Here is a 69,818-nt window from a genome sequence, read left to right on the forward strand (position 1 = left end):
GAGCAGAGGAAGCCCAAGAAAGACCTTCAGGACCTAGGCGACACCCAGGGCCCAGAGGAAGCACAGCTCTTGGGGGCTGAGGGAGGGGAGGCTGCAACCCCTTCGGCCTCCTCCCGCCCAGTCTCTTCGTGCTCTGCTGAGGAGGCCTTGACCCAGGAAGCTCTGAATAAAATGGTGGCTAACATGGTGAAGTTCCTGCTCTGCAAGTATCGAGCCAAGGAGCCAACCACCGATGCCGAATTGATGAATACGGTCCTCGGGGATAACCAGAAGTACTACCCAGTGGTCTTCCGCCAAGCGGTTGAGTGCGTTCTGCTGGTCTTTGGTGTAGATGTGAGGCAGGTAGACACTGCACCCATCTACATCATGGTTCCCTCCCTGGGCCTCACCTATGATACGATACAGGGAAGTGGGCAGGGGCTGCCCAAGGCCGGCCTCCTGGTGGTGGTCCTCAGCCTGATCCTCCAGAATAGGGATCGCAGCCCTGAGGAGGAGATCTGGCGAGCACTCAGCAAGATGGGGGTGTGTGTTTTGAGGGAGCACCCCATCTTTGGGGAGCCCAGGGAGCTGCTGACCCAAGTGTGGGTGCGCGAGGGGTACCTGGAGTACCGGCAGGTGCCTGACAGCGACCCTGCTCGCTTCGAGTTCCTATGGGGTCCCCGGGCCTTCGCGGAGACCAGCAAGGAGAAATTCACGGAGTATCTGCTCAGGGTCAACCGAAGGGCTTTTAGGTCCTTCCCACTCCCTTCTGCAGAGGCTGTGAGGGAGGAGGAAGAGGGGTCCTGAGCCAGAGCAGCAGCCAGGCTGATCCTTCCCTCTGTAATTGAAAAGGGAGTGGTCAGCCTTCTCAGGAGTGATGGCCTGGGCCACTTGGGGAACCCCGTGTGCAGCATTTTTAGGTTCCTGTTCTCTGCGATGACATGGAGACTGATCTCTGTTTTCCTTAGGAATTTTTCAAATGTGCCTTTCAGCATAAGGCTTAATAAACTTCAGTATCCAACTTTGTGAATGACATTGATCACACATGTATTTGTACTTACCCAATTTAAGGACAAGAGTTTTGCTAGTTTTTAAAAGTCTGGGAACTCTCCAATTTTATTTTGTGACCCTGAACATGGTAACATGAAATATGACTTATAACTATTTTGGAAATATGAACTTACCTAGCAGTAATGTACTTGGTGAAAGAATTAGAAAATAAAATGTGATTATAGCAAAATCTTGCTTCTCATACTTTTTGTCTGTCATTTTATACAGCTCAGCTATCTCAGTTTATTTGGGTTTTCCCAGGTTATTATTTAATAAAGTAGGAGAAAACTAATCCAACTAAATAAGCCCCTGCTCCTGGCTCATTTATTCCACAGAACTTCAGGGAGCTTGTGCGCTGTGACAGGCCGTGTTAGCAGTGGGGACACTAGGAAAAGCAGGACACCCCCCACACCGGGAGTGATAGCCTAAGAGCTGCAGCCACATGAGGAAGGTGGAGAGGCGTCCCCTAGTCCCACAGAACAAGGCAACATGGGCCAGGGCGGTGGGGTTCCAGGAGGATCCCTCAAGTGTCAGTGCCTGAGCCAGGGCAGTTTGGGCTTCGGGAAGCTAGGTTCCTTCTGTGGGAGGTGATCGTGATGAGGCTGGGTGGTGGCAGTACCAGACCTCTCGACGATGTCTTATGGGTGAGAAGAAAATCTGAGATAGGACATATACATTAGAAGTTCCTCCTAACTCGGAGATGAATCTCCTGGGTCCAAAAGAGAAAGTGCACTTTGATCAGGATCAAGTAGACGCCTGGTTTTTCTGCCTGAGTGTAAATACACTCGAAAGGTTCCAAATGAGACATGAGTGAATTTGGGTTGGCACACAATCTTCTCAGTCTCCGGGTTTATAGCTGAAGACATTTCAGTTACCATGTTGCAGAAACCGGTACTCGAGAATCCAAGCACAACACTCAGAGGGTTGGAGAACTCAGGTTTATTATGCTGGTGGGCCCAGAGGAGTCAACACTCCAAGCTCTGAGCCCCGATCAAAGGGATTGCAGAGTTTTTATAGACAGACTGTAGTGGGCAACACTAGCTGTTAATAGGCTGTTTTAAACTAAGGGGTTTCTCACACGTGGGAACAGTGGTCAAGATGGGGAGGAGGATGCCTGACCTGGACAGGCATGATTAAGCAGGTTTGCAGGGGCAAAGAGCAGGACAAGGGTGAGTGAGATAAACTCCAGTTTCTAGCATTGCAAGTTCCCGTTTTCTGAGACTACAGGACCTAGGTCATCTAGACTTTGCAAGGGGTAAGCTGAGTTACAGAGGCAGAAGGAGAAGGAGGTTATGTAAAATTTTAACTTTTCCTCTTCATTCCCCACTCTTGATGCGTCTATCACTCGCTGTAGAAAGCATCGTCCCATGTTTTTGGTAGGACATTCCAGGCTCCCCATCATTTAGGGAGGTGTATTGAACTATTGCCGTTTGTAACTTTGTGGCTTCAATCCAAGAGTTTATGAACTGGATTGAGAATACAAGGGCCAAACAAGATTGCTGCAAAGAGCATGAAGAGAGGACCTGTTAAAGGGAGAAGCCATGATGCCCAGCTCCAGATATTGCTCCAATTACCCCAAGAATTAGCTAGTTTTTCTCTCTTTTTATGATTTGTTCTCTTTGATGCTGGGCCATGTTCCTGACTGTTTCTGACTGGTGTATATAAAAGCAGCATTCTTCATTCAAGAAGAGGCAGTAAAAGAAGAGGCATCTGAAAAGGCAGACACTTTTCAACTGTCAGTAGGTCTGCTGCTGCTGCTGCTAAGTCACTTCAGTCGTGTCCAACTCTGTGCGCCCCCATGGACTGCAGCCTGCCAGGCTCCTCCGTCCATGGGATTTTCCAGGCAAGAGTACTCGAGTGGGTTGTCATTGCCTTCTCTGGTCAGTAGGTCTAGACCTCTCTTATTTTGCAAAACCACCTCAGCCAGGGAGTCTAGTTGGTCCTGTAAGGCCACTAAAGATTTGGCCACTCTCTCAATGTCGTCTGTGAAGTCTTTGGACAGTGTATGATAAGAGGTGGTTGATGAAGCAATTCCTCCTATTCCCATACCTATCCCAGCCGTGATTCCCAGACTAGCTAGTAGGGGTATAAACTGGATGACTCTTTTTGACCGCATATGTGCTGCCAGAGGTACGGTGAGAGTCTGGTTGTTAGGGACAATATACATCTGGGGAGTGAGGAAAACTAAGGTGCAGATACCCACCTAATTGACAGGTAGACATAAGTATCTGTCCCACAAACAAAGAAAAGGCCTTGATGGGGGCGGCACCATCTATAACAGCAAGGGACACCAAACGACTGCAAAGCAGCCTGCACATAACAGATAACTGAAGACTTGCAGAAGGTTTTCTCCCCATCTTTGTGTTGTCATGGCTATAGCAACTGAGCCTATCGTGAAGGGGCATCAGTTATACTGTGGAGCAATTCAGTTAGTAGGGAGAATCGATCATAAGAGACTTCTAGTAAGAATGAGGCTTCCCATTACAGTGAGATAACAGACAGTAAACTGTAGATTCTGACCCAAATCCTAGTCCTGGGGTGGGACAGAAGCTAGTCCTGTGGCGAAGGGCACAGAAATAATAGCAATCAGGGGTAGAGTCCAGGGTTGACAATGAAAATCCATTGATATTTTGATAGCCGGATCCTCAAGCTCCCACCATGTGTTGAGCAGCCAGCTGCCGGAGTGTGGCTGGAGCAAGGCTGAAGAATCCTCAAGCTTCTGCTGTGCATGTACTTAGTCAGCTTCCGGAGTGACTAGAGCAGAGCTCAGCATCCTTTATGGGTGGCGGTCCTTGTTTCTGAAATAGACCTTGAGGAGCTTTTTGGGGTCCTGAACTGCTTTCCAGGTGTCCTCATTACAGGAAGCCACTGCCTTCTTGACTCTGGTGTGGTGGATCCAAGGGATGATACCTATAACGTTAACAGTAGTAGGGGTTGCCAGAATGACCGTGTGAGGGCCTGTGCAAACTGGCTGAAGTGGTTCTTTTTTCCAGTCTTTAACCCATACCTCATCTCCTGGCTGACAGGGGTGAACCCAATTGCCCCGTGAAATGCGTGTCCTTTCTCAAGTTTCTTAGGCAATATGGCGGAAGACTTTCCAGGGCCTGGAGGTGTTGGGACATCTCCAGGTCAGCTGGTTGTTGGTGGTCTCCTTTGAGCTTTCTTATCACTGGGGGTGGTCTCCTGTATAAGATATCAAAAGGAGAATAGCCTGAGGTCCTCAGGGTGCATTTACAGAGGACAATGAGAATCCACAGGCTAAGGCAGCTTGTTCTAGTGTTGTCTGAGCATTGGCCAGGGGATATTTTTGTCATACTACTACTTGGAGAAACAAACTTAACGAGAAAGTTAAAGATATATGGCCCAAAGTTTAATAGAAGTAGGAAAGCTGCTGAGGTGCAACTAGGAGAACCAGGTCCAGACATTGGTTCGTGACATTAGTGTTTCTCTATGTGTGAGAAGATGCAAGAAGTTGGACACATAAAAATCTTTACCTGAAAATATCTGACTATCTTAAGGCCTGTTTTCCTGGGTTTTTCCCAGAGCACAGAGTGCCTTATTTTTTGTCTCCACCCTGAACTCCTTTCAAGGGGGTGTTGAAGGTCAGCATCTTGTAGTGGTCATGATTCAGTCTTTGTAGAGGCAGCTGGCAAGGGCCAACTTCCAGTCAGCAGGGCCCCTTCATAGTCATATTTGACCATGTTTGGGGGGCATTTCACAGTTATTGTGTCCCGCAGTGCTGGGAAGGCTCATTCCCAGGTCTAACAAAGATTCCATTGACAGGCCACTCAATGTGTTGTCACTAGATCAGGCCTTGTAAGTAGCAAAAGTTTCTGGACCATACCTGTCTTACTAGCTTCTTGGTCCAGGAAAATGTTTCCTCTTGTTGCTTCTTCCCATATCTAAATTTACATTATTACAGTTACTGATCTCATATGGAACTGCATATTAGCATTTTATCACAGGCTCTATCACACATTTGGTAATATAAAAAATAATCTTCTGAAACAAGCTACATAGAAAATAAGATAGCTAGCGGTTATTAGTAAGGTCACAAGCAGAAATTTAAGTCAAGAACTTTCACTGGGGATAGCCCGGTATACCCCAGGTCACCTGTCTCAGTTAAATGATTATAGCCAAGTGTTAATCTCCTGGTTGTACATCATGGAGCATCTGACCTTTATCCAAAGACTGGCTGCTGAGGTAAGCTTTAGAAATAATCTTAAGAGTGTCCTTTTTAATAATTGAATTAAAACTTTTAGCAATACAACATAACAAGGAACTACCACAGAAGTGAGTGTTAGTAGCACAGACCTTAATTAACAAAACTAGAACTTAATATTTAATGAAACATGATTTTCTTTTTTGAGAATTCATGTGAGGGCATTAACACTGTAGCCAGGTAAGGCTTTAACCCATCAAATAAAAATGAGGTCTGTCAGGGAGCCGGGAAAAGCTAAGCAGCCATCTTGGATTTCCCATAGCCCTAGAGCTTTGATTTTTAGCTACTGTTTATTTATTTTTAATTTCCTGATATAAAATCAGACTGTCACCATGTTTTAAGGACATCAAGATAGCAAAAGTCTAACCTTGAAGGGTTATTTTTTGTTGAAGCAGAATGAGCTTTGTCTACATGTACCATAATCTTAAATAATGTTTATTTACATTACCAAAGTAACAAAAAGATTTTTAAAACAAATAAGAATCACTTAAAGGCAAATAAATTTATAATCTGTTATCGAAAGCTGAATTTTTAAGAAAACTTTGTTCTCTAAACAGAGAGAAGACTAAATTCCAGTCTGGTACCAGCTTACTGTTAATAACAAAATTTGTTTATCTGTTTAATCTTAGAAAGTCTTTTACACAAATCTTGAAGAACTAGCAGTATTCTTCTAAATGCATGAGAATAAATTCATAGAAGACATGATTAAAATCTGATTCTTTTGTGATTGACAAGGAAACCTGGTCATAACACTTTAATATGGACATGGAACAATAGACTGGTTCCAAATAGGAAAAGGAGTACGTCAAGGCTGTATATTGTCACCCTGCTTATTTAACTTATGTGCAGAGTACATCATGAGAAACGCTGGGCTGAAAGAAGAACAAGCTGGAACCAAGATTGCCAGGAGAAAGATCAATAACCTCAGAAATGCAGATGACACCACCCTTATGGCAGAAAGTGACGAGGAACTAAAAAGCCTCTTGATGAAAGTGAAAGAGGAGAGTGAAAAAGTTGGCTTAAAGCTCAACATTCAGAAAACTAAGATTATGGCATCTGGTCCCATCACTTCATGGGAAATAGATGGGAAAACAGTGGAAATAGTGTCAGACTTTATTTTTGGGGGGATCCAAAATCACTGCAGATGGTGACTGCAGCCATGAAATTAAAAGACGCTTACTCCTTGGAAGGAAAGTCATGACCAACCTAGATAGAATATTGAAAAGCAGAGACATTACTTTGCCAACAAAGGTCCATCTAGTCAAGGCTATGGTTTTTCCAGTGGTCATGTATGGATGTGAGAGTTGGACTGTGAAGAAAGCTGAGCACCGAAGAATTAATGCTTTTGAACTGTGGTGTTGGAGAAGACTCTCGGGAGTCCTTTGGACTGCAAGGAAATCCAACCCGTCCATCCTAAAGGAAATCAGTCCTGAATATTCATTGGAAGGACTGATGTTGAAGCTGAAACTCCAATACATTGGCCACCTGATGCCAAAATATGACTCATTGGAAAAGACCCTGATGCTGGGAGGGATTGGGGGCAGGAGGAGAAGGGGAGGACAGAGGATGAGATGGCTGGATGGCATCACCGACTCAATGGACATGAGTTTGAGTGAACTCCAGGAGTTGGTGATGGACAGGGAGGCCTGGCGTGCTGCAATTCATGGGGTCGCAAAGAGTCGGACATGACTGAGTGACTGAACTGAACTTAACTGAATTGTTGCTTCTTGACATGCATACAGGTTTCTCAGGAGATAGGTAAGATGGTCAGAGATTCCTATCTCCTTAAGAATTTTCCAAAGTTTCTTATGATCCATACATTTGGGATTCCCTGGTAACTCAGTTGGTAAAGAATGTGCCTGCAATGCAGGAGACCCCGGTTTGATTCCTGGGTTAGGTAGATCCCCTAGAGAAGGGCTAGGCTACCCACCCCAGTGTTCTTGGGCTTCCCTTGTGGCTCACCTGTTAAAGAGTCCACCTGCAGTTCTGGAGACCTGGGTTCGATCCCTGGGTTGGGAAGATCCCCTGGAGAAGGGAAAGGCTACCCACTTCAGTATTCTGGCCTGGAGAATTCCATGTACTGTATAGTCCATGGGTTCGCAAAGAGTCGGACATGACTGAGCAACTTTCACTTCACACAGTCAAAGGCTTTAGCGTTGTCAATGAAACAGAGGTAGATGTCCCTCTGAAATTCCCTTGCTGTCTCTATGATCAAAAGAATGTTAGCAATTTGATCTCTGGTTCCTCTGCAAAGACACTCTAGGATGTCTGGCTCTATGTGAGTGATTCTACCACTGTTGATATCCAGGTCATTAAGATCTTTTTTGTACAGTTCTGCGTATTTTTGCCATCTCTTCTTAATTTTCCAGGGGAAAAATGAGCACTACAAGTGAGCCCTGAGAGGACAACACACCCCAGAACCGGGGGGACCTCACAGAGTTCACCCCACTTTCCAGCACAGAAGGCCTAGGGCTGTGCTACAGTCGACACTGGATATGAGCCTTTGTTACTTCTCACAAGGACTTCAGGAACCTCGAGGTGAAGACCTAGGTCTGAGAATGTGTCCTGAGGTCACAGAGTACAAGGTCCAGGCAGTGTGAGGAGTCAAGGCGAGGCGGATGCCCTTGGTGTGCACCAAGGGCTCCCCATCCCAGATTAGATGGGACCTAACACACCGCAAGTCACTTCCCCTGTCATCCCATGAAGTACTGGCTGTGCTGGCTGCACCCTCAGGAGCCATCTCACTTCCTCACTTGATGCTGGAAAGTCAACCAAGGAGGAACGCCCTTGTGAGGCCCAAGAGCAGCCCTCAGAAGGGGATCTGTAAGTGGCCTGAGTCAGAGCAGTCCAGAGCATGTCTCTCAACTGACCATTCACCGCCCTTCCGGGCCCAGCCCCCGCCCCCACCCCCGCCAGGCCCGAGGTCCCCGTCTGTCCCCTGCATCACTCCTCTCAATGGTTCGATCCCAGTCATCATGCTCATGGTTGAGATGAGTGAACTCAGCAAGCCCAAGGAAGACCTTCAATGCCAAAACCAGGCCCAGGACCCAGTGGAGGTGCAACTTAGGGGGGCTGAGGCAGAGGAGGCCTCATCCCCTATGACCTCCTCCTGCCCAGTCTCCTCTTCCTCTGCGTCACCCATGCAGAGTCCTTGCTAAAGGCTCTGAATGTGATGACAGCTGAACTACTGGGGTTCCTGCTGCTCAAGTATAGCACCAAGGAGCCAATCTCCCAGGCTGAAATGCAGAGTACGGTTCTCAGGGATAACCAGGCTCACTTCCCGGTGGTCTTCCGTAAAGCCCCACAGTGCCTGCCCCGGTCTTTAGCGTGTAGGTGAAGGAGGTAGATCCCAGAGAGCACATCTACTTCCTGGTCCCCATCCTGGGCCTCACCCTCAATGAGATGCAGAGGGATGGGCAGAACATGCTCAAGGCTGGCCTCCTGGTGACGGCCCTGAGCCTGATCCTTCTAGCAGGGGACCTGACACTGAGGAGGAAGTCTGGGGAACACTTAGCAGGATGGGAGGGTGTGTCTGGAGTGAGCACTTCATCTTTGGGGAGCCCAGGGAGGTACTGACCCAAGTGTGGGTGTGGGATGGGTACCTGGAGTGCCAGCAGGTGCCTGACAATGACCCCGCTCACTGAGTTCCTGTGGAGTCCCCGGGCCTATGTGGAGACCAGAAAGTGGCAAGTCAGGGCATTTCTGCTCAGGGTCAAACAAAGGGCTCTGAGGGCCTTCCCACCGCTGTCTGCAGAGGCTGAGGGGAGGAGGAAGAGGGGGCCTGAGCCAGAGCAGCAGCCAGGCTGATCCTTCCCTCTGTGATTGAGGAGGAAGCAGCCGGCCTTCTCAGAAGTGAGGGCCCGGGCCAGTTGGGGGAACCAGTGTGAAGCATCTTTGTGTTCCTCTTCTCTCCGATGACATGCAGATTCATCTCTCTTTTCTTTAGGAATTTTTCAAACTTTGGCTGTTTTCATAGAAGGCTAAATAAACTTCAGTGTCTTAGCTTTGTGGATGATGCTGATCACAGCGTGTTTGTGCTTACCCAGTTCGAGAACAAGAGTTCTGCTGTTTTTTAAAAGTGATTGGGAACTCTTCCATTTTGTTCTGTGACCCTGAACAAGATGAAATGGAATTGGAATAGAACTATTTTGGAAATGTGAAAAGACTTAACAGTAATATCATTGGGGAAGAATTAAGAGAGAAAATGTAATTGAGGTGAGTTCTTGCTTCTTATATTTCTTGTCTGTCATTTAATACAGCTAAGCTATCCCTGTTCAGTTGGACCTTTTGGGGCTATTATTTAAGGAAGTAAAAAAGAAATCTGATCCAACTTAATAAGTCCCCTGCTCACTGGCTCATTTATTCCACATTTATTACTTCATGGAGCTTCTGCTCTGTGGAAGGCCCTGTGTTAGCAGTGGGGGCATGTTAGCAGGGAACATGGGATCCTTATGTAAACCTACCAAAATTTGGAAATAAATATGTGATTAATTCAATGCTTTTTAAAGTAATTCATTGGAAGGACTGATGCTGAAGCTGTAGCTCCAATATGTTGTCCATCTGATGTGAAGAGCCAATTCATTGGAAAAGACCATTGTGCTGGGAAAGGTTAAGGGCAGGAGAAGAAGGGTGACCAAGGCAAGAAATGGTTGGATGGTGTCATCTATTCAGTGGACATGAATTTTGTCAAACTCTGGGAGACAGTGAAGGACAGGGAAGCCTGACATGCTGCAGTCCATAGGATGGCAAAGAATGGGATGTGACTGAACAACAACAAATTCACTGTTTTAAATATAGATAAAGGTTTTATCTAAATAATATTTGCACGTTGTTTGGGGGGAAAAGCATACCATTTGCACTTTGCCTGGGGTGAGGTGGAAATGTATTTTGGAGGCCGGTGGTGCCACATCCATGGGCCTGAGCTCCCAAGAAGCAGGAAAGGCTCCTGACTGACTGACTGATGGAAGAGCTGTCCAGGCACCATCCGTTCAGGGCCAAGGGGGAGGACCTGGGTTCCTCCCAGTGGCACAGTCAGAAGTGAAGTCGCTCAGTTGTGTCCGACTCTTTGCGACCCCGTGGACTGTAGCCTACCAGGCTCCTCTGTCCCTGGGATTCTCCAGGCAGGAATACTGGAGTTGGTTGCCATTTCCTTCTCCAGGAGATCTTCCCAACCCAGGGATCGAACCTGGGTCTCCTGCACTGCAGGCAGACGCTTTACCATCTGAGCCACCAGGGAAATCCACCAGGGAAGTCAGCAGGCGCAGTCAGAAGGTGGGTGTTTTTCCAAGGACTGCTGTCCTCCTAAAACCCTCCAGGGCAGTTGTGATGTAGACAGGGTGGAAGAGGAAGGAGCATTTTGGACTCTGGGCACTGCAGATGGTATCCTGGGGGTGGTACAGCCAGAGGGACTGAGGATGGTGGAGAGCCCTGAGCCAAGGGGCAGGGATTGAGTGAGTCAATTCCTAGGCAGGTTGATAACACCTCTAGGTTCCCTGAGGAGGAGAAAGGGGTCTGGGGCTCTCAAGGAGGAGATAGGGGTCTCGAATTCTCAAGGAGGAAGAAGGGACAAATGTTTTTCCCCTCTACATTTCTTAGTCTTAGTCACATAAAATGTTTTTTCCTTTAAGCCTCAAACTGATGATTACACAACCAACAACTCAGCTTCAACTCTGTACTAGGGATTATATAGCAACAATGTATCCTGCTTGAGGACAGTTTCTCCTACCTGAAAACCTTCTGACTAGTCCTGGTATTTTAGAATGTATATTATGGGAGTGGGTCTGGTAGGATCTTTCTATTTTTAAGTTCTAGTCCTGTTATCCTAAAATGTAAATTGTGAGAGTGGGTCTGGTAAGATTTATACAACCCTGAGACAGTCTTTTGATTAATTGTAATAACCAATTATAAAAAAGTATATAACTCCCTGGCTAACACCAGCAAGGGGCGCAGTCTCAGTCCCCCTTCTGATGTCTATGTCAGAAGCTTTCTCTGTCCCTTTTCTTACTTTAGTGAAACTCCTCTACACAAAAGCTCTTGAGTGATCAAACCTGGTCCCTGGTCCCGAAGCTAAATCTTCTTCGGAGATCATGAATCCAACACAATTGACCATAAGCTATCAGGATGCAGCCTAGGAGTCTGGAGCTGAGCTTCAAGCCAGAACCACGTGAGGACCACACAGTCCTCGCCCTCTGCCCTCATTCTGGTATCCATTCTTCTCTCCCCTTCCCTTCCCTACGTGGCAGGGCCAGGCCAGGAGAGAGGAGACACGTAGATGGGGGACTGGCCTAAGAGCCTCTGGGGATGGTGAGAAAGCAGCTGGGGTACACGAGACTATGAAGGCCGTTTATACCGAAGCAGCCTCCGGAATCTCGGGTTCCTTCTCTAACCAGCACAGTCGTGAAACATACCACTATGTTTGCACACCAGGATGAGCTACGGTCCTGTGTATTTGTTCCTTTTTCATGAAATGTCACACTCTGCATGTCTCCTGATGGTAGCGGGGGTGGTGGACTTCATACAAGGGGCCACCCTTCAGGAAACAAAGTCCAGGAATTCCTTCCTGTCACCTGCTCACTTTAGCTCTCAGAGCAGCACCCTTCCATTGTCTCAGAGCTCTTCGGTCCTCCTGATGGTGCGTTGGAGGCAGCAGCCCAAGTGGACCTCTAAGCTCGGGGGCACCCTGTCCCTGGCGTCCAGCCCAGAGCTCGCATCACCCCTACTGTGGACCCCTTGCCCCCACTGTCTCCAATCTGGCCTCACTCTCTGCATCTCGGAGCTCTACTCTTCCTGTTCCTGTCCAGACAACCTCCCAGCCCAAGATGGCCGCAGGGTTGGCATTCCCTTACAAGTCATATATGAAGGTCCCCAGATAATAGTCCCCTGTCACAATTGTTGTGATTCAGATAAAGGGACAGTCGAGGTCGCTTTTGCTGAGTGTCATGACGGCTAGTAAATAACAACCCTGTGCAATGTGAATAATGACAAAAGGCTATGATTATGAATGACTATTCAAATGATTCCTAAATCCCCAATCTTTGATGAAAGTGATCAGTGAGCCTGGGTAGTAGAAGACTATCCTTTCTGAGGTTTAGCCAGCAGCGTGTTGCCAGGATGGTGTGTCAGCCACCACAGAGCCAGAGAGGACCTCAGTGTCCACAAACAGGCAGTTGGAGCAGATGAAAGGCTGTAGCAGATGACAGGTGCAGTCACCAGCCTGCTCCCCAGACCCCATCATCCCCAGGCTCAAATGAGGGTGGGAAGTAGCTGGCTTCGTCACAGTCTTGTTTGTCCACGTGTGGGTCACGGGCATTTCCTCACTGGAGCAATAAAGGAACCCTGGCATTTGAAATCCAGAATGTAGTGGTTGTTCATTCTCCTCTACATTACTGTGCAATGCACAAATATTGTAATCATAATAGCCATGGTAAATACTCACTAGTTCTGTTCCGTTTATTCACTGGGACAAGAAGATGATCTGACTTGCCAAAATAACCATCAGGGCACAGAAGCCTTGAGATATAGCTTTGTGATTGAGTCCAACACAAATACGTGTGAGTCATACACTGGGAACTTCTGACAGGGTGCAGGGATCGCCCCTGCCCATAACTTAAACCTCCAGAGGCTAAGACTCTGTATCTAACTTGCATTTCATTCTGTTGTTCACTTCCACCTTAACATAATGTGAAATCAATGTAAATAGCTAGATGTGGCTACTGTGAACTTCCCTGCTGTGGAACTGCAGAACTTACTCTTAAGAACTGGAAGCACAACTTCCCTTGTGGGTCACTGGGAGTGGTGGCAGGTGGGGCCATGAGTCACTGGGAGTGGTCGTACGGGGAGTTATAAATCTCTGGGAGTTGGGTTGTAGGTGGGGTCATGGGTCAGTGGAAATGGTGATCAGCGGGGTCACTCTACCCTCTGGTTCAAGGACCATGCATCTTACCTCGTGGGGAACTAAGGATGGCAGATGTGGAGCATGTCCAGTCCCTGGAGGGTGACACCCCAGTACCACGGGCTCTCATATCCCAGTGTGCACCCCACGTGTGCTTTGTAGAGGCCAATCCACTGTTCCAGAAGACCAGCAGCTTCTGGATGGTGGGGGCTGAGATAGCGACTTTGGATCCCATGGCCACTTGCCCTCTGAGCCCCTGGTGTGCTGTTAGAGGGTCTCTTGGTCTTGGATGGTTTTGTGAAATACCCTGTGTCAGTCAGTTCTGCTTTCTGTGAGCCCTCAAATAGTGGTGCCAGACAAGGTGCTGCAAGCGGGAAAGAGAAACCCACATCTACAATGTGTACCTATCGATTTCAGTAAAGATGAACCTCTCCTCCTTCAAGGATGGAAGTGAGATTAGTGGCTCAATGATCTGGAGGGAGGGTGCCACTGAGGGATCGGCATCACTCTCTGTCATGGTGGGGCAAACACCTGGTAGGTGCCATAGCTCATCCGGCCTGCTGGTGGCGCCTGTGCTGCTGAGCCCAGATGCAGCATCATCCTTGGCCCCAGGGCTCCTCCTCGCATGAGAGCACTGTGCAGCCCTGAGGGACCACTGACAGAGGCTGGGCGCTCTCAGTTCTTCAGGCACTGGGTCTTCAGTGATGTTTCTTGCCTCTTGTGTGCTGCATGCTTTTGTGAGTAGCAAGAGGCAATGCAGATATCTTCCTTTTTGGTGTCCCTTCCTATAGGTTCATTGATGTACCCCTTCTCCAAACCTACTTGTGGCAATCTACCAAAATGTCTCATTCTAAGTACCTGACTGGCTGGCTAATCCATTTTCCATCATCTTTAAGCCCATGTCTATTCTTGACATGGGCCATTTTCTTTATCCATAAATAGTGGATCCCTAGAGGCACCATCAGAAGTTGCATCCACTGGGAGCGGATTTCCGCTCGCCCCTGTCTCTATGGCCACATGTGGTGGAGGTGGTACTGCAGCAGGAGTCCATTTCCACCTGCAGTTTCAGTTCAGCCAACCCACCCCTCATCTATGCTCAGCATTTCTACACCCCCAGCAGCTGGTCAGAAAAGAACTTCCTGGCCCATTAATCTCCAGGAATAAACGGCGGCAGAGGTGCTTGTGACACATTTGCAGGTCATATTGGGGTTTAGCTCACCTTTTTGTAATCTATGGCCCTGCTTGGGTCTGATCTCCTCAGAGAAGCCACTTCTGTTTTGCGGTGGACTACTGTTGCAGTCGCCTCCCTTTGTGGGTCTGACAGAACCTAGCTCATGAGGACCAATGGCTGCATGCTGTATGCCGAGGAGGTGGCCATGTGTTCCAGAAAAGATAACAAACCTGGCAAAGCAGTTGCTATCGAGTGGGTGGTGGTCCAGTGTCCTCCTCAGGAGCCTAGAGGTTTGAGTAGGGTCCAGACCGCTGAGGAGGTTCGGTGGGGACCACCTCCCTGCATCCTTTTGGTGTTAAGGGTGTCATTAATGTTTCACATCTCCCAAACCAGAGGGAATCTTGGTTTGTATTTACTGTCACAGTCAAGGTGCAGGGAGTGCACTTGGTCTCCCCGCTCTGATAGCTTCTATACTAATGGGCTTGTGTGCATTCAGGGCTTGTGCCCATCATCATTTGGAGGTGGCAGGCAGGAGCTCTCTGGGTCAGATCTAGGCCAGACCTCCATATGTTCCTGGTGCACACATGCTCCCCCTCCACTGCGGACACTGACGGAGTGAAGGCCTGACTATCACTTCCCACAGCATCCCGCTTCTAGACGTCCTTACAATGTTTGCGTCTTTCCTCTCTCTCCCATGTCCAGTCACCAAGGTGAACGATGTGGGTCTCTTTGCGGGACAGATTTGGGGAATGATGGCTGCATACATCTGCCAGGGTGTTGCAGAGTCTTTACACATGAGGATCCCTCCTTCCTTTGGTCAATGGATTCTGTGTCTGACAACTGACTCAGGTCTGGGAAGTGGGGAAGACGTCCTGACTCTTTTGGAGCACTCCCCTGCATTCTCCTGCTCACTCAACTTTGTTGTCTATCAGACAGTAAGGAATCTGCCTGTAATGCAGGAGACCTGGGTTTGATCCCTGGGTGGGGAAGATCCTCTGGAGAAGGAAATGGCAACCCACTCCACTATTCTTGCCTGGAGAATTCCATGGACAGAGGAGCCTGGTGGGCTACAGTTAATGAGGTCACAAAGAGTCAGATATGACTGAGCGATGAACATTTTCACTTATGCTAATTAAGTCATGGATTTGTGGACAGCCCATCTCTCTTGACCCTAAGAACACCGTGTCCTGTTAGCAAGCTCTATACCCCTTTGCAGATCATAGCCTCTTTCTGCCACATCAGTTTTGCTGCTTTTACAATAATAGAGACCACATTCCTTTTGAAATTTAAGTGCCACCTGCTGAATTGAAGGGGATGTGATCCAAAACTTCCAGGTTTTTTTGTGTGTGTGTGTGTGTAGAATTACAAGAAACACTGTCTCTGGAGTCGACACCTGCACAGGAATAATGCCAGAATTTTCTGCCCACAGGGTCTGCTGTGGGCACTGTCCTCCTTTGGCTTTCCAGGGTCTGACAAACCAAATGTCACTCGGGCACTAGTTGTGAACACGCATGAGGCAGCTTGGGGATTTCGACCAATCAACCCTGTCGTGACTTTAAGAGGATGGTGATTCCATATCAGGGAGGACTGAGAGAAACTGGTGAAATTTAACTTTTACTCTTTACACTATTCCTAAGGAAACAGGAAAACTAGTATTACTGAGAGACAATATGAACTTGCATAGCAAAAATTCTAGTGAACCCACCAAAAATAAATAAATAAATAAAACATATAAGAACCAGTTAATGAGTTCAGCCAGTACGCAGGATATGAGATCAATGTTTTAAAAACCCGATTACATTTCTGTATAGCAGCAATGAATTATCCCAAAGTGAAATCAAGAGAACAATTCTGTTCAGCATAGCATCCAAAGGAAGGAAATTCTTCAGAATAAGACTAATAGACAAACAAAAGACGTATGTGACTTGCACACTGAAAAGTACAAAACTTTGCTGAGCGGAGTTTACAAACATCTGTAAGAGAGAGGGTCTCTCTGTTCATGAGTCAGGAGGTGCGATGCTGTCAGATGGTGGTTCCTTCCAGTGTGATGTGATTCTCTTCAGTCCTTCCCCAAATGCCCAGAGACTTTTCTGTAAAAATGGATAAGCTGATTAAAAAATGACGATGCAAAAGACCCAGAATAGACACAAAATGTGGTGGGGGTGGGGGAACGATGGAAGACTTACTTGCCCTTCGTGATTTCAAAACCCAGAGTTATGATAGAGACATCATGACAATACAGTTTTGTTGTAATTGTAGATGTAGAGCTCAAAGGGACAGCATTGAGAGTTCATAAATAAGCTCATTTATTTATGGTTCATGGATTAGTTTTTCAAGGTGCTAAATCCACATGGAAAGGATAAATCCACTTTTCAACAAGTGGGAGATCCACCTGCAAAAAATGTGAGTTTACACCACTTCCTCAGAACATACACAAAAACTAAGTCATCCAAGATAATGTTCATGACTTTACCTTTCGACGATATTTTCCCAAATATAACACTAAAGCCCAAACCGTGAAAGGAAAACAAAAATCAATACAGTGTAATTAATCGAAAATTAAAACTGTTTTCACATATCCTTGCAATGGAATTCTGGTTAGGAATAAACAGAAAAGAACGACAAATCTGTGGTATAGTATGGATCAAGGAAATAAGTCATGTGACTCCTTTTCTATGCAATTTCCAGGAAAGGCAAATCAATAGAGATGGGAAGAAGAGCAATGACTGCATGGGAGTGGGCTGGGCAATCAGGGATTAACTGTAGGTGGGCAGAGGTAATCTTCCTGAGTGATGGAAATGTCCCAAAACTGGACTGTGATGAAGGCTACATGACTTAGGAAACTGACTAGCAATCACTGAACTGTACCTTTTCCATGGGTGAATTCCATGGTATGCAAATTACACTTCAATGAAGTTGAACAGGGCTTCTTTCCACTCAGATTTTTTTAATCAACTTCCCTCTTTGGCAGCTCCTCTTCCATCCAAATAACTATTTTCACTATTTTCAAGTAACACTCAAGGTAACAACTATCTGGTCAATTTCCTGGAGTCGACCCTGGGCTCTCTGAGACATGGAAGAAGACCTTCTTCCAGCAGGTTCTGGGCGTCACATCAGGGGAGAGTCACTCTTCCTCTGAGGAAACACTTGGAGATGTGGGTATAGAACACCTAGCTCCCTACCCCACTCAAATGCAATGCGACAGGCACCCACGATGACTTCCTTTCTTTCCCCAGGAAGAGAACTCTCTAGCTTTACCCAGGATCCAAAAGGATGCTGCTCAGCAATGTCCCCTTTCAGATTTTCCCTCATCCCTGAGACACACCGTCTGCAGGTGTGAGGGCTGCCACTGTAGCTGGCCAAAACCTTGGCTTTCTCTGTCCACTGAAGACAAATAAAAAACATGGAGACAAAGTGTGGAGGCAACAGACAGGTGGCTTTAATTCTCAGCCAGCAGAGAGGGGAACAAAGTAGGCTCATGCCTCAAAAACTGAGCCCCCTGTCCATGAGGAATCTAGGGGCTGATATAAGATGAGGGCTCCCAGTCAGGAGTCAGTGATGAGGAACAAAGGTGTTAGGATCTTGATTTCTTCGTCTTGCATTGTTTCAAAGTCAGTCATAGACTGGTGCCAATAACCCAGTAATTGATCCTGGCAGTTTGGTGACTCTCTGGCCTATTTTCTGATATGTAACTACAAGGGGAAGGGTGTTGTAAGGGGTAAACACCTGCTACACGATGTATTTAGCATAGAGTCAAAGAAAAACAGATGTGAAGTATAGCTCCTGTGGGCTTCCCTGGTAGCTCTGCTGGTAAAGAATCCACATGCAATGCAGGAGACTGCACTTCAATTCCTGGGTTGGGAAGACCCACTGGAGAAGGGATAGGCTACCCACTCCAGTATTCTTGGGCTTCCCTTGTGGCTCAGCTGGTTAAGAATCCACCTGCAACGCGGGAGACCCTGAAGCTCCCCTGGAGAAGGGAACGGCTAGCCTCTCCAGTACTCTGGCCTGGAGAATTCCATGGACTTTACCATCTATGACTCTAACACTTTCATAGCTCCTGTACAGTTAGGGTGCAGAAAGGCAAACCTTAGTTACAGATATGCAGAGTTAGGAGCAGTTAAATTTAAAAAACAAAAACAAAAAACCAACGAATGTTCAGGCGGGCTCACTGTTCTTTTTACATTCTTTCTTCTCAGGAAAGGGGGAAAACAACAACAACAACAACTCATTCTTCTAGTTTTCATCTTCACTGCAACACTACCACCCAGCCTCATCAAAATCATCTCCCACAGAAGGAACCCAGCTTCCCAAAGCCCCAAACCACCCGGCCTCAGGCACCGAGTGCTCCTTCTGGAGCCCCACCACCTCACACTGTGTTGCCTTGTTGTGTGGGACTAGGGTACGTCTCTCCACCGTCCTCATGTGACTGCAGCTCCTACACCATCGCTCTAGGCGTGGGGGTGTTCTGCTTCTTCTACTGAACCCTCTGCTAACACGGCCTTCGCAGAGCAGAGGCTCCGTGAGACTCTGGCTGAGAATAAGCCAGTGAACAAGGTACATATTAACTCTGACCAATTTTACCCTACTGTCTTTAATAACTAATGCAAATCCAAATAAACATAGATCTTTTAGTTTTATAGATTAACAGATGACAAAAGGTTTTAGAACTTTTATTTTTTATTCTCTATTTCCTTTTATTTTTTTCCCCATGCCCAGCAATTTTGGGGATCTTAGTTCCCCAACCAGGGATTGAACCTGGGCCCCAGCAATGAAAGTACTGAGTCCTAACCACTGCACTGTCAGAGAATTCCCAATTTCTCTATTTCTTGACTCCATCAATTTTATTGTTATTTCCCATTTCCAAGAAAATTCCTATTCCAATGAAATGTTAGCTTCCTCAGGGTCACAAAATAAAGTAGGAGGCTCTCTTATGAAAGAGCAAAACTCCTGTCCTTAAACTTGGTAAGTACCAATACGTGTGTGACCATTGTCATTCACAAAGTTAGATACTGAAGTTTATTAAGCCTTCAGCTGAAAAAAACATTTGAAAAATTCGTAAAGAAAGCAGAGATGAATCTCCAAGTCACTGTGGAAAGAAGGAACCCAAAGATGCTACACACCGAGTCCCCGCTACTGGCCCAGGCCCTCAAGACTGAGAAGGCTGACCGCTCCCTCTTCAGTCACGGAGGGAAGGATCAGCCCCCCTTCCTGCCCCCAGGACACGCTGTTGGACGTGGACCTGGAAGGAGTCTGGCTGCTGCTCTGGCTCAGGGCCCCTCTTCCTCCTCCCTCTCAGCCTCTGCAGGTGGGAGTGGGAAGGACCTGGAAGCCCCTGGATTGATTTTGAGCAGATGCTCTAGGACATGCCGCTTGCTGCTCTCCACATAGGCCTGGGGACCCCACAGGAACTGGTAGCGAGCAGGGTCACCGCGGGGCACCTACTGATATTCCAGGAACCCCTCCTGAACCCACTTGGGTCAGCACTCCCTGGGGTCCCTATAGATGTAGTGCTCCCTCCAGGTGTATACGCCCATGTCGTTCAGGGTTTCCCAGATCTCCTCCTCGTGGGCGCAGTTGCCCTCCAGGAGGGTCACGCCTAGAAGCACCACCAGGAGGCCGGCCTTGGGCATGCTGTGCCCATCGCTCACTAGCATGTAGGTGTGCTTCGTGTGGTCCACCTCCCTCACATCCACGCCGAAAACCAGCTGCAGGCACTCCGAGGCTTGGCGGAGGGCCTCAGGGAAGTGGTGCCCGTCCTCTCTGAGGACCATGTTCAGGATTTCTTCCTTCGTGGTTGGCTCCTTGCTGTGACACTTGAGGAGCAGGAAGTGCATGAGCTCCACCACCAGCAGTGCAGTGGGTCTGGGTGCGTGGACGTGGCACCTTCCCACTGGGTGCTCTCGGCCCCACCTAGTCTTGGCTGCTGGAGGCCTCATCTTTGGATTGGCTCCATGGAGCGGCAGCCATGGCACTGGGGAGAGAAAGGCACCTTGAGGGCTCGAGGTCAGGGGGGATGGGGGCTTCAGCATCAGCCAGCTCCAGCTCCTGCCGGGTGCCCAGGAACAGGACAGAGGAGGAGGAGGAAAGCGAGGAGGAGGGAGAAACGTATGCAACCTCCTCCTCCTCCTCCTCCTCCTCCTCCTCCTCCTCCCCCTAAATAAACAGTCCCTCCACTGGGCTCTCAGCCTCCCTTGGGTCCTGAAGGTTGGTCTCACTCTCCTCATGGAGCTCGCTCATCCCAGGCATCAAACCACAGACAGAAGTGAGGCAGGGGGACAGATGGGGACCACGGGCCTGCGGGAGAGAGGGGGTTTGAGCCGCCTTGGCTGTTTGAGTTTGAGTCCAGGGTTTGAATCCAGGGTTTCAGTCCACCCTGGGTGGACTGACACAGGCCACTGACAGGTCTCCTCTTGAGGGGTACTCTCGGGCCTCACAGGGACGCTCCTCCTGGGCAGGCTGTCTTCTGCTAACCCGATGGAGGAAGTGAGGTGGCACCCAGGGGTGCAGTCAGCACAGCCCGAGGTTCTGGGGCTGATACGATGGGGGGAATTGGGCCTTGTGAGGTCCCGTCTGTTCTGGGATGGGAAGCCTCTGATGCACACTCAGGGCACCCACCTCACCTAGACTCCTGGCACTGCCTGGACCGCCTCTGCTCTGCAACCTGTGGACACGAGCTTCAGACCTGTGCTTTCACCTCTGGGTTCCTGGAGCCCCTGTGAGAGGAAACAAGGGGGCACCTCGGCCGTAGACTGTGGCATGGCACTGGGGCCCTTGGTGCTGACGGAGGCCTGGGCTGTACTCGGTGAGGTTCCACTTGTCCTGAGGTCAGTGGTTCCCCCTGTGCTTACAGAGGGCCCTCCACTTCCTCCTGGCAGTGGTCCTGAGGCAACATTCTCAAGACAAATTCCCTGTACTGAAAGGAAATTTCAGTATGAGATGAGAGAGGGGCCCTGAATACTGCACGCCTGCCCAGGGCTAACAGGGCTCGCAAGGGACAACAAGGGGCGGCCAAACTCTATGGAGTCCCTCTGCTGGGATGACGGGCAGGTGGCTCAGTCTCCTCCTTGACACCCTGGAAGGACGGGGGCAGTGCCCTCTGTTGACTGTGACCCATCTCCATAAGCAAAGGCCTTAACATGCATGACACCGCAAGTGAGAGCACCAATGCACCCACCTATTCTGGGCGACCCCAGTGTCACCAAAGGGGCACGGCAGGCTGGGCTCCAAGTACTGTGTGTGAGGAGGGGGTCTCCCCAGTGCTCCCCCTGACCTCTGCGAGGGCCGGAGTCCAGACCCTCAGAGGAAGGCCCCCTGGCCTTGACCAACCATCTGGCTGAGAAGGTGGGCCTCAGGGTTCCGATGGTTTCTAGGGCATGAAGGAGGGATTTCTGTGGCCCCCTCTTTGTGCTGGGAGTTGGGGTTCCCCACTTCTCCTCAGGGTCCTCACCTTGACTCCTGGTGACTCTGGGACTCCTCCTGCTGCCGAGCAGACATGCTCCGCAGATGGCTGCCCCAACACAGTCTTCCCCCTCTGGGTCCGCCTCCACCACAGGCGCTCCCCCACCCCCACCACACGGGGTCCCCACTGTTCTTGGGGAAGCTGATCCTCAGTCCATCCTCAGGACCTTTGCTCTGATTGCCGTGCAGCTTGGCCTGACCCATGCTGACCGATTCCCCCCGAAGCCTGAGCCCTCCAGAGCCCCCCCACCCCGCCGCCCACCACCAAGCTCCACCTCAAGCACCTTGGCAGGAAGAGTGCATCACCCTGGCCTCCGTGCTGGGCTCCCGCGGGGGTACAGAGGACCGCCCTGCAGGTGGATTCCCTTCTTTCTGAGCAGGGGACACGGCAGTCCTCCCCAAGGGCAGCCTCAGGCCTTTCCTGCCCAGGCTCACCCTGGGGCCCCTCAAACTCAGCCGCATCCCACTGAACCCCAAGGTGCTACAGTTGGGAGGGGGATGTTTCCTAAGGACCTTCCTAGGTGACCTCCTCCGGGTCCTCCCTCACTGTCTGATGGAGCCCGGGCCCCTCCCTCTGCCCACCTGCAGCCTCCTGACCCCTCAACCCAGACCTGCAGCTGGTCCAAATGGAGAGGCTGCCCTCAGGGGGCAGCACCTGGAGCCACACGCCCAGGCTCCAGGGTGACAGCAGAGGCGGAGAGGGGGACGCTGGGTTCTGGGGTCCAGGGCCGACTCTCCCTCAGGGTCTCCACCTAGTGTCCCTGCAGGTCCTGGGTGGCCCATCTTCATGCAGACAGCCCACTCCTCACACCAGGACCCCAGCCTCTCTAAGACCCAGATGCGGAAGTTGGGACACACCACATTTGCTCCTCTCACCTGGGGGTCTCCCATGCTTGGAGGCAGGGGCGGGTTTTGCTGGGGTCGCCTCTGTTCTGGGGCCCGGGGCCCCCTAAATCCCCCTCAGCATCCTCACTTTCACTTGGGTCCCATGTAACCCTCCCCTCTGCCCACCTGAGTGCCCACCCCTATCCCAGGCTCCCAGTCTCTCTGGGACCCAGATGAAGAAGTCAACACAGGCTGCTTATCTCGGGCTGGGCCTCCCACAGCTGAGCGCAGGGCCAGTTTCTCTGGGATACTCCACCCTCACCCATATTCTGGAGTCCAGGGTCCCCTCAGTGCACCCTCAGGGTCCTCACTTTCTGTCCCAGTAGTCCCTAGGCTTCTCATCTGCCCACCTGAGCCCCCACTCCCACCCCCATTGCAACAAGTCCCAGTCTGGCTGAGACCTGATGCGAATGTCAGGACACCCTGCCACGTGCCCATCCGCCTGGGGCCTCCCAGGCCTGACGGCAGGGGTGGGCTTCCCTGGACACCCCACTTTCCTACTGCCACACTTTTCAGGGCTCCAAGAGCCCTTCACTCCTGCCTCTGCTCCTCATCTTGGCTCCCTTCAGGACCTGGGCTCCTCCCTCTGCCCACTTGAATTTTCTGCCCTGAGACCAAGCCCTCCCCATCTGGTCTGAATTCTGAAGCGCCTGCTCAGGGTCTCCCAGGGAGGACACGGATCCTGTGGGGTCTTAGTCCTCTCTCAGGCTCTTCCCGTGACCCCCCCATAGGGCTGGCTTCCTCTCTGCCAGACTGGACCCTCCTCCCAGACCCAGGCCCACACTTTCTCAGACCTCTGAGGCGGACAGAAGTTGGGTGACATCACATTGGGACCCGTGGCTCAGGGACTGCCAGGGCTGAGCTGGGAGTGGAGCTGGATTCTCTGGACCCCCTGGGCAGATGCCCCCTCCCCAGAACTCACTCCTGAGGGTCGTCACTTGGGAGACCTTGAGGAAATGCTGGCTGCAACGGGCTCCCTCCCAGTCGGGTCTGCGACTCCGTCCAGCTGCACCCCGAGCTCAGAGTGACTCTGCGTCCCAGACTGGAAGCTGGGTGGGGGCTGCAGCACCCCTGACTGCAGAGGAGGGTCCCCGAGAAAGCACACCTTCCAGTGTTGCCTCCCTGCCCGCAGCCAGACTTCGTTTGTTCTAAGAGTCCTTCTCTGCATGGAAGAGGCTGAGCAGCGCGGTCTGGGGAGGTCTTTTGAATCAAGTTTTCTAACTTTTCGTAGTTCAGAGCCCTGATTTTCACTCTCTTAAGCCGCATTCAGAGTCAGAAATATATTTTCCATCTTGCCAAATTTCAGAAAAGAGCATCCACTCTTACGCTGCCTGATTCACTCTGATGCTCAATGCTATTCTCTTATTTCTAGTCCAATCTTCATCTGCTATTTAAAGCGTACGTCTCGGAAAGGCCAGTCCTCACCCTAAGGTGAGGTGATTTCAAGTGGTTATTAGCACAGACACTGCAGCCCTACAGGCTCAATCGCCCCATTCTTGGTGCTGTCCTGATCTTACCCTGTGGCTTCTGGCATCTGTGGCCTGAGACATTGTCTCCCAATTTACACAATGAAATATGGGCAGAAGCTTAAACTTTCCTGTTACCCATCCTGTCACCTGCTTCTATGCAGGCTACAGCTATATAGATATAAATACATTTAATTTCATTCACTCTCCCATCTTAGTTTCTCGAGAGTTCTTTTGGGAACGGAGGACAGAAGCTCAAGATTCACTGTCCTATTGGTAGATAAGTTTATAGCACTAATCTTGTAAATCTGTGAAAAAAAAAAAAAAAGGAACATTGGTATCGTCACAGAATTCTGTTTCCCATCATTGGATCTGCTCTACTGCTCTACTTATTGGGGAGCTCTTGAACTTGCGTCTACCAGTAAGCTTGTGTAATGCCTCCATAGGGATCTTGTCTACATATTTGTTAGGATTCTTTTTAGATAACTTTGGCAATTTATTGCAGTTTTAAAATGAGGCATTTTCTATTACACATTCTACACTGCTCTTGCTCTTGCTGGGCAAAGCACTTGATTTGGCTGTGGTAATAGTCCATCCCTTATTTTTCTGAAGTCTCTTATTCATTTGACTATTCCAAGGGCTCATTCCTTTGAATTTGCTAGATAGATGTTCACATTGTAATATTAAATATTATTTTTTCAGTATAAATTTATATTGCAAAATATAAAGATATTATATTTATATAGCTCTGGTTTTCTGTTTCAGGGCAGCTTCAAAAATTAGACGGGATAGATAACACACTTCTAGGACTTGTCCCTAGCAAGAACACCTCTAACATTTCACATCGCTATATGTTTACATATGTGTATATATGTATACATATACATGATTCATGCATGCTGTATGTTTATATGTGTGTGTGCACACACATATATGTGTATATATGGTTATGTATTTATAGTTATTTTCAGTTGCTGATTTAGTAAATCAAATGCATTTTAACAACACTGCATTGTACTCTCTGCCCCATGTTTAACGGGTTGGGCATCATAGGTCCTTTTGCTTTATCTATCCCTCACCTACTTTTTGTGGATATAGATGATTTTCATTTTATCATTTGTCCTTCCTCCACGCTTATATGTGGTTGATTATTGCTGTCACTGTTTCCTTGCTTTTTCCAATGAGATTTCCCTTTGTAATTTTCATAGTTGTAGCTGTGGCCTGTTCTTTTCAACTTTGAGAAGTCCTGTTAAAATTTCTTGTAAAATTGGTTTCATGGTGCTGAACTCTTTTAGTTTGCTTTGCTGCAGAACTTTTGAACTCTCCTTCAACTCTGAACAATAGGCTTTCTGGATAGAACACTCTGGAATGCAGTTTTTTTTTTTTTTTTCCTTTCAGCATTTTAAAAGCAAGGTGCCCCTCCTTGTGGCCTGCAGCATGCCTGCTGAGACGTCAGTTGATAGCCTAATTGAATTTCTCTTGCAGGTAACTTACTGCATTTCTCTTGCTGCTGCAGTATCCCCACTTTATCTTTTATTTTGGACATTTTAATTACAATGTGTCGTTGAGGTGGCCCTCTGGGGGTTGATCCTGCTTGGGGTTCTAGGTGCTTCCTGAAACTGGAGGTCTGTTTCCTTTCCCAGGATAGGTATCTTTTCAGGTATTGCATCTTCCATTATATTATCTAACCATTTCTCTCTCTCTCTCTCTCTCTCTCTCTCTCTCTCTCTCTCTTCTCTTTCTGGGACCCGTATAATGCAAAGGTGAGAGTGTGTGATGTTGTTGTCTCAGAGGTCTCTTAAATGGTCCTCGTTTTTAAAGCTTCTTTTATCTGTTCAGCTTGGGTGATTTCCACTACTCACTCTTCAAGTTTTCTGACCTGTTCCTCAGGATCATCTAATACACTCTCGATCCTTATTAGTGTAACTTTAATTTCAGCTGTGCCATTCTTCAGCTCTGTTTGGTTCTTTGTTTTGTTTTCTCAGGTTCATTAAACTTCTCACTTCACTTCAGTCAGTCACTCAGTCGTGTCCGACTCTTTGCGACCCCATGGACGGCAACACCCCAAGCTTCCCTGTCCATCAGCAACTCCTGGGGCTTACTCAAACTCATGTCCATCGAGTCAGTGATGCCATGCAACCATCTCATCCTCTGCAGTCCCCTTCTTCTCCCTCCTTCAATCTTTCTCAGCATCAGGGTCTTTTCCAGTGAGTCAGTCCTTCGCATCAGGTGGCCAAAGTACTGGAGTTTCAGCTTCAGCATCAGTCCTTCCAAGGAATATTCAGGACTGAATTCCTTTAGGATGGATGAGTTTGATCTCCTTGCAGACCAGGGGACTCTCAAGAGACTTCTCCAACACCACAGTTCAAAAGCATCAATTCTTTGGCACTCAGCTTTCTTTATAGTCCAACTCTCACAGCCATACATACTACTGGAAAAACCTTAGCTTTGACTAGATGTTTGTTGGCAAAGTAACGTCTCTGCTTTTTAATATGCTTTCTGGTTTGATCATAGTTTTCCTTCCCAGGAGCAAACGTCTTTTAATTTCATGGCTGCAGTCACCCTCTGCAGTGATTTTGGAGGCCAGAAAAATACGTCTGTCACTGTTTCCACTGTTTCCCCATCTATTCGCCATGAAGTGATGGGACTGGATGCCATGATCTTAATTTCTTGAATGTTGAGTTTTAAGCCAACATTTTCACTCTCCTCTTTCACTTATATTGAGGCTCTTTAGTTCTTCTTCACTTTCTGCCATAAGGGTGGTGTCATCTGCAAATCTGAGGTTATTGATATTTCTCATGGCAATCTTGATTCCAGCTTGTGCTTCAGCCAGTCCAGCATTTCTCATGATTACTCTGCATATAAGTTAAATCAGCAGGGTGACAATATACTCCTTTCCTGATTTGGAACCAGTCTGTTGTTCCATGTCCAGTTCTAACTGTTGCTTCTTGACCTGCATACAGATTTTTCAGGAGGCAGGTCAGGTGGTCTGGCATTCCTATCTCTTGAAGAATTTTCCACAGTTTGTTGTGATCCACACAGTCAAAGGCTTTAGCGTAGTCAACATAGCAGAAGTAGATGCTTTTCTGGAATTCTCCTGCATTTTCGATGATCCAACAGATGTTGGCAATTTGATCTCTGGTTCTCTGCCTTTTCTAAATGCAGCTTGAACATCTGGAGTTTCACGGTTCATGAAATGTTGGAGTCCGGCTTGGAGAATTTAGAGCACTACTTTGCTAGCGTGTGAGATGAGTGCAATTGTGCATGTGCAGTAGTTTGAACATTCTTTTTCATTGCCTTTCCTTGGGATGGGAATGAAAAGTGACCTTTTCCATTCCTGTGGCCACTGCTGAGTTTTCCACATTTGCTGGCATGCTGAATGCAACACTTTCACAGCATCATTTTTAGGATTTGAAATAGCTCAACTGGAATTCCAACACCTTCACTAGCTTTGTTCATAGTGGTGCTTCCTAAGGCCCCCTTGACTTCACATTCCAGGATGGCTGGCTCTAGGTCAGTGATCACACCATCGTGCTTATCTGAGTCATGAGATCTTTTTTGTATAGTTCTTCTGTGTATTCTTGCCACCTCTTCTTAATCTCTTCTGCTTCCACTAGGTCCATTCTGTTGCTGTCCTTTATTGTGCCCATCTTTGCATGAAATGTTCCCTTGGTATCTCTAAATTTCTTGAAGAGATCTCTAGTCTTTCCCATTCTATTGTTTTCCTCTATTTCTTGGCATTGATCACTGAGGAGGCTTTCTTATCTCTCCTTGCTATTCTTTGGAACTCTGCATTCAGATGGGTATATCCTTTCTTTTCTCCTTTGCCTTTTGCTTCTTTTCTCAGCTATTTGTAAGGCCTCCTCAGACAACCATTTTGCCCATTAGCATTTCTTTTTTCTTGGGCATGGTCTTGATCACTGCCTCCTTTACAATGTCACAAACCTCTGTCCATAGTTCTTCAGGCACTCTGTCTATCAGATCTAATCCCTTGAATCTATTTGTCACTTCCACTGTATAATTGTAAGGGATTAGATTTAGGTCATACCTCAGTGGTCTGGTGGTTTTCCCTACTTTCACTATGTAACTTCTCACTATGTACATCTGTTCTTCTCTCAAATTCTTTCAGCATCTTTATGATCATTACCGTGAACTCTGTGTTTGGTCAATTGCTTTCTCCATCTCACTTACTTTTTCTCCTGGGGTTTTTATCTCATTCCTTCAATTGGAACATATTCTTCTGTTCCCTCATTTTTCCTCATTGGTTATTTTTATTTCTATATCTTTGGCAGGTTGGTTTTATTTCTTGATCTTGGAGTAGTGGTCTTTAGAAGGAGACAGCCTATGTATTCCAGCAGTCCCCTGCCCTCTTGTCACCAGAGATATATGCTCTAGTGTTGCCCCTGTGAGGACTGCATGGTCCCCTCTCTTGAGGCAGGCTGATTGGTTTGGGCAGCCTGGTAGGCATTGCTGACCCCTGGTCTGCTTGGTTGCCAGGCCTTGCCTGTGCAGAGGCTGATGATCACTGGTGGGTGCGGTTGGGTCATGAGGTGTCTGGCTGCTGAGACCTGGGTGGTCCCAGGTCTAGTGCCAGCCCACTGGTGGGTGGAGCAGTGTTCTGGGGTGGATGGTTACACAGCCAAGGGTTCCCAGATCTAGTGCTAGCCTGCTGTTGTGTGGGGCTCATTCCTGACACAGCTGGTTTCAGGGTGCAGGGTGTCCTGAGTCAAGTATCCTCCTTCTTATCTAGAAATCCAGCTCCTATGGGGTCCCGGGTCTGCTGCTTGCCTGCTAGCGGGTGGGCTTGGACCTGACATGGCAGGCTGTAGGGCTACAGTGGACCTGGGGCTGCTGCTTTTTCACTGTTGGGTGCAGCCCAACCCTGGGGACCCCGGCTACAGAGCATGTGTTCCTGGAATGGGTGCCAGCCATCTGGTAGGCGGAGCTGGTCCCAGGGTTTCTGACTGCCTGCCTTGGTTTGCTGAAGTTGGTGCCAGCCTACTGGTGGATGGGGCAGGGCTTGGGCCTCTGGCTGCAGAGCTGAGGATCCCTGGGCTTATATGGGCACACTGGTGGGTGGAGCACCATCCTGGGCACCCTGGTGGCAGGGCCAGGTCCTGTGTGGGCAGGGGACTCCAAGGATCCTAATGCAACTGGCGTGCTGATGGGTGGAGCTGTGGCCATGCTCACCTATCTGTTTGGTCTGAGTCTTCCCAGTACTGATGCCAACAAGCTGCCTGGTGGGGCTGAGACGTCTTCCTAATAAGTGACAGGGAGGACTTCAAAATGGCACTTGCCAGCACCCGTGTCCTTTGGTAGAACGAGCGCCCTCAAGTGGCTGCCACCAGTAGCTCTGCCCCAGGGTGAGCTCCATTTACCTACTGCCTCTCCAGGAGCTCTCAGAGATGAGCAGGTAGGTCTCACGCAGGCTCTTTTAAATTTCTGCATTCACACAGAGTCTTGGAGTGGCTGAGATTTTCTGTATGTACTTGAAAAGCAGAGTCTCTAGCTGCTAAAGCTGCCTGGCTCTCCTTAGAGTAAGACCCACTTTCCTTCAAACCAATGTTTTGTGGGCCTATTGTTCTGGTGCCTGACCTACAGGCTAGGTGCCCAGCGTGGGGCTCGGACCCCTCACTTCCTGGGAAGAACATCTGCAGTGGTGATTATCCTACTCTGCGTGCATTGCCCACACAGGGTACGGCTCTTGACTATACCATGAGTCTTCCCAGCTTACCCATCCTGATGTGGTTGCCTTTCTATAGTATATATAAAAATGTGTTTATGTATATAAATACGTAATTCTAGACACATTAAATTATAAATATATACATATATATATATTTCTATATATATAATTATATTATTTTCATCACAGAGTACTGCTGAATCCTCAGTGCCATACTGTTCCTCAAGAAAACCATTGAGCTATCAATGGTGAGTTGATCACAATATCTCACTTCCATCCTTGAAGGAGGAGAGGACTATCTTTGCTGAAATTGATAGGTACACATTCTCGATGTGGGTTTCACTTTCCTGCTTGCAGCAGCACATTGTCTGGTGCCAGTATTTGAGGGCTCACAGAATGCAGGACTGAGTGACACAGAATATTTCACAAAACTATGCAGGACCAAGAGATCCTCTAATAGCATACCAGGGGCTCAGAGGGCAAGTGGCTGTGAGATTCAAAGTCGCTATCTCAGCCCCCACATTCCAGAAGCTGCTGCTGTTCTGGAGCAATGGAATGACCTCTACAAAGCACATGTGATGTGCACACTGGGATATGGGAGCCCATGGTGCTGGGTTGTCACTCTCCAGGGATCAGACACACTCCACATCTGTCATCCTTAGTTCCCCCACGAAGTAAGATACATGGTCCTTGAACCAGCATGTAGAGTGACCCCACTGATCACCACTCCCACTGACCCATGACGCCACCTACCATCCATCACTCCCAGGGACCCACAGAGAACTTGTACTTCCAGTCTCCCAAGAGTAGGTTCCATATTTCCACAGCAGGACTCTCCTCATTAGCCACATCTAGCTATTTACATTTGACTTCACATTATATTAATGTAGAAGGCCGGGCCCTGGGACACACTAAGCACATTTGAGTACACAATACCCAGCCTCATGTGGCTACCGGTTACCCTATTGACAGTGGTGACACACGACAGGCTGTTCCCAAAGCTAGAAGTTTCCCCCAGGAGGCACGATAGCAGTCCTACTGACCCATGAGCCGTGGTACCCATCTGGGCACTTTGGGCTCCTCCTGCTAGGGGACCAGCACACACAGAGAATTGTCCCCATCCTGGCAGGCAGTGCTGACCTTGATCCTAAGGAGTGTGCGGGTTACTCTGGCACAGGGGGAACAGCGAGGAAACATCTCTAACAGCCAGGTGATGTGTCTTGTGTTCCTGCAGTGAAGACAAGAATCTTCTCTTGTGTTTCAGTGGTGAATTGACAAGTCCAAGAGCAAGGGTCTGAGAAGGGCATCGGGCCCAGGGCTTCAGAACCCTGAGGGACAAAATCTGTATTACCTCACCAGGGAAGCCACTGGAAATGGCCGAGGTCCTGGCTGAGAGCACAGGGGATTTAGGACGGATCTCGGGCAAGAGAGAGTGACCATCAATTGTGGTGCAGCAGCTGCTGCATCTGTGAGGGCCCAGCATTTGTCCAGTCTCTCTCTCTGAGCTTCTTTAGGAGGAGAGGAAACCAACCAGAATCCTCAAGGAGCTGTCCTCAGATGAGGTGATCTCTCCAGATGAAGGGAGTGTATGTCAGTGTTGGGAGGGGTGGATTATAGTGGATGCTATGGTACCACCCAGATCTCCTCCTTGTGACTAGCCCACTCATTTGCCCAGGGCCACTGGAGTTGGTGGATGAGGACTCAAAGCAAAATTCTTTTCCAGAATTGCCCTCCACTGAAGGGGCTGCCTCCCTGGGGGCAGCTCGTTGTGAGAGACTACTCACAGGATCAGTGTGGGGAGGATACAGTGGCATGACCCCCTCGACTGGATTAAGCTGATCTCTGCAGGGTCTTCCCTTTTAATGTCTGCTTTCTGAAAATTACTATGACCACCGTGCTCTGAAATGGAACCAAAAGTGAATAACAGAATGAAATGCAAGTTAGACACAGAGACTTAGCCTTTGGAGGTTGAAGTCACGGGCAGGGGCAATCTCTGTGCCCTGTCAGAAAATTCCAGGAGTATGACTCCCATGTATTTGTGTTGGACTCAATCAGAAAGCTATATCTCAAGGCTTCTGTGCCCTGATGGTTATTTTGGCAAGTCAGATCATGTTGTTGTCCCAGTGAATAAATGGAACAGAATTAGTAACCATTTACCACTGCGATTGGAGAAGGCAATGGCACCCCACTCCAGTGTTCTTGCCTGGAGAATCCCAGGGACGGGGGAGCCTGGTGGGCTGCCATCCACGGAGTTGCACAGAGTTGGACACGACTGAAGTGACTTAGCAGCAGCAGCAGCAGCAACCACTACTATTATGGTTAAAGTATTTATACATCACACAGTAAGGCAGAGGAGTATGGATGGATGGACTCCAAGTTAGATGTTTTCAACGGTCCTCCTGTTTGCATTTCATGGGGCACAAGGAAGGGGCTCCAGGCTGGGTACTTACAAATGTTAGTATCCCCTGTGACAAGGGATAGGTCAGCTACAGTTGAGGCACTTACAATCAGCCTCCTGTTTGCTCTCTGAAATGAGTAAAACAATACAGACAGCGTAAATAGCCAGTGTTTGTCTCTTATAAATACCTAAATGCAACAGTCATGGCAAGGACAAAGAGGGGCAAAACCTTGTTTGAGTAAAGGACAAAGGGATCTCCACTCCCCCATCTTTTGGGACAAAGGAAACACCAGACATGTGAAGGAAGGCTCCTTGTGGCTCAAAAGTCAAGGGATAATGCCAGACCATAATGAGTCTTGCTCCTCATGGAAACCTTCACTTCGAGGTCCATCTTGGCTGAGGGGTGTGTACAAACGCAGGGGAGTGTCCCAGGGAGGTCAGGTGTAGAGAAAGAAACCAGATGATAGGCCTGAAGGGAGACAAAAATCCAGGACTGCCTCATATAAATGGTTTTACCGCCTCTTGACTGTGCTCCTGCTCACCAGGTGTGACATCCACACTCTTTCTCTCCAGGATTGCATCTCTGCCTGCTTCTGTCTCAACTAAGCCATTTCTTTATGTGCTCTCCCACTTGTCGTGCTATGTTTCTAATAATAAACTTTGTGCCTGCATTCACAGTTTCTGCCTCTGTGATAAATGCATTTTTCACTGGAGGCAATGATCCATGAAACAATAGCTTTTGGCCTCTAGCTCTTGCTAGTCTGGTGGCTAGGATTCCGGGCTCTCATCCAGGCTACCCAGGTTCAATTCCTGGGCAGGGAATTAAGACGTCACTTCACTCAACCTCTCACTGCTGCCTCACGAGATCAGTGCCACTGGGAGGAGCCCAAGTCCTCACCTTGGCCCTGCATGGACGGCTCCTGGACAGAGCTTCCATCAGTCACTCAGGAAGGACCCTTTCCTGCTTCTTGGGACCTCAGCCCCATGGATGTGGCACCACCTTCCTCCAGAATATCTTTCCACCCCAGATAGCAGCACAAATGGGATGCTTTTTTCCCAAACAACGTGCTATTGTTACTTATATAGAAAGTGTTTTTCTTTGTATTTAAATTGGTGAGTTGATCAGGTATTTATTCCCAAACTGTTGGAGGTTTACCTAGGATCCCATGTTCCCTGCAGGCAGCTTCCAGGAAGCAGAGGGAGAAGAGACGTGAACAAGGACCTGGAGTCTCTCGCCTGCCCTGCAGTGTGCTCGGTGCTCAACAGACAGCAGCCAGTAGGTGTAGCCTGCGATGAAGACGATTCCCTTCATGTGTTGAGGAGTTTTTGAGAAAGCCAAACGTGACTTGAATCTCTCCAACTGTTTCTAGTCACTACTCTGTGTTGCCACTTTCAAATGCAAGATCTGATTTAGTTTCCAAGGCTCTTGTGAACGTCAGGGAGGGGTCCCCCCAGCTCCCTCCAGTGCTCTTTCTGCCCTTCCCTCTGCAGTGATGCTGCCCACAGTCTCAGTGAGCTGAGGATGTGCCCCTGCCTCCTGATGCCAGACACAGTCTCCCCTGGGAGGCCGGCTGCCTCCACACGATGGGACTTGCCTGAGCACCTGCAAGGTGCCCTTAGGGTCCCCGACAGCCATGAGCTTCATGAGGGCAGGTATCAGGCAAGCAACAGTGAGAGAACAAGGGCAGTGGGAGTTTTATTCATAAAATCTAGCTAGGATACACACAGTGTCACACTTTTCACCTCCAAGGAGAATGCTGAGGTGTGTGAATTCAAGTTCAGTGCAGATTTTGCCACTGTGGTTTCCATAACCCATCCTCATCTATGGCTTTAGGGCCTGACCACCTGGATAAGCTCATCCATTAGGTTAAGTGCACAGCCACCAGTTTCAAAGAAGACACTCCATTAAAAGCCTATCAAAAGTTTGTGGGTGCTTAACAGGACGTCTTCAACTATATTCTCCAAGACTGAGTAGATTGTGCAGCAAACCAAAGTCCACTCACCACTCCCCATTTTGCAAATTTTTGGTGTACCTAGATCAAGCAGCATAAACAGGTGTCTAACTGTTTCTGACCACAGTGTAACATCCCTTCCTGCCCCAGGAATTTTATCTAGGACAGAAGACGATCTTCTAATGTGTATGTCCCATTTCAGATTTTCTTCTCACCCATAAAACACTGTGTATAACTCTGGCTGCTGCCACCACCCAGGTTCATTACCATCAGCTCTCACAGGATGAACCCAACTTCCCAAATCCCCAAACCGCCCTTAAGTATCAACACTCAAGTGCTCCTCCTGGACCTCACTGCCATGCACCGAGTTGCCGTCTTCTGTGGAATTAGGGGACGTTTCTCCACCTTCCTCATGTGACTGCAGCTCTTGGATCATCACTCTAGGTGTTGGGGTGTCCTGCTTCTAGTGTCCCCACTGCGAACACAGGGCCTTCCAGAGAGGACAAGTTCCATGAAGGTTTGTGGAATAAGTGAGCCAGAGCGGGGCACTTATTAAGTCGGATCAGGCTTTTTGTGCTTTCTTAAAAAATTACTTGAAAAAATCCAGTTGAACAGAGATAGTTTAGCTGTATAAAATGACAGACAAGAAGTACAGAGGAACTCACCTCAAATACATTTTATTTCCTAATTCTTACTAAGTAATATCATATTTCCAAAATAGTTATATTCCAAGTCCATGTAATCTTGTTCTGGATCACAAAATAAAATAAAGAGTTCACAATCACTTTTACAAAACAGCAAAACTCGTGTTCTTGAACTGGTGAGCACAAACACACTGTGATCAACGCTACTAACATAATTGGACACTGAAGCTCGTTAGGCCTTCTTTTAAAAGGAATAACATTTGAAAAATTTCTAAAGGAAACAGAAGTGGATCTCCATGTTACTGTAGAGAACAGGAAGCCAAAGATGCTACACAACAGTTCCCCCAACTCTCCCAGCCGTCACGACTGAGAAGGCTGAATGCTCCCTCTTCAAACACAGAGGGAAGCATCAGCCTCCCTTCCTACCCCCAGGACAAGCTGCTGGATGTGGGCCTGAAAGGAGCCTGGCTGCTGTTCTGGCTCAGGGCCCCTCTTCCTCCTCCCTCACACCTATGCCCACCGGGGTGGGAAGAACCTGGGACCCCTTCCATTGACCCTGTGCAGATAGTCCTTGACTTTCTTCTTGCTGGTCTCTGCATAGGCCCGGGGACCCCACAGGAACTCGTAACGAGCAGGGTGGCTGTAACGCACCTGCCGGTACTGCAGGTACCCCGCCCGCACCCACACCTGGGTCAGCAGCTCCTTGGGCTCCCCATAGATGCAGTGCTTTATCCCAGCAAATACCCCCATCCTGCTGAGTGCTCCCCAGATGTTCTCCTCACTGACCCGGTCCCCTGCTAGGAGAATCAGGCTCAGGACCGTCACCAGGAGGCCAGCCTTTGGTATGCTCTGCTCATCCGTCTGCATCTCATTGAGGGTGAGGCCCAGGACGGGGACCATGACATAGATGTGCTCTCTGTGGTCCACCTCTTTCATATCCAGGCCAAAGGCCAGCCGCAGGCACTGTGTGGCTTTACGGAAGACCACTGGGAAGTGGGCCTGGTTATCCCTGAGGACTGTATTCAGCATTTCAGCCTGGAAAATCGGCTCCTTGGTGCCATACTTGAGGAGCAGGAACTCCAGTAGCTGAGTCGTCATCCCATTCAGAGCCTGCTTGAGCAAGATCTCCGCATCTCCAGCGGCAGAGGAAAATGAGACTGGAGGGAAGGAGGCCAGAGGGGTTGAGGCATCCTCCGCCTCAGCCCCCAGGAGCTGCGCCTCCACTGGGCCCTCGGCCTGGATTTGGCCCTGAAGGTCTTCCTCAGAAGTGCAGAGCTCATTCGTCGGGACCACAGGCATGATGACTGGGGTCTTGTGCCCAGTGTGGCTGTGGCAGGGGGCAAATGGAGACCACTGACCTGGGAAAGAGAGAGAGTGTAAATGGTCTCAGTTTTGAGATGCTCCATGGGTGGCTTTGACTGAGTCCACTTACTGGTCTTCCTTGAGGGCTGCTCTTGGGCGTTACAGGGGCGCTCCTCCTTGGTGGTCAGTCCCCTGTCAAACGAGAAAGAGAAATTCCGGCTCAGGCTGCAGCCAGTACAGCCTGAGGTTCTGGGCCTGACAAGGTGGGGGGATTAGGGCCTTTTGAGGTCCTCTCTGTTCTGGGATGGGGAGCCCCTGTGCACACTCAGGACACCCACCTCACCTTGGCACTCCTGTGACCTCAGAACACAGACCTCAGACCTCCACTTTTGCCTCCTGGTTCCTGGAGCCCCCGTGAGACAAATGGAGGGGGCACCCCGGGGTAGACTGTGGCACAGACCTCGGCCTTCAGTGCTGGTATGAGGGGTTGACTCTGTGAGGTCCCCCCAGATCTGGGGTAGGTAGTCCCATCGGGACTTTACTTTGGGGTCATCTGAGTAGGACCTACCATCGGCAGCACCAGCTGCAAGAGACCAAAGCCAGAAGAGGGGCAAGGCCGGGTACAGGGGGTGAAGGGATAGAACCACCAAATCAGGCTAGGCCAATCAGCCTGCTATGGACCCCATCTTATGGAAGGGACAGTCATTAGGGGCCCATCTGACCCCTGCGGTCTCTCTCAGTGGTAGCTGAACCAGGACTCACCAGGGCCTGGCCTTTCAGCAGAAGCCAACCACAGGCCTGCCGGTTGGTATGGAGGGGAGTGGAGCCAGGGGCAGGTGTGTCAACCCATCCAAGGCCTGGCCCCCTGAAGCAAGCACCTGGCAGCAGATGGGAGCCTTTACAGGCAACCTGAAACATACTTTTCTGTACTTTCAGATAAGAGACAAGCTATGGATCCCATCTCCATCCCCTTTCCCCTCCCCTACACTGGGCCAGAGCTGCCTCTCCACATGACCTCTGTGACATCACGAAACAAGTAAGGAAGGGACTACTTAATTGGCTGCCTGGCCCACGACCCAGATTCTAGAATCTCCAGACAATATTGGAAACTGAGACCCTGGTCTGAGGCCCTTCTGCCCTGAGCATTCACTGCTTGGGTAGAGAATGCTCCTGAGGTAGACTGGCTTCCCACGAGGCGCTTGCAGCCCCACTGGCCCCATCAACTGATGGGGAGCCCACAGCAGGGGACCGCCATGATTCCTCCCTGGATCCAAACGTGGATTCTCAGGGGTGGCTTTGGAGAAGAAGGGTGACCAACCCGAGAGCCCAAGACAACCTGCCACCACAGGGCCCAAACCCAGAAACGGCCAACGAGGATGAGAACAATGCCGTCCTCAGGCTGTCCTTCCCTAGAAGCTCTGGGTGATGGTGGAGGATGCGGCCGTCACCTCTGCACTGGAATGACGAGGGAGACATGGTGGTCATCAAAGCAGATCTCTTCCAGACAGAGGTCCTGCAGTGCAGGGGCGCAGACAGGATCTTCAAGACAGACAGCATCAAGACTTTCATCTGCGAACTGAACCTGGATGGGTTCAGGAAAATCTGACCTTCGGGTCACTCTGTGGGGAAGAAGAGGATGATGGTAATGTAGAAAGCCCTTCTGGGGAGACTAGACTAGACAAGCTGAGTGCTGGACTGGTTTCATTTCCCAGGAGAACTTTTTCTCGTGAGAGGGTGGTTAAGGAAAGAGGAGAAAGCAGGACCTGTCATGTTCCACCAACCCCCTTACAAAGGGTCCATAGGGGTGACTCCAGACCCTGAGGGCCCACTTGAAATCAGGGAGAGCCAGTAACACTTCAAGGAAGGCTGACCCTGAGGGACCTCTAGGGAGCACACTCACTAAGGCCTCATAAGCTGCCAGGAATGAAGAGACTTTATCTCCATATTTAGGCAAGGTCAAGACGTGGTGGGGAGGAGGGCAGTGAGGAATTGCTATTCTCCCACACAGTGGCTAAAGTGATTCATTTCCTTTCAGATCTATCGGAACTCCAAGTTTCAGAGAGACACCTCTCCTCCTGCAGGACATCTGGAGGAAAGGTGACCCCAGAATAAGTGCTTAGCCCTCCACCAGCGCAACAGCGACCCCAAAGAGAAAGAAGCAAGCTGTGGTGACCAGACTCCTAAATTCCATCACAATGAGTCCACCCAAGAGGCTGACAAGAAGGCCCAGAAAGGAATCCAAACAGCTCACAGAACGCTTGGCTGGTGCTCATTTGTGTTCTGTGGCCTTTGGTCTATGAGCAGTGTAGCTGAGGGGGCCAGGGCAAACCATCTCCCTAGCGAGCAGGGTGGGCCCAGTGGAGAGGGCATGTCCAGCAATGCCACGTCTGTACCCCAGCTACTGCAGGAAGGGATGGCGCAGGGGAACTGCCCTAGAGCCCCACAGAGTACCCAGGTTATGGTTTGGTGATGACTATGTACATCTATTATTCCATTGTGATGGTTGTCATTTCAGTTGTGGCCCCAAATGAGGCCCCTGAGGTGGATGAGCAGGAGGATTCCTCAGTTTACAAGTGTGCCCTCTGTAAGCAGTTTAAGGACAATCCCAATCCCTGAGCCGCCAGGTCCCTAGTGACACTCAAAAGCACTCTCTTGTAATAAAAATATGTATTTCTAGCTCTAATAAAGTACAGCAAAACTCCATGGGAATAAATAAAGTATTGAATGAGAACTGCAAGTCTGTGTTCTTTCTGTCTGTCCATGCTACTCACACATGGCACTGGGTGAGCCCGATGAGGCTGGAAGCCCACGCCCCAGGCAGGCCTCAGTCCAGTCCCCATGGTACCTTTTCATCTGAAGCAGTAGCATTTCACACATTCGGCCAAGAGTGTGGCTCCGGAGCCATGCGCTGAGGCCAGCCCAAGATGGGCTGGTCCCTGCTCCTTGCCTGCCACACAGCAGAAGACCCGGTCTGGCTCCTGACCATGGGGGTGTCACCTTCCATGAGTCATGCACCCTGAAGCAGAATGGGCTCCTCCTGGGTCCGCTGATGATGCCACAAGTTTCTGATCAGCAGCTGAGCCTCTCCAGACCCTGATCCAGGGGCAACCGCAAGAGGCCTGCTGGAAAGCAGGGTCACCCCACTCACCAAGGGCCTTGCAAAAACATGACTTCAAATCCAAACACAAGTACAAGTTTCCACAAGGTGAACACCAGCCCTTGTTGCTCTGCCCCCACAGCTGTATTTAGGAGCCTAACTTTGGATATGGAGCAGCCAGGCACTGTGTCCAACACACATGCTTTGTGAGCCAAGGGACACTTTACAGTAGGGCAAGGGTCACCTGCAAGGACAAACCACGGCTGGTTTCTGGGCCTGCGGGCCTCTCCATGTGCTGGAGGCCTAGCCAGCTGCTGACACGCAGCCTCACCCCCGGCATTCCCCCATCGGTCCCCTGGACACTGTTCCAATATCGGGGAATTTGGACCAGAACAGAGAGGGGAAAGCACTAACCGGTTTCTTAACAACACATTTCTCTCAAGCACAAAGACCCAGCAGGGCCAAAACGAGTGGTGACATCTTTTTGTAAAGGTACAGTCCTGGAGACTCTTGCTGAGCCCAGAGTCCTGGCCCCCAGCCCTGCACCAAGTGGGCAGCTCACTGCAGGGTGGGGCGGATTCAGACCGAACCAGACCAGCATGTCCAGGGCATGGTGGCGACCAGATGGTGTCACCATGAGCTGGTCTCTCGGTCACCTTCCTCTCGAGAGCCCAGTCTGGAGAGGCCTCCTGACCAAAGTGGCTCAGGTGCTTGGGATGTCCACCTGGAAGATGTCCTTCCTGGCCCTCCCCAGGACGGGCTGTAGCAGCCAGCGAGGGTCGGCGAGCGCAGTCAGGCACTTCCATTGCAGGTCGGGCAGCATGGCTTGATTCTCCAGCTCCTCCACCTCATCACAACCTAGGTTTTCTGGGCACAGCAAAGTGACCCCCATCCACGAGACCTGTGTGCAAAGACAGGACACAGAAGGAGAACAAGGCGATTCAAAGTCATGCCTGCTAGAGACTAAGACTGCATCACAGAAGAGACCCAGAGTGAACTGGGTCCTCTGGCTGAGCATTTCAGGCGGGTTCACCTCAGCAAAGGGAACTCGGGGTAAGGCCAAGCAAGGGAGGGAGTGAAATGAAAGGGAGAGGCCTGGTGCTCCATGAACCCACCAGGCCATGGGCACCTCTCAGTCTGCCCACTGCAGGCTTCAGGGACAGAACAGGGGGGCACCAGCGGGGAGCCTACAGACATCAGGTCCCCAAGCGATTCACCAGCAGACAGGAGTTGCTGTGGGGCCTCACTCCTGTGGAGTCAGGGGACTTGCTCAGGCCCGGCTGCAGGCATTAGGGCTGGGGAACCCAGACTGGGTGCTGTTCTACCTCTTATGGTCTCTGCTGGGCACACCCTCCCCCCACCCCCCCCACACACACACAGAGGCAAGTGCCACAGGCAGACCCGGATATGCCTCTGCCTTTCAGAGCACAAATGGGGACTGAGGCCCAGAGTGGGGGTCAGACACCTCGGGCCACCATTTCCAAGCCCAGGGACCCTCGCTGCCCCTCTGAAGAAACCTCAGCCCCACCCCTCCTCCCCCTACCAACCGGTTCAACAGAAAACAAATGACCACAAGCTGGCTGAGATCCAGGGCAGCACCAGGGGCCATGTGGGCAGCGCGGGGCAGGGTGTCACTTGCCAGCGATCACTCCGTGGCCGAACTTTTCCCTATCTCGCAGCAAGGCCTGGATCTGGACAGGGCTCATCCCCAGCCTCTGCTCTAGCAGCTCTTGCCAGTCCACATCCTCCCAGTCCCAGTGCCCAATGTGGACAGCCAGGGTAGAGTGCTGGGTCCACATAGCACGGGCCACCACCACATCTCCACGGTCTTGACACCGTAAGGCTGTCGGAAGGACAGACAGCCGAACTTCATCTCCCAGGGCTCCCAGGACCTCACGTGGGTGTGGAAACACAGAACCACAAAGGCCAGGAGCCTGACACAGCAGCCTCCAAGCTCACAGCCCTGGGCCAGACATCAGCTCCACATGTCCGAGCATCCTCCAAGCCTGCTAATACAGAATATGGGGGAGGGGATGGGTCACAGAGGGCTGGCTCCTTCCATCCATCTCCACACTGTCCGTTGACAGGGGTTGGCAACCCAGAGGACCCATCCATCACATGCAGTCTGTGGGGAGGTCAAGAAGGAGGGCGGGGCAGTGGGAGAGAGGCATGTGGTGAGTTCCAAGACAGAGGGCCCTTAAACCCTGGGAGCAGTGAGGCAGGAGGGCAAGCCCCTAGGCTTCACAGCCCAGTGGCAGGGCTGTGGTCCTCTTTCAGCACAGACAGACACAGTCCTGGGCTTGGCTTCCCCGGCCCAAACACTGCCCCCACCCCACCCCTCAACTCCCTGGCCCCATCCCTGCCCATGCTCTGCAGAATCCCCATCTTAGCCCAGGCCTGCTGAGCACAGATCCGTGCAAACCAATCTGGCCTTGGCCCTGGACGGCCCTGCCAGGTGTCTTCCCCATGCCTTTGGGAACCACGTTCCTTGCAGCCCTTCCCACACCACTGCCTCCACTGTCAGCAGATGCCCCAGCCCCCACCTAGAGCCTAGAGAAAGAACGAAGGAGAGCAGGAACTACTGGGACGGGTGCACTCTGTGTCACTGCTAAGGCCTGGAATGGCACCATGCAGGGATTACAGAATTCAAACCTCAAATAACCCACTATGTTACTCTCACATCTTTCCATGGCTGAGGAGGTGCCAGGGATAGAGAGATAGCCCATTACTGCAGGGGACTTGATCACATGCACCTCCTTCCTCACTTCTTTCCTTGTACCTGGAAGGGCGTCCCTGTTTACTGGAGTGGGGTGATGGCAGGGGAGCAGAGCCGCTGGCCTGAACCTCAGTAGATTCTCAGCACCTCTAGCAGGGAGCTTCCGTTTCCACGAGACTATGAGGATGGGGACGTAGTCTCAGAGGCACCCAGCATAGGGCATCCTGGGCCTTCTCTTCCCCAAGCACAGCAGAGCCACAGTTCTCACAGGCCCACGAGGTCCCACATGATCTGCCTCCTACCCTGGCAGCCTGCTCTCCTTGCCCCTGGATTCACCCACAATAGCTATGAAGGCCATCCTTCCATCCTTGGAACATTCCAGTGTGTTCCTACCTCAGAGTGTTTGTAGGGTGTGAGGAGTCACATTGTGTCCCCTCAAGTTCAGGTGCTGGAGCCTCAATCCCAAGTACCTCCGCGTGACCTTACAGACAAAGGAAAGGTCTTCACAGAGCTGATGGAAGTCCAGTGAGTTCATTAGGATGGACCCTCCTCTAACAGAATGGCTGTCCCCATACAAATGACACATTTAGAGACAGACAGGCACACAAGACAACTCCAGGTGAAGAGGAAGCCCAAGCCCAGGCACACCCACCATGGCCAGCAATGCCCCGGAAGTGAGAGGGGAGAGATGGGACAGACTCTCTCCACAGCCCTCACAAAAGCCAATGTCAGTTGACACCTCCACATTGGCTGCTGGCCTCCTGAACCAACATGGTTTGTAGTTTGAGCCACCCAGCCTGTGTGACCCTGACATGAAAACTTTTCTCCAAAGAAGACCCTTTCTCTAAAGATGACACAGAATGCCAACAGGCACATGAAAAGATGCTCAACATTCTTAATTATTAGACAAATGCAAATCAAAACTCCAATGAAGTATCACCTTATACTGGTCAGAATGGTCATCATCAAAAATCCTATGAAGAATAAATGTTGGAGAGGGAGCAGAGAAAAGGGAACCCTCGTACACTGTTGGTGGAAATGTAAGTTGGTACACTCAATATGAAGAACAGTATGGAGGTTCCTTAAACAACTACAAAACGAACTACCATATGATCCAGCAATCCCATTCCTGAATATATACCTAGATAGACAGGAACTCTAATGTGAAAAGATACATGCACACCAACATTCATTGTAGCATTATTTACAACAGACAAGATATGGAAGCAACCTAAATGTCCATTGACAGATGACTGTATAAAGAAGATGTGGTATACACCCACACACAGACACAGACACAGACACACACACACACACAGACACACACACACACACACAACACAGGAATACTACTCAGCCATGAAAAATAACGAAGTAATACCGTTTGTGGCAACATGAATGGACCTGCTGCTGCTGCTAAGTCTCTTCAGTCGTGTCCGACTCTGTGCAACCCCAGAGACGGCAGCCCACCAGGCTCCCCCATCCCCAGGATTCTCCAGGCAAGAACACTGGAGTGGGTTGCCATTTCCTTCTCCAATGCATGAAAGTGAAAAGTGAAACTGAAATGGCTCAGTCATGTCTGACTTCATGACCCCATGGACTGCAGCCTACCGGGCTCCTGTGCCCATGGGATTTTCCAGGCAAGAGTACTGGAGTGGGTTGCCATTGCCTTCTCTGAGGATGGACCTAGAGAGTATCATATTAAGTGAAATAAGTCAGAAAGAGAAAGACAAATATTCTATGGTAAGACTTATAGGTGCAATCTAAAAAGGTGATGCAAATGAAATTATTTACAAATCAGAAAGACTGAAAACAAAATTATGGTTACCAAAGGGGAAAAGCAGGGAAAGGGATAAATTAGGAGTTTGGGATTAACAGATGCACACTACTATGTATAAAATAGTACTACTGTAGCACTGGAGAAGACTCTTGAGAGCCCCTTGGACAGCAAGGAGATCAAGCCAGTCAACCCTAAAGGAAATCAACCCTGAATATCCATTGGAAGGACTGATGCTAAAGCTGAGGCTCCAATACTTTGGCCACCTGATGGGAAGAGCCAACTCACCTGGGCTTTGTCCTCTCCCCACCTGAGCCACTGCTCCTCACACCAGGTCCCCAGTCTCTCATAGACCTTGATGTCAGGAAGTCAGGACAGGCCTAGTGTGCTTTCTCACCCCAGGGGCTCCCAGCGCGGACAACAGGGGCGGGGATCTGTGGGCTTCTGTCAGTCCTCCCTTGGGGTCCCCTCAGTCCTCCCTCAGGACCTCACCTTGTCTCCAGGTAGGACTTCGGATTCTCTCCTGTCCCCTACTAAGGCCCCAGCCCTTATACCAGGACCTCAGTCTCTCTGAGACCCGGAATGTCAAGATTTTCACTCCCTCCAACAGTACCCCAGTCTCTCTGAGACCCGAATGTCAGGAAATACAGCATGTGCTCATCCGCCCTATGTCCTCCCAGAGGCCACCCTGCTCTTGGGCCCAAGGTCCGCTCAGTCCTTCCTCAGAGTCCTTACCTTGACTCTCAAAAGAACTAAGATCTTTCCCTCTGCCCATCTGAGGCCCTGCCCCTTCTAACAGTTGCCTAATGTCTCTGATACACAGATGCGAAGTCAGAACAGGCTGCCAAGTGCTCATCTTACCACCAGGGCGGCCCAGGGCTGACAGCAGGGTCAGGGATCTGTGGGGTTCCTTATATCCTCCCTCAAGGACCTCATCTTGAGCCCTGGCAGATCCGGGGATGCCCTTTGTGTTGAACAGAGGCGGGACCCTCACATCAAGGCTCAGGGAGCACAGACGGTGTATGAGCACATGCTGCATTTCCTGACATCTGGGTCTCAGAGAAACTGGGGACCTGGGAAAAGGGATGTAGCCTCAGGTAAGCAGAGGGAAGAAGTCCAGCTCCTCCAGGGTTTCAAGATGAAGACCCTCAGGGACGACTGAGAGGATCCTGGACCCCAGTCAGAGGAGACCTCAAAGAAACCTGTAGCTGCTATTGGCCCTTGGAGACCCTGGGGTAGGATGAGCCCAACATGCAGGGTCGCACTTCCTGACATCTGGGTCTCAGACTGGGGACCTCGCATATGGGGCAGGGCCTCAGGGGGGCCGATTCCCAGGTCCTGCGGGGTGTCAAATTGAGGACCCTGAGGAGGGACTAGAGGACCCTGGTCCCCAATCAGAGGAGACCTCAGAGAAGCCCATCTCTGTTGTCAGTCCAGGGCAACCGTTGGGTCAGGATGAGCGCAACAGGCATGCGCTGACCTCCTGACATCCGGGTCCTCAAGAGACTGGGGTCTTGGAATAAGGGGTGGGGCTTCAGTTGCGGAGAGGTGAGAATCCAGGTTCTGTGCGGAGGCAAGGTGAGGTACCTGCAGGAGGACTGGGGGGACCCTGAGTGAGGACCGACAGAACCCCACAAATCCCTGCCCCTGTAGTTGGCCCTGGGAGACTGCGGGGAGAGCACACTTGGCCTGTCTGACTTCCTAACAATAGGGTCTCAGAGAGACTGGAGGCCTTGTGAAAGTGGCGAGGTCTCAAAATGGCAGATGGGACAGCCCTGGGTGCTGCCTGGAGTCCAGGCTCCATGTGAGGATGGACTGAGGCTGTTAGACCCCAACGGGGAGGGATCTTGACCATTGCAAGAGGGTTTTGGAGGGCCCAGAGTGGGGTGAGCAGTTTCTTGACCTCTGTCTGGCTTAGGGACCTCAGGATGTGAGGTTTTCGGGTGGAGGGTGGAGGCTTCAGGTTGGCAGAGGCTGGACTGCCCGGACTGAGCAGATGCCTGCCCCGTGGTCAGTTCTTGGAGGCCAGGCGGGACATGAGGAGCAGCTGAGGACCAAGCATCTCCCCAGCCTAGAACCCCCGGGAGGCCCTGAGCAGGTGTGGCCAAATGTGGGGCCCCTCAGCACTTTCTGTACAGACTCGGGTCTTGTTCTGAGTTACCCTACAGGCCCCCAAAGGGGAAGGTCCAGGCCGTGCCAAGGGAAAGGGGAGAACCACAAGGGAGCCCTGAGGGGACCTCCCACGCCACAACTGGGGAGACCTCACAGAATCCACTCCTCCAAGCACAAAAGGCCCAGGGCTGTGCCACACTCTACCCACAAGGTGTCCCGATCATTTCTCTCACAGGAGCTCCAGGAACCAGGAGGCTGGGGCGGAAGTCTGAGGCCCGTGTCCTGAGGTCAGAGAGCAGAGGAGGTCCAGGCAGTACCAGGAGTGAAGGTGAGGAGGGTTTCCTGAGTGGGGTTCCCTATCCCAGAACAGAGGAGACCCCAGAAGGCCCTAATCGCCCTGCTTTGTCAGTGCCAGAAATCTCAGGCTGTGCTGACTGCACCCTGGGGAGCCACTTCACTTCTTCCTTCAGGTAGCCAAGGGACTGGCCGCCCAGGATGAGTGCCCCTGTGAGGTCTGAGTGAACCCTCAAGGGGAGACCTGTAAGTGGCCTGTATCAGACCGCCCAAGGCCTCCCGTGGGTTCTGGGCTGGGGAGATGCTTGGTCCTCAGCTGCTCCTCATGTCCCGTCTGGCCTCTGTGCACTGACCACAGGGGCAGTGGGGTTCTCAGCCCAGGCCATTCCCACCCCCTCCTCCCCTAAGCCCCGTGGTCCCCATCTGTCCCCCTGTCTCACGCCTGTCTGGGGTTTGATCACAGGCATCGTGCTCTTGGTGGAGATGAGTGAGCTGAGCAAACTCAAAGAAGACCTTCAAGACCCAGGCGAGGCCCAGGGCCCGGTGGAGGTGCAGCTCTTGGGGGCTGAGGTGGGGAAGGCTGCATCCCCCTCGGCCTCCTCTTCCACAGTGTCCTCCTCAGCCCCTGGGGAGGCCTTGCCCCTGCAAGCTCTGAAGGAGATGATAACTAACCTGATGAACTTCCTGCTCCTCAAGTATCGAGCCAAGGAGCTGACCTCCCAGGCAGAAATGCTGAAGAAGGTCCTCAAGGACAACCAGGAGCACTTCCCGGTGGTCTTCAGACTAGCCTTGGAGTGCCTGCAGCTGGTCTTTGGTGTGGAGGTGAGGGGGTATACCCCAGGAAGGACACCTATGGTATGATCCCTGCCCTGGGCCTCACCTGTGATGCAATGCAGAGCAATGGGCGGGGCCTGCCCAAGACTGGTCTCCTGGTGCTGGTCCTCAGCCTGATCATGAGGAATGGAGACCCCGCCCCTGAGGAAGTGGTCTGGGGAGCACTCAGCAGGATGGGGGTGTGTGTTGGGAGGGAGCACTCCATCTTTGGGGAGCCCAGGGAGCTGCTGACCCAAGTGTGGGTGCGGGAGGGGTACCTGGAGTACCGGCAGGTGCCTGACAGTGACCCTGCTCACTACGAGTTCCTGTGGGGTCCCCGGGCCTATGCGGAGACCAGCAAACAGCAAGTCATGGCATTTGTGCTCAGGGTCAGACAAAGGGCTTGGAGGGCCTTCCCACTCCAGTCTACAGAGGCTGTAAAGGAGAAGGACAAGGAGGCCTGAGCCAGAGCGGCAGCCAGGGTAATCCTTCCCTTTGCGATTGAAGAGGGAGCATTCAGCCTTCTCAGAACTGAGGGCCTGGGCCAGTTGGGGGAGCCATTGTGTAGCGTCTTTGGGTTCCTGTTCTTTATGATGACAGGCAGATTCATCTCTGTTTCCTTTAGAAAATTGTCAAACTTGAATTGTTGTAATGGAAGGCTAAATAAAGTTCAGTGTCTCAGCTTTGTGAATGAAGTTGATCACAATGTGTTTGTGCTTACCCAGTTCAAGAACAAGAGTTTTGCTATTTTGTAAAAGCAGTTGGGAACTCTTCCATCTTGTTTTGTGGTCCTGAACAGGATACAGTGGAATTGGAATTAGGACTGTTTTGGAAATGTGAACTTACTGAGCAGTCGTATTGATGGGGGAAGAATTAGATGATAAAAGTAATCATAGTGAATTCATGCTTCTGTCCTTCTTGTGTATCATTCTCAAAAACTAAATTATCTCTGTTTATTTGGATTTGCCTGGGTTATTTAAGGAAGTAGCAGACAGTTCATCTGAGCCCCCTGCTCACTGGCTCATTTATTCCGAAGACCTTTATGGAGCTTCTGCTCCATGAAAGGCCATGTTAGCAGTGGGGACACTAGGAGAAGCAGGACACCCCCACCTCGAGCAATGGTCTCAGAGCCGCAGTCACACAAGGAAGGTGGAGAGATGTCCCCTAGTCCCACGGAACAAGGCAACACCGGAAGGGGTGGTGGGGCTCCAGGAGGAGCACTCAAGTGTCAGTGCCTGAGCCAGGGTGGTTTGGGGCTTTGAGAAACTGGGTTCCTTCTGTGGGAGGTGATTGTGATGAGGCTGGTTGGTGGCAGCCCTCAGACTTACAGGCAGTGTGCCATGAGGTTGATGGGAAAGTCTGAAATGGATCATTGCTGTGAGGTGTCCTTTTGCATCTTGGATAAAGCCCAGAGAAATCTCTTTCTGAGGCAGGAAGGAAGGGGTCCTTCCTGGCTCCTGAAGCGTTGCTGTTGACCACAGGGGCAAAGGAGGTGTTTTCTACCACCCCCATCTGCTACAAATCCTGAAGAAATGCGAATCTTGCTCTTTGAAGTATTTCCCTGTATTCCCTTGGCTAGCCAATCTCTCTGCCCTGGGAAAGCTGATTACCAAGTATACTGAAATGACAATTTATTTGGTCATCTGGACTGTATTTCAGCCACTTGTGAGCATGGTCTAGATTTCAGTGGGAAGAAATGTGTGAGGAGAAGCTGCAAATGTGGACAGGACATGCTGGGTGTCTGGAATCCTGGGAATAAGTTTCACAGCTGGGAAAGACACTGCTCCCCACCCCCAAACACACACAATGCCCAAATTGAATAATATATCCTCCAAGAGGAAAACACTCAGAGCAGCAATTTTGACTGGTTTTCTATTCTGTTTCCTATTGACCTGCCGATTTTCTGAGGTGTCTTGAAAACAAAACAGTTTCCTGTGGAGAGAGGGACAGACTCTGGATCTGAATAACACTAGAAATAAGTACGCGCCAGTAAAGATGTAACATCTGCCAGCGTCCCTGGGTTCAGGCAGGTTGAGAAGTGTGGAGGCAGCAGAGGATTTACAGGTTAAGGCTGTGCCTGGCATCAAAAGGCAGGAGCGACTTCCAGGCCTAATGAGGTGGTGAGGTCACTGTGGTAGGGGGTGCAGATGGGTGCAGGGGGCTGAAGGGGCAGCTTTCCGTGCTGAGTGCCAGAAACAATGGGAACAGGAGATGTGATTCTGCTCACATATGTGGCACCTGCCAGATAGTCAGTGGACACTTGGAAAAGGTGGAGAATTTCAAGACCCATGTGACCTGCTCAGACTCTCCTCCCCCAAACAAAGGAGATTTTGTCGTCATAAATTCTAACCACTGTTCTTTGTTGAGCATTTGCTTGGAAGTGTGGGATTGAAGAGATGTCAGGTGCTCAGTCACCTTTGTCTTCCTCTCTCCCTGCACACATGGGGACACGACCTTGCCAGGCCTCTTCACTTAGGAAGGGTCATGTGATGAACCATGGCCAATGAATTTTAAGCAGAAGTATTTTTGTCAGGACCATTTGTGTTGAAGGAACATAGGCACCCAGGGGTTAATCCTCAAGCTAGGGCAACACACAGACACAAACCACTCCGAGTGTGGTTCCTCTCCCAGAGACTAAAGTCCTGCACCTCTGACCTTTGAGAGAGGCTGCCCCACAGGGAGCTGGCTGCAGGAATTCCTCCCACCACACCCACAGTCACACCCCTGCTGCCCCCCCTGAACCACACTGTCAGCCCCCTTGGGGCTGTGCTCAGTCTCCATCAGGAGGGCAGCAGCCAGCTGCCAAAGTTCCCTGTTGGGGTTGGGGGCATCCTCCTTGTGAGGTCCAGCCCGAGGCCACCCACTTCTGCTGCCCACAGCACCCCCCTTCCCCAGAACCTGGGCTTGGGATTTGTCCTGCCTGCCCCCCACTCAGAGCCGCTTAGGCCCTGGTCCTGATGACCTCATGTGTGTATCTTTATCTGGAAGTCCCAGGGCAGCATCCCCTTCCACAGTGCTTCAGGTGGAGCCAACAGGACCTGACACAGTGTCTGGGTGATCTCCTTGTGGTGGGTCAGTAGTATTCATTGCCATAGAAGTGCAGGGCACATGTCTATGATCCTGAGGTGTATTAGACCATTCCTTGTGGAATCCCACGTGTTGGAGGAAACTCGGGGTCTTGTGAATGTGACTGTGAGGTCCTAGCTTTTGAGCCTGAGTGTGAGAGACAGAGGGGTATCTTATGAGCCATCCACAGAGCCAGCTAGGAGCTAGTCAGGCTGTTTGAGCAGAGGACAGGCTCTAGCAGATGGCAGGGTTGGTATCCTGGATGCTCTCCTAGGTGCAAGAGGCCCCAGACTCCAATGAGGATTTGGAAAGTAACCAGGTCCCAGGAGTGCAGGCTGCAAAGAGGGTCAGCCGCCCCATAGAGGTGGAAGCAGCAAGCCTCTAGAGATCCCATCTGACCTGGCTGGGAGAGGGAGGGGGAGCAGATGCCTCTGCAGGTGAGCTGCTGCCTCGGTCTCCATGAGGACATCCGTGCTCTGGGGCCAATTCCAGGACCACAGCCCCGGGGGCCACTCCAGGATGGATACATGACACCTTCATAACAGGTACTCCTCATGCACCTTATTGGATATGACTGCTAGGTGTGGTTGGGATCTTGCTCTGGGTACATAAGAACCTCAGGCCTTTGGCTGCTAGGGTGCCCAAACTGCTCCCCACAACCAACTTATATGGAGGTCATTTCCAGTATCCAGCATCTTCAGCAGTAGCCTCTGTGTAGAAACACACGACCATGTTCCCAAGCTGATCTTGCCCAGGGCATCACAGATTGGACAGGTGCCACCCCTGGCTTAATGATTCTCAGTGAATGTTCTGCTCCTTTGTGAAGCCCCTGTGTTTCCTCACGGCTTCCCTGGAGGCTCAGCGTTAAAGAATCTGCCTGCAATGTGGGAGATGCAAGTTCGACCCCTGGGTGGGAAGATACTCTGGAGGAGGAAATGGCAGCCCATTCCAGTATTCTTGCCTGGGAAATCCCATAGACAGAGGAGCCTGGAGGGGGTCTACAGTCCATGGGGTTGCAAAGAGTCAGACACGACTGAGCGACTTGAGCACGCTGAGACGTACACCAAGGTAAAAGTTTGCTCTGGACCCTTGTATCCTTGGCAAGACACTTACCCCTGCCTGGATCTTGACAGACTTCTGTGGCAAATAATACTGGCAGACGTCTTAAAGCAGTTTTTGAGCAAGTACAGGGTTCCAGGTCTACACCTGGCCTTGGTTGGTGGCTTTTGCCACATCCAGGCAAAACATCTATGAGGTTGGATCAGGGCAGTGTTTGTGGGGCTTGAGAAAAAGTGGATCTAGAGATGTTTCTGTGGTGGAAGAGGCCCGGTTAGTATATTATATGGGATTGGAGGTTAAGGGAGAGGAAAAGCTGAAGCTAATTTAGCAAGGGTTGTTTCACACTTACAGGTTCTGTGTGCTTGTGTTTGGTTTCCTTTTTGTTTCCTTTTTAACGTACTCAGCATGTTTTGCCCAGAGTTTCCTTGTCTTTTTCATTGACACTGTCAATAGACTTTATTTTGACCTTTTCCTTTGTGACCCTTTAAGATTTGAATAATATTTGTGAAAATAGCAGAATCATATGCCCTCACCCCGTTTCTGCTGTTCCTAGTATCTTACCTTAATACAATACACTTATTACAATTAATGAGTAAGTATTGATGCATTATTTATTGTGAACTAAAGCCCATGCTTTATTCAGATTTCTATAGGTTTTACCTGCTCCAGGATCCTAACATTTAGTTGTAATGTCTCCTTGGGTTCCTCTTAGCTTTAACATTTCTTTATTTTCGATGATCTTGACAGTTTTGAGGAGTACTCAGTAGATGTTTTGTACAATGTCCCTTGATTAGCATTTGTCTGATATTTTACTGGTGCCTAGTCTGGGATTATGAGTTTGGGGGAGGAATATTACAGATGTTAAATCCCATTCTCATCACATCATATCAAGTGCATATACTATTAGCACAATTGATCACTGATGACACTCTCATTGATCATCTGGCTGAGGTAGTGCTTGTCATGTGTCTGTGCAATAAAGTGATTGTTTTATGCCCCCTTTCCATCCTGTCCTCTTTGGAAGAAAGTCTTGCTTCAGGGGTGGGGAGTTGTGCTCCACTTTCTAGAAGTGGGAGTGTCTGCATAAACTGGAATCTTTCTCGGTGGGAGATTTGTCCATCCTTGTTTGTGTAATTAAGAAATCATTTATTTTTCTCAGTATGGACTCATGGTATTTATATTACACTTTGGGTTAAAATCCAATACAACTTTATATATTTTTATTTTAAAATTGTTCAGATTGGCCATTGGGAGCTCTTCGTGTCAGCTCCCTTTGTATATACCTTTGTCATACCCCTGAAAACCTTGCTTCCTTTTTTGAAATTTTTTGAGCACTTTTTTCCCACACCCTACAAAGATGCTCCAGGCTCATTTTCCATCTTTCCCGTCCCAATTCTAGAATCATCAATTTTTCCATGGAGCCCTTGTTCCTTTTATTGTCGTATGATATTGACAAAACTACATCTGTACACTAAGTGTGTTCACTGGTACTGAAGGGTCATTGATTCTCGGACCTCTTGGTGGTCAGAGCAAAGAATTATATGTGTACTTCCTATCCTGTGTTTATTTATATCTCTAGAAATACTTTGATGGTAATGATTTCATGGATATGACACCAAAAACAGAGCCAAAAAATAAAAATAAAAAAATAGATAAATTGGACCTCATTAAAAAAACAAAAACCTATGTGCATCAAAGAATACAATCAAGAAAGCTACCATATGATCCAGGAATTCCACTTCTGAGTGTATATTCAGAAGGAAATGAAAATAGAATATGGAAAAGATATATCTTCACCCCTACATTTATTGCAGCATTGGTCGCAATATACAAAATATGGATACAACCTAAGTGTCTGTCGGATGAATGGATTAAGAAGATGCGACGTATTCAATGTACAGCCATGTGAGAGAAGGAAATCCTGCCATTTACAACAACTTGGAAAGAGTTTGAGGGCATTATGCTAAGTAAAATAAGGGAGACAGAAAAAGATAAATACGATTTGTTATCACTTATATGTGGAGTCTAAAAAGGACAAACTGGGACTTCCCTGGCAGTCCAGTGGCTAAGACTCTGCACTTCCAATGCAGGGAGCATGGATTTGATCCCTGGTTGGGGAGTTAAGATCCCACATGCTGAGCAGCAAGGCCAAAAATTAAAAAATAAATAAAAATAAATTTAAAAAGTAAAATGGTCAGATAAACAGAGAAGAGAGTGGTGTTCACCAAGAATTAGGGGATGGGGAAATAGGGAGAGATTGTTCATAGGGTACTAGCCCCCACTTATACTACTAACAAGTTTTGGGATCCACTGTACAGCAGGATTCTTATAGCTCACAATTCTTTGTCAAATACTTGATTGTTGCAAAGAGAGTAGAACTTCTACATTCTCACCACAGAAAAGAAATGTGATAGGATGGAGGTGGTAGCTAATACTGTGTCAGTAATCATTTCACCATTTATAAATGTATCATATCAACATGGCAAGATTTTTGTTTGAACTCCATCCCTTCTTGCTAGTGAGGCTTCTCTTCTAGTGGAGTAAACCTCACTGCAATTGTAGTGTCATTCACCCATGTGATGCTTCCAGATTTCAGGAAGAAACAGTTTTCAGTGTGAGTGAAATTTTAAACATCCCATGGGCGATGCTGTCTCTTCTGGCTCAGATACAGCATCCACATGACACTCTGGAAACCATTCTGCAGCTCAGAATCCTTTTCTGCTTGTTTCAGTTTTTTGAAGTTGGATTCATGTTGATGTATGGCAAAACCAATATGATATTGTAAAGTAATTAGCCTCCAATTAAAATAAATTAAAAAAAATAAAGTTGGCATCTATATATTGTCGTACTTTTCTAATTTCAAATTCCCTTGCTTTCCCTGACTGAAAAGTAGGAACACCTAATGGGACTAGAGGACACCTACAGATTAAGAATTCTTTCCTGGTTCAACGATTTATTACTCACAAAGCGTCACCTCTCCCCCCACACGCAAAGCACAATGTGAGTCCATTTCCCAGCTTTGACAATAACCACCACACAATCAAGTTTAGTAAACACCACGGCTCCCCTGGTGGCTCAGACGGTAGAGCGTCTGTCTATAATGCGGGAGACCTGGGTTCGATCCCTGGGTCGGGAAGATCCCCTGGAGAAGGAAATGGCAATCCACTCCAGTACTCTTGCCTGGGAAATCCCATGGAAAGAGGAGCCTGGTAGGCTACAGTCCATGGGGTCACAAAGAGTCGGACACGACTGAGCGACTTCACTTTCACTTTCACGTGTTTACTATGGGTGCAGCTGCCTTCCATCCAGCATCTGTGCTGGGACTGCAGCCTTCTCTCAAGGGAGAAGGAGGCCCCCTCCTGAGTGAGGACAACACCCCGGAACAGAGGGTCTCATAGAATGCAACTCCACCATTACTGGGGACCCCGGGCCAGGCAGGCTGTCAGTCTAAGAACCCCTCCACCAAGCCCACTTCCTCAGTGAACTCGGGGAGCCACAGGTTTGGTCTGTGGGGTGCAGTCTCAGATGGGCAGAGGGAGGGCCCCACGTCCTGCGGAGACTCGAGGTGTGGACCAGAGGAGACTGAGGGTTCCCAGGGAATGCATGTGCTGCCTTCCTGACAGCCATAGGGGACCATGGGGCATGGCGTCCGGATGTGACGTTACTGATTCCTCTGAGAGAGAAGTGAGGGCCTGGGTCACAGACTTCGGGTTCAGGTCAGCAGAGTGAACGAGCCCAGCCATGCTAGGAGTTAAGGTAGAACCCTGGGGACAAGGGGCTCTGAGGCCCCAGGACATACAGGTCATCACTGCTCTCAGCCTTGGGAGACCCTGGCAGGGTTGTGGGAATGAGTCCCCCACCCCGGTTTCCCTCTCAGGTGTGCTGGCTCGACAGGGCCTGGGTCTCAAGCGAAACAAAGTCAGGTGGGCAGAGGGTGGTGCCCAGACTAGCTGAGAGTCAAGGTGAAGAACACGGGGAAGGCTGAGTGACTCCCGGGACATCATCTCAGCCCATGGCGTCCTCAACCACTAAGAAGCCCTGGGCTTGGAGCCCTGCTGCAATGTCCATAGCCTCCTCCTGGGGCCTCAGGGCAGTGAGGCCCTTGGTGTGAGGGTCTGGCCTCTGCCGAGGAGTTTGGCATCCCAGGACCTGCCAGGGCTCAGGATGAGGACCCAGAGGGAGATCACAGGTGACCCCACAGTTCACGCTGCTGCTGCCAGCCCTGGGCATCCCTGGCGTTGGGATGAGCACTTGGCAGCGTGTCCTGACTTCCACATCAGGGTCTCAGAGAGACTGGGGACCTAGGATAAGGGGTGGGGTCTCATGTGGGCAGAGGGAAGGGTGCAGGTCCTCATGGGACTCAAAGGGCATACACTGATATATTTGGGGGATCCTGGACCCCAATCTGAGGGGACCCCACAGACCCCCACCCCCTACATTCGGGTGGTCTGGGAGGTCTTGGTATGGAATTAGTGTTCTAGGCTGGTCCTGACTTTCGGAATTCGGGTCTCAGAGAGACTGTGGCCCCGGTTAAGAGGAACAGGGCCTCGTCTGGGGAGAGGAGAGAATCCCAGGTCCTAACTAGAGGCAAAGTGAGGTGCCTGAGGGAGGACTGAGGGGACCCTGGACCCCAATGAGAAAAGACCTCAGAAAAGCCCATCCTGCTGTCGGTCCTGAGAGACCCTGGGATATGATGACCGCAACAGGCATGGTCTGACTTCCTGACACCCTGGTCTCAGACTGGGGTCCCGGTACAGGGGGCGGAGTTCCTGACATCCGGGTCTCAGACTGGGGTCCCGGTGCAGTGGGCGGAGTTCCTGACATCCGGGTCTCAGACTGGGGTCATGGTACAGGGGGCGGAGTTCCTGACATCCGGGTCTCAGACTGGGGTCTTGGTACAGGGGGCGGAGATCCTGACACCCGCGTCTCGGACTGGGGTCCTGGTACAGGAGGCGGAGTTCCTGACACCCGCGTCTCAGACTGGGGTCCTGGTACAGGAGGCGGAGTTCCTGACACCCGCGTCTCAGACTGGGGTCCTGGTACAGGAGGCGGAGTTCCTGACATCTGGGTCTCAGAGAGACTGGGGCCCTGGTGTGAGGAGCAGGGCCTCAGTTGGGGAGAGGATGGAGCCGAGGTCCTAGCGGGAGTGAAGGTAAGGATCCTGAGGGAGGAGTGAGTGGAGCTGGACCCCAGAACACAGGGGACCCGGGTTGTCCCCAGGAGGGAAGACCACGTGCAGCATATCCTGACATCTGGGCCTCAACTCGGGACCTTGTGAGAGTGACGGGGCCTCAAAGTGGCGGACAGGAAAATTCCTGGTCCTGCCTGGAGTCCAGACTCCACACGAAAAAGGACTGAGGCGATTGGACCCCAAGGCAGGGAGATTTGCTAGCCCTTGTTGGGGGTCTCAGAGGCCCCAGAGCAGGGTGAGCAGGGTGAGTAGTTTATTCACCTATAGTGTTGGGGCCTCGGGAGGTGAGGTTTTCAGGTGGACAGCAGAAGCTTCAGGTCGGCAGAGGCTGGACTCCCTGGCTTGAGCAGAATCCGCCCCTGTGGTCAGTGCTGGGAGGCCAGGCAGGATGTGAGGAGGAGCTGAAGACGGAGCATCTCCCCTGCCTAGGACCCACAGGAGGCCCTGGGCAGCCCCCAAAGGGGAGGGTCCAGGCCATGCCAGGGAAAAGGGGAGCACTACAAGGGAGCCCCTAGGGAACCTCTCACCCCACAGCTGGGGGACTTCAGAGAATCTATCCCTCCAACAAGCACAGAAGACCTAGGGCTTTGCCACAGTGTGCATCCTAGGTGATCCCTCCATTTCTCTCATAGGAGCTTCGGGAACGAGGAGGCAAAGGTGGAGTTCTGAGGCCCTTGTCTTGAGGTCAGAGAGCAGAGGAGGTCCAGGCAGTGCCAGAAGTCAAGGTGAGAAGGGTGCCGTGATCATGCACCAGGGTTACCCCATCCCAGAATAGAGGGGACCCCACAAAGCCCAAATCCCTCCACCGTGTCAGCCCCAGAACTCAGGGCTCTGCTGACTGCGCCCTAGGGAGCCACCGCCCTTCCTCCTTGGGGTAGCCAGGGGACAGCCTGCCCAGGAGGAGCACCCCTGTGAGGCCCAAGAGCACCCCTTAAGAGGAGACCTGTATCAGACCGCCCAGGGTGCATTTCTCAGTTAAGGCCATTCTCACCCACTCTCTCCTGCAGGCCCGTGGTCCCCATCTGTCCCCCTGCCTCACTCCTCTCTGTGGTTTGATCCTAGTCATCATGCCTGGGATGCATGAGCTCCGCCAGCCTGAGAGAGTCTTTCAGAATCCAAGAGCAAATGAGGACCTGATACAGGCACAATTATTTTGGGGTGAAGAGGAGGAGGAGGAAGAAGAGGAGGTGGAGGAGGTGGAGGAGGAAGAAGAGGAGGTGGAGGAGGTGGAGGAGGAAGAAGAGGAGGTGGAGGAGGTGGAGGAGGAGGAGCAAGTGGAGGAGGAAGGGGAGGTGGAGGTGGTGGAGGTGGAGGTGGTGGAGGTGCAGGAGGAGGAGGTGCAGGAGGTGGAGGTGGAGGAGGAGGAGGTGCAGGAGGTGGAGGTGCAGGAGGAGGAGGTGCAGGAGGTGGAGGTGCAGGAGGTGGAGGTGCAGGAGGAGGAGGTGCAGGAGGTGGAGGTGCAGGAGGTGGAGGTGCAGGAGGTGAAGGTGGAGGACGTTGTGGAGGTGAAGATGGAGGTGGAGCTGGAGCTGGAGCTGGAGGAGGTGGAGGTGGAGGAGGAGGTGGAGGTGAGGGAGGAGGTGGAGGTGGAGGTGGAGCTGGAGGTTGAGGTGGAGCTGGATCAGGTGGAGGAGGCGGAGGAGGAGGTGGCGGAGGTGGAGGTGGAGCTGGAGGAGGAGGAGGAGGAGGAGGAGGTGGTGGAGGACGTGGAGCTGGAGGAGGAGGAGGTGGAGGAGGAGGTGGAGGAGGAGGTAGAGGAGGAGGTGGCGGAGGTGGAGGTGGCGGAGGTGGAGGTGGAGCTGGAGGAGGAGGAGGAGGTGGTGGAGGACGTGGAGCTGGAGGAGGAGGAGGAGGAGGAGGTGGAGGAGGAGGTGGAGGAGGTGGAGGAGGAGGTGGAGGAGGTGGAGGTGGAGGAGGTGGAGGTGGAGGAGGTGGAGGTGGAGGTGGAGGTGGTGGAGGAGGAGTAGATGGAGGAGGAGGAGGAGCAGGTAGAGGAAGGAGATGCAGCTTCCTCCTTCTCCTCTCTCCTGGTCCGGGGCACCCTGGGGGAGGTGGCTGCTGCTGCAACAGCCAGTCTCCCCCAGAGCTCTCTGGGTGTCTGCCCGTCTTCCATGCCTTGGCTGCCACTCTGGAGAGCCAATCCGAAGAGCACAGTCTCAGCAGGCAAGATGAAGTGCCAGGCACCTTGCGTGACCAGGAATGTGCCAGGTCCTCACTCCAAGATACACTACGGTGAAGATGAATGAGCTGGTGTGATTCCTGCTCAGCAGGTATATCACCAAGGAGCCGATCTCAAAGGCAAAAGTGCTGAATAGTGTCCTTAAAGATTACCAGGACCACTTCCCTCTGGTAATCTTTCAAACCGGGCAGAGCCTGCAGGTGGTCTTTGGCTTGGAGGTGAAGGAGGTGGACCCCAATGAGCACAGATATGTCCTGGTCCCCACCCTGGGTCTCACCCTCAATGAGATGCTGCGGGATGGGCAGAGGTTGCCCAAGGCCAGTTTCCTGGTGGTGATCTTGTGCCTGATCGTCATGTATGAAGACTGTGCCCCTGAGGAGGTCTGGGCAGAACTCTGCTGGATGGGATTGTGTCCTGGGAGGGACCACTACATCTATGGGGAGCCCACGAAGCTGCGGACCCATGTGTGGGTGCAGGAGGTGTACCTGGAGTACCAGCAGGTGCCTGACAGCGACCCTGCTCACTACAAGTTCCTGTGGGGTCCCCAGGCCAATGTGGAGACCAGCAAGTTTAAGGTATTGGAGTATCTGGAAAGAGTGGGTTGAAAGGGTCAGCTCCTTCCACCCACCCCACCCACAGAGGCTTGAAGGTGGAGGAAGAGGGACCCTGAGCCAGAGCAGAAGCCAGGCTCCTTCCAGGCCCATGTCCAGCAGCTTGTCCTAGGGGACAAGAAAGGAGGCTTATCCTTTCCTCCATGATTGAAGAGGGACCAGTCAGCCTTCTCAGCAGTGAGAGCCCAAGCCCATTGGGGGAACTCAGTGTGTGGCGTCTTTGTGTTCCTGTTCTCTACAATGACATGGAGACTCATCTCTGTTTTCTTAGGAATTTTTCAAATGTTATTGCTTTTAATAGAATACAGTGCGTTCCAGTATCTAACAATTCAGTGACGTTGATCACAGTGTGTTTGTACTTAGCCAGTTCAAGAACAAGAGTTTTTGCTGTTTTATAAAAGAGACTGGGGACTCTTGATTTTATTTCATGGTCCTGCACAGCATAGTATGTAATTAGAATTAGAACAGTTTTGGAAATGTGAACTTACTTAGCACATTGGTTGTTGGAAGAATTAGAAAATAAAAAGTGATAGTTGGAATTCTTGCTTCTTAGACTTTTTGCATGTCATGTTGTAAAGCTAAGGGATCTCTGTTTATTTGGATTTGCCTGGGATATCTAAGGAAATAGCAGACAATTAATTTGAGTCAAATAGCCCCTGTTCCTTGGCTCCTTAATTCCCAAGACCTTCATGGAGCCTCTTCTCCGTGAAAGGCCTTGTGTTAGCAGTGGGGACCCTAGGGGAATCAGAAGACCCCCCACACCTAGAGAGATGTTTGTCTAGGAGCCAAAATCATGTGCAGTGTGTCTTAGGGGTGAGGAGAAACCGAAATTGGACACTGCTGTGTGGCGTCCTTTTGTGCCTTGGTTAAACCCCAGAGGGATCTCGTTCTGGGGGAGGAAGGGGTCCTGGCTCTTATCACATTGCTGTTGACCACAGGGGCAAAGTAGGAGTTTTCTGTACCCCCTTTCTGCTAGGAAACCTGCAGAACTCCGGTCACACTCCCTTGAAGTGATGCCCAGAAATCCATAGACTGACCCTCTCTTTCCTGGTTCCAGGGAGCCAGAACCCAAGGTGTTAATTAGTTTTTAATTTTAGACTGTAACTGGCCATTGTAATCAAGGACTTGACATTGGTTGGGGCTGAAGTTATGGAAAGTAAGGGTTTGGATGGGAAATCAGTGGGGATAGAGGCAAGGAGAGGTTCTTGTTCTATTTCCTGGAGCATCTTGTCATGTCCTGCTGGAACATTCTTCCACACTCAAATTTAACAGGTCCTCTAAATGCAAATGGGCATTCCCTGGTAGCTGAAACAATAAAGAATCTGGTCACAATGTGGAGACCTGGGTTCAATCCCTGGGTCAGGAAGATCCCCTGGAGGAGGGCAGACAATCCAGTATTCTTGCCTGGAGAATTCCATGGACAGAGGAGCCTGGTGGGCTACAGTCCACAGAGTCACAGAGAGTCAGACACGACCGAGGGACTAGCACTATGGTCCACAATGGTCTAACTGGAAAAGTTACATAGTTTTATCTATGAAACATCTTGTTTGGCTGATTAGCTATTCCACATCCTATTGAGGTTCATATTGTTTGACACGCCCTGGATCACAAAGATGCCAACCCCATCCAGTTGAGAGTGGAGGAGTGTCTGGGGGCAACAGTGTGAGAGATTCCTGCCCCACCATCACAGTGTCTATGGCCTTCAGGCCCTGTGAGCTCAGTCGCATCCCTCGAGCACATCCTGCAGCCGAACACACAGGGCTCCTCACACCTGCTCACCTCCAAGATGAAGAACTGAGGCCTTGGGGCTTGGGCTTCTTTGCAGGATCACGTGCTAGTGACGGCTGGGGTGGGCTCAGAGCCCTGGTCTTAATTCCTCTGGAGCCCCTGCCCTTCCCGCCCACCCCATGCCAAGGCCTGACCTTCCGACTTCTCACGCTTTCCTCTTCTCAGTGCCACATGATGCCTCTGAGGTGACAAAAGCTGGCCCAGGGAAGGAAGGGGACAAGGAGAATCAGAAGCACCGTGGGGCTGCTCTGGGGTTTGTTGAGAACTGACTGTGCCGGGGGCCGGCGTCTGTCCAGTCCCAGCACCTCACACGTGAGGGCGGTGCCCTGTCCCTGCTGCTGCCATGGTGCCTCCTGCCCAACTGAACCTGCCAGGCTGGCCAGCTCCTCACTGAGCAGGAGGAAGGGAAGATCTGACTCTATGGTCCCAGTGCCCACTTGGATAAGGCCCCTACAGGAGCCTCCTCCAATACGGGAGGGAAGGTAACACGGGTGGACCCCTGAGGCTCCAGGTCTCCCCAGCTGCAGTGAGGGAGGGGAACAGCTGGAGGGCCTCTGGGCTGGGGACACCGGGGCTGGGCCACCAAGCACAAGGGCAGGAAATCCAGGCTGAGAAAGGCAGGTATTGAACGTCACGAGGGCTTGTGTGTGCACAACACAAGTGTCCTGAGCCATGGCTGACAAAGACCCCTTGGTGACACACAAACCCACTGCGAGGGTCTGGGTGGTGCCTTGGGGAGGGAAACCAGGAAAGGCAGCTCCCTCAGGACCCAGGGGGCAAGGAGGGGCCCCGAGTGTGGGGGTGGGATGGTGCAGCGGCAGGAAAGGCCACCTAGCCAGGCTGCCCACAGATGCCATGGCCTTCCGTCCCCTTCTGAGGAGCCACCAGGGGCCCCCACTGATATTGACAGCCTCCAGGGTCATGTCCCAACCGGAGTAACCAACCTGAAGGAATGCTTTGTAAGCCTGTTTAGAAGCAAGAAGGCCAGGGAGCAAGCCCAAGTCAAGGCCTGGAGCTCCATCCACGCTGCCAGTCCTTAGCCCAAATGACCCCTGGGAGAGCCTCTTTCACACCCTCTTAGCAGTCCCCTTTTAGATACCAGGCTGTGGCCCTCACACAGGACAAAAGAGCCTGCTGAGTGGAAGAACTGAGGGACAGTGCCCTAGGGTCCTTGCACATAGGCCTTTCCAAGGTGCCAGTCTGTCCCCTACATGGTGACGTTGAACAACAGTGGCCCACAAAGGCCAGAGAACACGCATCTCCAAACCCACTGCTCAACTGTCCACTTACAGTGAAGACAGGTGACTCTCATGAGGGTTTCCTCCAGTCCCACACCCAGACTCTCATCCATTTTCAAATACAGGTAGACGGGTTTCCTTTGGTCACATCTAACTCAACAAGTCACACATGTCCCTGAGAGTGAGTGTATGTAAAGGAGGCCCATTGAAAAGCGCCTAACCCAAGAGCCAGCAAAATCACTTGATGGACCTGGATCTGCGTAAGGGAGAACAGGTCCACAGTGGTGGTGGGGACAGGGGCAGGGGCAGAGAAGAGGACCAGTGAAATGCTTGTTTTCAACAGAACAGGCTGTACCCTGAGCCCCCAATCAAGTCCTTCAAAGGGCAAGTACCCATGGAGACCCAAGTTGTACATGAGAGGCCAGGACTGGGGGTAGCAGAAGCCCAACCACCCCATTGACAAAAGGAAATAGGGCTTTTGAGGCAGCCTCAAGGGAGGCTGAATCCAAGACTCTGGGAAAGGGATGGGGAAAGCACACACACAGGTTTTCCCATATTGAGCACTCTAGGGCCACAAGAGCAGTCTTTATGAGAACAAATGGAAACTGAAGACAACAGCCTGTGATCTGCAGCAGGATGAGGTCTGGCGGTGGGCAGAGCCCGGGAGGCTGCAAGCTAAGCGGAGTGCCTGGCTATGCCCTCCCACACGGCCTCCTTGGGAGTCTGTGTTTCAGGTGCTTGGGAACAGTCAAATGGAACGTGAGGTCGCTCCCACTGTGCTTGAGCACAGCCCTACTCTGGGGAGAATTCAACCTGAGGGGCAGTGGGGGCAAGACAACAGGACTCTTGACTTTGGGGCCATCTGAACACAACCTGCCAACCAGCAGCGCCAAATGGAGGAGGCCAAAGCCAGAAGAGGAGCGAGGATGGGGGGGCCACCAACTCAGGCTAGGCCAACCAGGACACTACGGACCCCATCTTCTGGGAGGGACAGCTGCCAGGGTCCCATCTGACTCCTGGGGTCTCTCTTGGTGTTAGCCGAGCTAGGACTCATCAGGGCTCTTCAAGAAAAGCCAGCCACAGGCCTGCCCATTACTAGGGAGGGAGTGAAGCCAGGAGCACATTTGTCAACCCATCCAGGGCCTGGCCTCCTGAAACAAGGCGCCTGGCAGCAGATGGAAGCCTTTTCAGGCAACCTGAAACATACTTTTCTGTACTTTCAGTGAAGAGACAAGCTAGGGATCCCATCTCCTTTCCCCTCCCCCTCCCCCACACTGGGCCAGGGCTGCCTCTCCGCATCACCTCTGTGATATCAGGAAGGAATTAAGGAAGCTGACCACTTAATTGGCTGCATGGCCCACAGCCGAGATTCTAGAATCTCCAGACAGTGTTTATTGGGCACCCTGACCGTGGTCTGAGGCCCTTCTGCCATGAGTGTTCACTGCTTAGGTAGTGAATGCTCCTGAGCTAGACTGGCTTCACGGTTAGTCAGAGTTCTGATGAGACATGCGCAGCCCCGCTGGCCCCATCAACTGGTGGAGAGGCCACAGCAGGTCTCCCCAGATCCAAACGTGGATTCAGGGGAGGCTTTGGAGAAGCTATGGGACCAACCTGAAAGTCCAGATCTGGGCCCCCAACAACCCGCCCCGACAGGGCCTGAATCCAGAAACAGCCAATGAGGAAGAGAACAATGCCTTCCTCAGGCTGTCCTTCCCAAGAAAGCTCTGGATGATCATGGAGAATGCAGCCTTCACCCCTGTGCACTGGAACGATGAGGGAGACACGGTGGTCATCAAGGCAGATCTCTTCCAGACGGAGGTCTTCCAGCACAGAGGTGCAGACAGGATCTTCGAGACAGACAGCATTAAGACTTTCATTCACAAACTGAACCTGTATGTTCAATAAAATCTGCCCTTCAGGCCGCTCTGCGGGGAAGAAGAGGATGATGGTAATGTAGAAAGCCCTGGGGAGACTAGACTCGAGGAGCTGAGTGCTAGACAGGTTTCATTTCCCAGGAGAGATTTTTTTCTCATGAGAGGGTGGTTAAGGAAAGAAGAGAAAATAGGGCCTGTCGTGTTCCACCATCCCCTAGACAGGATCCACAGGGGTGACTCCAGCCCCTGAGGGGCCGCTTGATGTCAGGGAGTGCCGGTAACACATCGAGTGTGGCCAGCACTGGGGGAGTTCTAGGGAGTGCACTTGCTAGGGCCTCATAACCTGCCAGGAATGAAGAGACCTTATCTCCGTACTTAAGCAAGGCTAGGACAGTGGTGGGGAGGAGGGCGGCGAGGAATGGCCATTCTCCCCCACGGTGGCTAAAGTGATTCATTTCCTTTCAGATCTATCGCAATTCCAAGTTTCAGAGAGACAAGCCTTTGCTCCTGCAGAACATCTAGAGGAAAGGCGACCCCAAAACAACTGCTCAGCCCACCACCAGCTCAACAGTGTCCCCAAAGAGAAAGAAGCAAGTGGTGATGACCAGACACTCTCCTCGATTTCATCACAATGAGTCCACCCAAGAGGCTGACAAGAAGGTCCAGAAGGGAACCCCAACGGTTCACAGAATCCTCCGCCAGTGCTCATTTCTGTTTTGTGGCCTTTGGTTTATAGGCAGTATAGCCGGGCAGGCCAGGGAAAACCATCTCCCCAGTGAGCTGGGTGGCCCCAGTGGAGAGGGCATGTCCAGCAATTCCATGTCTGTATCCCCGGCTACTGCTGGAAGGGACAGCGCAGGGCAACTGCCCAAGAGTCCCCCAAGGTACCCAGATTATGGTTTGGTGATGACATAGGTACAACACCTATGATTCCATCGTGAAGGTGGCCATTTCAGTTGTGGCCCCAAATGAGGCCCCTGAGGTGGACGAGGAGGAGGAGGAGTCCTCAGATTACACGTGTGCCCTCTGTGAGCAGTTCAAGGACAATCCCAATCCCTGAGCTGCCAGGTCCCTAGGGACACTCAAAAGCATTCTCTTGTAAGCAAAAATCTATTTCTAGCTCTAATAAAGTACAGCAAAACTCGACGGGAGTAAATAAAGAATTGAATGAGAAGTGTGAGTCTGTGTTCTGTCTGTCTATGCTATTCACACACAGCACTGGGTGAGCCCGATGAGGCTGGAAGCCCACACCCCAAGCAGGCCTCAGTCTGGTCCCCATGGTCCCTTTTCATCTGAAGCAGCAGCATTTCACACGTTTGGCCAAGAGTGTGGCTCCCGAGCCATGCGCTGAGGCCAGCCTAGGACAGGTGGGACCCTGGGCCTTGCCTTTCACACAGCAGAAGACCCAGTCCTGCTCCTGATGATGGGAGTGTCAACTTCCATGAGTCATGCACCCTGAAGCAGAATGGGATCCTCCTGGGTCCGCCGACAATGCCACAAGTTTCTGATCAGCAGCTGAGTGTCTTCAGCTCCCAATCTAGGGGCACGCCCAAGAGGCCCACTGGAAAGCAGGGTCACTCCACCTGCCAAGGGCCTTGGAAACACATGACCCCAAACCCAAAGACAAGTACAAGATTTCCACAAGCTGAATACCAGCCCTTGTTGCTCTGCCCTCATAGTTGTATTTAGGATCTAGGTACCATGTCCAACACACACCCCTTGGTCCAGACATAAGCCCAAGTGCCCAAGCATCCTGCAAGCCTGGTAACACTGAAGAGGGGGTCACAGAGGTCTGGCTCTTTCCATCTGTCTCCATGCTGTCTGTTGACAGGGGCGTGGTGACCCAGAGGACCCGTCCATCACATGCAGTCTGTGGGGAAGTCAGGAAGGAGGGCAGGACAGGTGGACAGAGGCACTTGGTGAGTTCCAAGACAGAGGGTCCTGAAACTCTGGGAGCACTGAGGAGGGGGCAAGGGTCCCGCTAGCTTTGCAGCCTAATAGCCTGCCTCTGGTCCTTTCTCAGCACAGACAGGCACAGTCCTGGGCTTGGCTTCCCCTGACCCTCACCCCACCCCTCAGGTCCCAGCCCCATCACTGCCCATGCTCTGAAGATCCCTCATGTTACTCTAGGCCTGCTGAGGGCAGATCTGTGCTAACCAATCTGGCCTTGGCCTTGGGGCCACACTGGACGGCCCTGCCAGGTGTCTTCCCTAAGCCTTTGGGAGGCACCTTCCTCCCAGCCCTTCCCACACAACTGACTCCACTGTCAGCAGATGCCCTGGGCCCTGCCCAGATCCTAGAGAAAGAATGAAGGAGAGTAGGAACGTCTGTGAAGGGAGCGCTCCCTGTTCTTGCCAGGGGTTTAGCCATTGCTATGTCCTCTACTCGGGTATGTGACTGGATCCCTGGCTTGCCCAGTTTCCACCATTCAGTGTCTCAACCAACCCAACCCCTTCCTTTTGGGTGCCACCAAATCTCAACTGTGTGGGTGGGATCCCTGAGTAAGAAGGGGCTGCAAGCGCTCCTACCTTTCAAAGCAGAGGGTGCCTGTTTGGCGGCCAGAGGAGAAAACACTCTTCTTCCTGCTTGTCTGGGCGTCTTCACTTGCACCCTTGGAACAGGGAGAAAATCACCTGTGACGAGACAGCAATGTTGGACAACAAGCCACCACATTTTTCTTCAGGGCAGTGGCCTCAGACCACGGGGACCCAGGAGGGCCCAACTGATGTGAAACACACGTGCAGGTTCCCTCAGGGTTGGTTCTGCTCATCACAGCAGCTGGCTTGTCCTCCTGTGGCTGGGACAGGGACCCCATGATGCCTCAGCCCACAGCACAGAAACCCATCCCCCAGGAGTGATGGAGATTTACAGCCCAGGAGACTCCACAAGGAACAAGAGCAAATGACGTCTCCCCTCACACTGCCACTCTGGAAGGATCTGGGGGCCCGCCAAGTCAGTGGGCCGCCGTCCTCCATGGACTTGTGGTTAGGCCCCACCAGGAGGGGAACCATGGACAAGCAGCTGAGCCCTACAGGGTCAGGGCCTGGTGGGGTTGGCTCGCCGTGCTCAGGTGGCGCTTGCGTGAGGTCACAGTCCAGGGACAAGGAGGAGGCTGGAAGGAAGTTGAGGACACAATGCCAGGACACACACTTAGAAGGATGGTGGGCAGGGACTGTGGCCGTGGAGGGGACCAGAAGGTGGAGTTTGGCTGCCTGGCAGGCGGTCCTGGCCGCAGAGCCTGGAAAGCCTGCCAGGAGGTACCTTCTGCATATGAAGCAGGTCCCGCCTTCCTGCAAGCAGAACGAGTCATGGGCGCTTTGGGATGGCCAGGCTGCGGCCACCAGGCAGGACAGTGATCTGCCACCAACACCTGAGACCTCTGACAGGTGAAAGTGCAAGCTGGCCTTGGTCACGTCCTGCCCACAAACACTGAAGCCCTTGATTTCCAGTGTGTATGTCTTCCCATACTCATGTAGGCATGCACGTAGGAACAAAGCACATTCCCTTGCTCGCCCTGTCTGCTAGGAGACAAAATAGGAGCCTCCATACTCTGAGGAGCCTGGAAGATTAGGCCTGAAGGAGCCTCGAGACCAGCAGCCTGGAGAGAGACCTGGAGGAGGATCAGGAAGTGAGCAGCCAGCAGAAGAGAGGGACGGAGGTGGGAGGAGCAGGGCAAGGAGTCTTGGGCTGAAGTGTGGGAAAGACCAGGGTGAGGAGGAGACTCTGGAGAAGGAGGCAGGGCTGGCGTAGGGCGGGGTGGTGCCCCTGGGGAGCTGGGCTGGGGTAGAGCAGGGCCGAGCTGACAGGGATGGAGCTGTGGGCCCGGGGAACCCATGGAGGCTGGGCCTGTCCAGCTTCTTGGAGGAGGCCAGACCGTGCCCTTTGGAGCCCTTGCCATAGGCGTCTACTCCCCGAGACTTGGCGAGGGTCAAAGTGACAGCGATCACATTTGAGCTTCAGACTGGACCCCAGGGGCCAGGGAAGCCGTGAGAGGCGTGGCCTCTGGGCGGAATCCCCCATCTCAGGGCCTAAAGCCCAGGCCAGCTCTCCTCCAAGCCACCCTGGGGCTGCTGACCCAGTGCTGAGCAACAGTCTGTTTTTTTTGTTTGTTTGTTTGTTTTTTCTTTGTCTTTTTGGCAGATGAGAAGGAAAATCCTCACTGTGTCTCCTGCTGCCCCTGGGACCTGGGATGTCTCAGAGAAAGACAGCTTCGCCTTCAAAACTATTTTCTGAACTCTTGCTCTCATCCGGGGGCTCAGCCCACCCAGGGCAGCCACCTGACTCTGCTCCTGACCACCGCCCTCCCTACTGTCTCCTTGCCTCCCAAGTGCCTGATCAGAGTAAATGTTCCTTTTCCTGTCCCCACTGCTACTAGCTGAGCTCAGGCCTCATGGCCTGGGGCCAGTGCTGTCAGCCTAGTCTCCCCACCTGCCTAGACCCCTCTTGTCTCTTCTCCTCCAGTTGCACACCATCGGTTCTGTGTCACACCACACACTATGTCCTTGTCAACCTCGGATTGAAAGTGCAGCTGAGCCCTCTCCTGTTTAAGCCCCAACCTGTCTGTGGTGCCCTGGGGGGAGGCTTCCAGTGGTCTCAGGTCTCCTTCCTCATCACCCCGCACTCTGGGTAGCTGTGCTGGCCCTGCACTCTGCACAGAGCACATCCGGGACCCCACACTTTCTCGTGCAGTTTTGTCCCTGGACCACTGGCTCCTCTTGTCCTGACAACCTATTGTCCTCCTTCCAGGTACGACGGTAACATTCTTTTCTCCGTTCACTCGGGTGCCAGATGCTCTCATCTGGGAGTTCTGGGGCACTCTGCATCTTCCTGCTGCCTGTCTTTGCCCCTCTCTTCCTCCCAGGCTGTGGCTGCTGTGCACGAGTCTGGACCCCCCCAAGGGTCACCAAGTTCCAGGAAGGCAAGGTCGGTGTCTCCCTGGTTCCCATTAGCCAGGCACCCACACAACTGCTGCCATGGGAATGTTGAGTGGTAAAGCAGTCTTCTCTTCCAGCGTGCAGCCTGCTCTCTCCTTGCAGAAGCCTCCCAGGCACAAGTTGAGGGGTAGAGGCTGCCTCCTGGATTTGAGGCCTCAGCATTGCAGGAACCCGAGCGATCACCACACCCAACTCCCTCATGGTGGCAACCTGCTCCTCGCCCCAAGAGTGGTTACCAGCTGTCTCCAGAAACCCCAGAACCTCCTGGTAGTGGTTTCAGATCATGAGGGAGGGTCCTGTGAACAGATTGTGGGCTGCTGCTGTTCCTCCAAATCCTGGTTTTGAACGAGACCTTGCCCAGTGAACTGGAGACCTATGATGTGTGGCTGCTGATGGGAGCAGCTGTGAGGACCTGCTCCATGGTGTTTCTCTGCACCCATCCCTTCCCTGCTGCTGGCCCCAGCTCTCCTCACGTGCCCAGATGTGGGGACTGAGCCACAGGGAGTGCTGCCTCCCACCCCACCTGGGTCTCTGAGGCTTGGTGAGGGTTCCACGTTGCTCCTGCTGTGTGTTTGAGGGCAGCACTGACCTGGGACGGGCTCAACCCAGATTCTCGGGTGCCCGCATGTCCTCCTTGGCCGATGCGGTTTCCTCTCTGAAATGCCTGTTGCCCATCTCTCCACTGAGCTGTGTGTCTTTTCTGTGCTGAGTTTTGGGCACTTCTTTTGGGTCTGGGTGCTTATCCTGCCCTGGTTGGTTGTGTTTCAGATTTATCCTCTTCTGTTTGCAGGCTAGTGGCAGACTCAGTATTCACCTGGTCTCTTGGAGCCTTAAGTACCCCAGAGGTCAGTGCGTGGTCCCTCAGGTCCTCCCAATGGGGGCTGCCATCCACCCCCAGGCTTGGAACCTGGGCCGAGCAGTCCCCAAGGAGACTCTGCCCTGGCATCCAGCACTCTGCCCAT

The 69,818-nt window shown here is 51.3% G+C and overlaps 5 protein-coding genes and 1 non-coding gene across 6 annotated transcripts in view; 4 read left to right on the forward strand and 2 right to left on the reverse strand.

Moving 5' to 3' along the window:
- The window catches only part of LOC133242513 (melanoma-associated antigen 8-like), a 3,090-nt gene extending 1,871 nt beyond the window's left edge, over nucleotides 1–1,219 (forward strand). Inside the window, exon 3 of the mRNA XM_061408696.1 lies at nucleotides 1–1,219. This exon is cut by the window's left edge and continues 26 nt beyond it. Coding sequence (XP_061264680.1) covers nucleotides 1–786 — 786 coding nt within the window. The 3' untranslated portion in view covers nucleotides 787–1,219.
- A 9,196-nt stretch (nucleotides 1,220–10,415) lies between these two features.
- Nucleotides 10,416–10,487, reverse strand: TRNAC-GCA (transfer RNA cysteine (anticodon GCA)). The gene has a single exon. It is a non-coding gene; the product is annotated as a tRNA-Cys (tRNA).
- A 24,345-nt stretch (nucleotides 10,488–34,832) lies between these two features.
- On the reverse strand, nucleotides 34,833–37,103 carry LOC133242516 (melanoma-associated antigen 10-like). The gene is made up of 3 exons (XM_061408698.1): nucleotides 36,870–37,103; nucleotides 36,238–36,299; nucleotides 34,833–36,163 (listed from the first exon to the last, which is right to left on the reverse strand). Exon 3 carries the CDS (start codon nucleotides 36,102–36,104, stop codon nucleotides 35,316–35,318), a length of 789 nt encoding a protein of 262 aa, XP_061264682.1. The 5' UTR covers nucleotides 36,105–36,163; nucleotides 36,238–36,299; nucleotides 36,870–37,103; the 3' UTR covers nucleotides 34,833–35,315.
- A 9,482-nt stretch (nucleotides 37,104–46,585) lies between these two features.
- On the forward strand, nucleotides 46,586–47,888 carry LOC133242157 (melanoma-associated antigen 10-like). The gene is given in 2 exon segments (XM_061408222.1): nucleotides 46,586–46,929; nucleotides 46,932–47,888. Coding segments are annotated over 2 exon segments (792 nt in total). The 5' UTR covers nucleotide 46,586; the 3' UTR covers nucleotides 47,381–47,888.
- An 8,983-nt stretch (nucleotides 47,889–56,871) lies between these two features.
- Nucleotides 56,872–58,201, forward strand: LOC133242517 (probable inactive protein kinase DDB_G0270444). The gene is made up of 2 exons (XM_061408699.1): nucleotides 56,872–56,957; nucleotides 57,295–58,201. The coding sequence occupies exon 2, from the start codon at nucleotides 57,300–57,302 to the stop codon at nucleotides 58,197–58,199; it is 900 nt and encodes a 299-aa protein (XP_061264683.1). The 5' UTR covers nucleotides 56,872–56,957; nucleotides 57,295–57,299; the 3' UTR covers nucleotides 58,200–58,201.
- Nucleotides 58,202–63,314: 5,113 nt separating this feature from the next.
- Nucleotides 63,315–65,544, forward strand: LOC133242518 (heat shock transcription factor, X-linked member 3-like). Its single transcript, XM_061408701.1, has one exon. It carries the CDS (start codon nucleotides 63,555–63,557, stop codon nucleotides 63,951–63,953), a length of 399 nt encoding a protein of 132 aa, XP_061264685.1. The 5' UTR covers nucleotides 63,315–63,554; the 3' UTR covers nucleotides 63,954–65,544.
- The last annotated feature ends 4,274 nt before the right edge of the window (nucleotides 65,545–69,818 follow it).

Source organism: Bos javanicus, chromosome X, assembly GCF_032452875.1.
Source record: "Bos javanicus breed banteng chromosome X, ARS-OSU_banteng_1.0, whole genome shotgun sequence".
NCBI classification, from domain to species: domain Eukaryota; kingdom Metazoa; phylum Chordata; class Mammalia; order Artiodactyla; family Bovidae; genus Bos; species Bos javanicus.

Excerpts from the sequence above, each read along its gene's own strand:
- LOC133242517 (XM_061408699.1), top strand. The coding sequence starts at position 57,300 with ATGCCTGGGATGCATGAGCTCCGCCAGCCTGAGAGAGTCTTTCAGAAT.
- LOC133242518 (XM_061408701.1), top strand. The coding sequence starts at position 63,555 with ATGCGCAGCCCCGCTGGCCCCATCAACTGGTGGAGAGGCCACAGCAGG.
- LOC133242516 (XM_061408698.1), bottom strand. The coding sequence starts at position 36,104 with ATGCCTGTGGTCCCGACGAATGAGCTCTGCACTTCTGAGGAAGACCTT.